General features: G+C 32.2%; 2 protein-coding genes and 1 long non-coding RNA gene across 6 annotated transcripts; 2 read left to right on the top strand and 1 right to left on the bottom strand.

The window, feature by feature from the left end:
* The first annotated feature begins 15,614 nt into the window (after nucleotides 1-15,614).
* Nucleotides 15,615-19,159, top strand: LOC127704718 (uncharacterized). Of its 3 annotated transcripts, none has more exons than XM_052208916.1 (2): nucleotides 15,615-15,674; nucleotides 17,408-19,159. In XM_052208916.1, exons 1-2 carry the CDS (start codon nucleotides 15,670-15,672, stop codon nucleotides 19,098-19,100), a joined length of 1,698 nt encoding a protein of 565 aa, XP_052064876.1. In that variant the 5' UTR covers nucleotides 15,615-15,669; the 3' UTR covers nucleotides 19,101-19,159. The 3 variants fall into 3 exon arrangements, with proteins under 3 accessions (XP_052064876.1, XP_052064877.1, XP_052064874.1); XM_052208917.1 differs by having other exon boundaries at nucleotides 15,617-15,659; XM_052208914.1 differs by having other exon boundaries at nucleotides 15,621-15,680.
* Nucleotides 19,160-24,797: 5,638 nt separating this feature from the next.
* Nucleotides 24,798-65,429, bottom strand: LOC127704730 (diablo IAP-binding mitochondrial protein-like). Of its 2 annotated transcripts, XM_052208932.1 has the most exons (5): nucleotides 65,150-65,429; nucleotides 58,846-58,977; nucleotides 36,710-36,841; nucleotides 34,148-34,217; nucleotides 24,798-25,166 (listed from the first exon to the last, which is right to left on the bottom strand). In XM_052208932.1, exons 1-5 carry the CDS (start codon nucleotides 65,372-65,374, stop codon nucleotides 24,874-24,876), a joined length of 852 nt encoding a protein of 283 aa, XP_052064892.1. In that variant the 5' UTR covers nucleotides 65,375-65,429; the 3' UTR covers nucleotides 24,798-24,873. The 2 variants fall into 2 exon arrangements, with proteins under 2 accessions (XP_052064892.1, XP_052064893.1); XM_052208933.1 differs by lacking the exon at nucleotides 36,710-36,841.
* Nucleotides 50,173-55,856, top strand: LOC127704742 (uncharacterized). The gene is made up of 3 exons (XR_007983469.1): nucleotides 50,173-50,243; nucleotides 54,570-54,675; nucleotides 55,216-55,856. It is a non-coding gene; the product is annotated as an uncharacterized LOC127704742 (long non-coding RNA).
* Nucleotides 65,430-72,089: the final 6,660 nt, after the last annotated feature.

The following is a 72,089-nucleotide window of genomic DNA, read 5'->3' as shown; positions in this document are numbered from 1 at the left end:
GTTGGAAATTTGTTTATATTGTTGCATGCACAAATAAAAATTAAGGTTTGCACGTCACTGTTTTTTATCTAATTGTTTACCCAATATTTCAACCAATGTAACTACACTATTACATCTGTAATTATGCAACAATGATGGGAATTTGCAGATGGCGCGTATCATTTTATCGGTCTTTATTTTTATGATTGCAGTGTTATTCCATTACATATGTTTGGTAAAATTAAAGGGAGGTATTATATTTTTCCCTACATTGAAAAAAAAATGTTGGAAGATAATGTTTCACTCGAAATCAATATAATATGACGAGTGATTTGTTCTTTTTTAAGCTAACATTTTACATTTATCAGTACTTTCAACATTTCTAAACCATTATATGGTTTCCAAAATATATATTATCCTTCACTTCCTTTTACAATATTTTGACAGATTGATATGTGATTCCGTTTTTTGAAACTAGCTGAATGTTGACATGTAATTGTTATTATCTTTATTCAAATAAATATAAAATCTATATAAATATTATTAACCAAGTTATTTCAGTTCTATTTTCATGAAATCTGCCTGATAAATACCAAAATGTTGATATTCATAGTCCTGCGATAGCTATACTATTATATACGTTACTTTGGTACTGACATGATTTATAACAATTTTTTTTTAAATTGTCCGTTTATTAATCTAAAATTGATTGAGAAACTAAGGTTTCAACTAACTCAGACAGTTGACCGTAGATGGATTTGGCTATTATTTTTAGGTCCATTTTGGTCATATAGCTCTTCAACGTTTTTAGTTCTTATACATCATTGGCTTTCAAATATTCGGCATGGGTAAATCCAGAAAAGCATTTCGGATGCATGATTTATAATGTGCTTTATTATTTATTGATTTTCGTCAAATATTGTGAATATTTGACCCGTTTAAATGTTTGCACTTCCTTTTACTCTTGTCGCAGATGTGAGTTCTAAATATTGTTTAACCATAGATATAAACATAAGGAGATGAGGGCAAATGACCGTAGATGGATTTGGCTATTATTTTTAGGTCCATTTTGGTCATATAGCTCTTCAACGTTTTTAGTTCTTATACATCATTGGCTTTCAAATATTCGGCTAGGGTAAATCCAGAAAAGCATTTCGGATGCATGATTTATAATGTGCTTTATTATTTATTAATTTTCGTCAAATATTGTGAATATTTGACCCGTTTAAATGTTTGCACTTCCTTTTACTCTTGTCGCAGATGTGAGTTCTAAATATTGTTTAACCATAGATATAAAAATAAGGAGATGAGGTATGATTGCCAATGAGACAACTATCCACCAAAGTTCAAATAATGTTCATTAGTAAACTTAAAGTTTCTTGGCGTTAACTTTTGTAATGTGTTGTTAACAACCTTTTAATTTATTTCTCTAACATATAAATTTACATCAGATGTTATTTGTTTAGTTACTAACACAATAGATGAAAACTGTTTATAGAAATACACATATCATATTAAATATATACACATATTCCCTATATTTTTATATTATATACATATATATACATATATATCTTTATATGATACACAAGTATAAATTGAAAACAACGTTCAAACCTATGATTGCGTTGGATAAAATCGCAATTTTTATACCTGTGTGTGTAAAACAAATTTCTTGGTAGAGGGGTCTAAATACAGCACAAACAACATTTTCCAAAAGACCAAAAAAGTGAAAAAGTATATTTTAACAAAACGCATTTGACTATCAGGTCGAACAACGGATGTTCTTTAGCACTGCTGACTGCCATGGCAATTGCCAAATAAACGGATCACCAGATGTAACAAAATGGATATTAATTATTAGTTTAATACCAAACAGAAAACAATAAACTTGCGGAAAAGATGGTATACCGCAAACATGAGGTGCAAAAATTGGTACACCATATCCAGATTTCGACAATTAATGTCTCTTCAGTGATGTTAGGAATCGAAACGCTATTTGGAAGGCCATATAATTTACCTCAATTTAGGAAAGACTCTTTATATTATATACATACATACGCATATATATATTTTACACATATACGCATATATATTTTTATAGTATAAACATATATACACATATTTCCCAATATTTTTTGGGTTTAATTTAAAAAAAAAAGGGTTTTATCTCATGTAAAGTAAAAAAGTATATTAACTATTTTAAAAGAATGGAAATAAGAATGAAAATGACCGTGCTGGATTCGGACATTATTTATATATTGAATAAAACCAAAAAATACACCTTATTTGTATAGAAATAAACTCATCATAGATACCAGGATTTACATTTTGTTTATGTTCGAATTTTTATCTGTTGGGAAATCTACATATGGACATATTATTTTATCGGTTTTTTATTTGTATTCTTCCACTGTTATTAATGTTTTCCTTTATTGAAGAATTGACAGTAGTTATTAATTCTAACCTACATTGTCATTTAAAAGTGAAATTAGTATTTGTAACCTGATATATTTTCTTTTAATCTCTAACACTTTTAACAAGATGATAAGATCCTATAAACTTGCAATTGTTCAAGGCAAACAATCTATTTGTTTATTCTATGTACCATTATTAAATTAACGTTCAATACTCTAAATCTTTTGGACGTATCCGCACTGTGCCGTCTTGTCAATATACTGTTCCGTTTCAAAGATTGTTTATCCAAAAGCTAGATTCACTTAAATATAACATTACACTTCATTTAATCATTATTTATTGATGCACAATTTCCGAATCGTTTCTGAAATTAACTGAATACTGAAAACACTAGCTAAATTTATCTTTTATTGAAAATACGTATCAAATACATATTTCAGTATTGTTTTACTCACAATTTTAATACATTTTGTTAACGTAAATATAAAAAGCATAAACGATGCTGTTACATGTTGTTTTTTAATTTGTTTAGGGGAAACGATGTTTACGGCGTTTTAATAATTCGTATAAAGGTTTATACAAACGGATCCGGTATTGAAGTGAACATTTTCAATGTTCACATCTATTGTTCAGAGTACAATGTACTAAATATTAAGCAACGCCAACGTAACCGATTTCGTAACCCTCAAGAGAACTCAGTTGGATGCTATAAATATGACTTTAGCTACTTGTGTGAAACAAAACTGACTCTATCAGTGAATTAGTGTTGATCACATTATCAAAAACTCAAGTTTATAACAAATATTTTAAATAAAGCTTTATTCAATTGTGTAAGCTTCAAAGAATACTTTAGTAAAGTGAAACTATTACTTGTCTTATTAGGACTAATTATATTCCTATATTTGAATAAATAACAACCAACAAATCTGATAAAGCACGAAGCTTCACTGAAAAACGATAAATGTTGTCGTCTGGAATTCTCCAATTCGGCAGTTAAACTCATGATATAGTGGATAGTCCGTTTGGCTGTGCATGATATATAAAAAAAAGCTGCCGCGGTGAAGAAAAGTCCGATGTAAGTGTAAAGAAAGTGCCATGCTTCCTGTAAATTAGGCAAACAAAAATCAATCAATAAATCAAATCAAAACATTGAAATATGTTTCAGCTTTGTGTTGAAACCATCACGTGAAGTCGGATTTGAAATCAGTATAATTGTAGTATATATGATATTTCGAAGATTTTAGTTCTGATATTTGCACAATTTTATAGTTTCATTCGTGTGATATTTTTTTTATATCGAATTACATTATACCCAATTATAACATACACATATATAATAATCAGTCTGTTTAAGGGGATTTATTCCGTAATAAATGAAAACAAATATTTATTTAAAGTGCATTAACAAATGAGAGGCGTGAGATAAAACGGGGACATTCAAAACTCATACTGATAACACAATGATGGCACAAAAACGAAAAAGTTGACACGACACTTATATGATATCTTAAAAATGAGCAATATTTTACAATGTTAATGCATTGTTCCTTAGAGAACCCGGTTAAGTGCTAAACATTATTTTTGATAGTTGAAAACCTATTTCTGATAATATTAGGAATAAAATAAGGCGTGTGACATGTGTCAGTTAAACAGAAACAAATGCCTCTGGTAATATAAATCGATTGTTGCCATTCGATCAAAGCTAAGGCGAATGATAGCTATTTCTCATAAACTGTGTTACCTGCTCTTGATGTATTATTGCTTGGCTATCATTTAAAAACATCCTTATTGTTTTTCTCTATGACTAATTGCTTTCGTATTGACATTAATACTTGCGTTTTCACTAAGATCAAGTAAAGAATTCACTTTTTTCTAAATCATAAATACAATTTTGTTAGGTAAAGTTTTTGAAATATTTTTTATTCATCATGTTCATAGCCGAAAACTCGGAGGGGCATATCATGTAATCTATGCGTACATCCTTCTGCTAAATGATACATACTTTGTCAACTCAATGTTATCTACTTCTTTTCTTTTCAAGATAGAATGATTTTCATTTTGCCAAAAAATATTGTAAATACAAACAATATGCATATTTCGAGATTTGTTTTTGTGAAAAATTAATAGGTACATTGATTTTAAATAAGACAATGTTCGTTCATTTTTTTTATTTTTATTTATACTTAAGGTGTTCATATTGTAAAGATTTTTCATTTAGTAAATTATTGACAAAGTATGGTAACTTGAACCAAAACCCGCATCAAAAGATATCTACAGGTAACAACTTGTAGATGATATGTCAATCTCCAAATTGTTTCAATTTAAGGAAAGTTGTGAATAATAGTGACAGAAAATAACAATGATCTGTCATCACTGAATGTTAAGATATGACCAACGACATCATTGACAAGGTCCTGACTTCGGGCTGGCACAACTAGCACATCTGAAACAAAGGATATATATAAACCAAAAAAGTACAGTGTTCAACACATTGCTGAAGTAATTTTGAAGACTTTTAAACGCTCCCACCGTTCTGTCAACATGTTAAGTTTTAATCGGGATGATTTAGAGTTCATAAACCACTAACCTACTCGAATGGAAGGCCATTATATAAAAAGAGATGCGACATAACAAACTTAGAACAGTTAAAACGTGAAAACCAATGGCCTGGTTAGTGAGTACAAAACAAGAAACGATTGGTGTACAGCAACAAACAAAAACTACTAAATTACAGGCTCCTGACTTAAGAAATGTACAAACAGAACACAAGAGTTTCCCGGGGTAAAACATTGTTTATTAGTGTGTTAGCGTTACCAATTTGTACACCAAAATTCTCCATCGACACGGACTTGATGCTAGACATGTGTGGTTTGAAAAAGATGGGAAAACAATAAATACAAGTTTCTCGAATTGCATTCTCTGAAAGTGATTTTAAAAAATTTTCTTTTTCATTTTAAGGCCAAAATTAAGCAATGCATATTTTTAATGTTCACAATATAAACATTTCTTAATAATATGCACATTTGCTAATTTTAGTTTTAATGACTGTTTAACAGAATGATCATGATGATAGGCAGTTGATATTAATCAGCCATTTGAAACTGTCTGCTCAATTTTTGTTTTATACGCAAAAGTAAGAATACGTTCGCTTACATAACACTTGTATACGAATTTGTGTGCGTAGTGTATAGATGATTTCGTTGAACGTGTCAAGCTAAATTCCAGAAACAACTATTTCGTCTTTGTATATCATGAACAGGCGTTGGCATCATAAGTGTTTAGAAAACATATGATACTGATCAGGGATAAAATTACGTGACCAAAATCAGTGTGAAGAAATATAGTTGAATTAAAAACAAATATATCATACTGTTCACAATCAAATAAAAAAATCGGTGGAGACGAAAATTCATAGTTCAATTGCAAATCATCAAAATTTAATTATGACAAATAAAGAACAAGAGAGAGAAGAAAACAACACTCTATATAACATAACATAAAAACATAAGGACAGCAAAACGAGCCCCACCAAACACCCTGAGTGAGCTCAAGTCTACGGATCACAATCAATACAAAGAAGATGGGATTATGGCTACGACTATATGAAAATATCCGTGCTCATCTGTGAGCCTGATGTTCCATACGCTCAACTAACTCATGATGGCGTCCGTAAAGCTTAAAAAGGAATGAATTAAACTATACTATAGGAAACCTTAGTTCTAAAGTATCTTGAAAGCAGCACATTGCCTCTTCGAATGGAACACCATGGCAAACGCAGGTTTTGGATTATCAGTTCACCTTGGAGATTTTACATTTAATAATAACATTTAATCTTCTTGAAGATACATATTTGATGCTGATTTTTTAGCACCTTTAAATCAATTAATCGACCAAATGGCAGCATTGCAATACTGGATGTTTATTGCATATGTGTTGAATAGCACTATATTAGCAATAAACTCTAAATATATATCTGCAAATTCAAATAACAAGAACGGCTTATGAGGCATATAAATGAATAATTTAGATGGCGCTTTACAGCATGCTAAAATCAAACGCAATAAATCCTTGTTCTGTTTTAAGGGTGAATAATATTCAAAAATGAAGCATTTGATACCTACAAAATGTTTTGTTGTATAAATGACCAGCAAATGCAATGTTTGTCTCATGATTTAACATTTTTGTATCAGATATAACAGTATGTTAGAATGTATATGCTGTGGAATCATTTATTTTCTTTGGTACCAATTTTCGTGGATCAAGGGAAAATTGTGTTTTCGTGGATATTTGATTTCATGGTTTTGCCAAAATCTGCATACAAGCCTACAGAACATTTATACTTCGTTTCACTTTTAAATTCGTGGTTCACCTTTACCTTTTAAAATCCGCGAAAAATGGTAGCCCACTAGTTGTAATGAATCCACAATATTTGGCAATTCTATGTTTTTTAATTAACTTTGATTCTCTGATTGCCTTGGTTCTCTGTGTTTTCAGATTCTTCGTCTCTGTTTTTTTTTTTAGCATTCTTAGATCTCTTTGATACTAAGATGATTAACACCTATGCGTAGGAACTATTTTTGTTTTAAATATATACTACTCTCAAGTATGTATTTTTTTACCGGGCCCGAGTTGGTGGTGTTATAAATACAATAAATACTTATATAAAAAAAGCAACTTGCATCTAGAAATACAAATGTGCAGTATTTTGTATGTCATTGAAAGATCAACCCAACAAAAGGAAACAAATCAAAATCTAGTAATCCAATAAAACGGCTAAATCACATATGCTACTGACGTAACAATACGCATTTATCTCAAAATAAGATCGTATATTTGATGTGGTGTTATTTTATAACATCAGCATTTAGAAAACATATGGAATTATGATAAACATCTTCTTATGTATTTTTTTACTAACCCTTAACAAACTAAGTGAGAAAATAAAGATTTCAGATTACTTTTAATCTGTTTAACTATGTTATTGATTCTTCTATCATCTGACAATACTTTTTTTTTCAAAATGTTAATGATATATTTTTTTTTTTGTAATTTGATGGCTATGAGCTACTTCCTATATGTAGCTGAAATCATTATAAAAACATTGATTGTCGGGGTGTAGTCTAAAAATGTATATGATAGCAAATACGAAAGTATTTTTTACTGATAATTATGAAGTTATGTCCAGTACAGTAGGTGATAAACTAAACATTTGTTGTGAAAGGCTATGTGCCCCAATAGGATTTTATTTAAACATATTTCGAATGAATTAGTCTTTAATATTGTCTCGAGGGTTAGGGAGAGTCTATCGATAAATTATTTGTTAATACATTACAGTCCTTTTTGTTGCCAATCATAAACTTCTACATTTTGAAATTACCCGCGAATAGAAGATTTATGAAACTAGCAACAACAGGTAATCGCTTGATCATACGACTTCTTTGAAAATTACAGATATGTGTGTGGGTTCACGAGCGTATGAGGTATATAATTATTTACATAAGTGTGTGATATTTGTCATTAATATATGGTTAACATAACATAATCATTTATAATTACAGTGCTCATGTATTATAGCTTTTGTCCCAGCTATTGTTTTATTTTGAAATAAGCATGTATGCATCATGCATGTATCAAATATGTAGGATATACACTAAGTATATCGGTGGAATGTGTTATCTAATAAGTTTGCAAGCCACGTCTGTGTGATTAAATACTTATATTCACACGGTTTTTCTATTTGTTTATTAATAGACAAACGATCACTTAGTTTCATATCATGAAGACACATACCGGATATTTCACTATTATAAAAACATTTGCATAGCGGTGAATATGAAAAAAAATTAAGCGTCATACACTTGTTTAATGTTTATTTGCAAGCTTAATTTGTATGCAAATGAAGACATACAAATTGTGAAAAATGGTACACATAGATATAGGAAGATGTGGTATGAGTGCCAAAGAGACAACTCTCCATCCAAGTTACAATTTATAAAAGTAAACCAATATAGGTCAAGGTACGGCCTTCAACACGGAGCATTGGCTCACACCGAACAGCAAGCTATAAAGGGCCCCAAAAAATACTAGTGTAAAACCATTCAAACGGAAAAACCAACGGTCTAATCTATATAAAAACGAGAAACGAGAAACACGTATGAACTACATAAACAGACGACAACTACTGTAATCAGATTCCTGACTTAGGACAGGTGCAAACATTTGCAGCGGGATTAAACGTTTTAATGGTACCAAACCTTCTCCCTTTTCTGAAACAATAGTATAACATCACAACATAGAAAAACACACTTTAAAATGTCAATTGGAAGGCTTAACTCAATCAAAAAACGTAAATTAACACACAATGAACGAATAAATTTGACCTGTGACACCTGAATGCAAATACTCAGTAATGAAAAATTACAAGGGATAAATAATTGAATTCAAAAGTAAATAAACAGGTTTAAACAAAGTTAAAGTATGATATCACTGTGAAATGTCAAACAATTAGAAAATCATCACTTTTGAAGAAACCTGCGTCATATTATACACAGGTAAATGAAAATAATTTTGTTGTTAAGTATACTTCTTCTTCTGTGTGTATAAAATCTTCCGTTTAGGAATACCAAGAAATTAATTTAATATCGATAAAACTGATCTAACACTTGGTACATATGGGGTAAATATCAACAATAAAACTATACAATTAGTGCCAGATTAAACTTCCTGTACAGATCCAAGAACAGCATCTATAGGAAAAATGAAATAATTTTGATGTTCATAGTACGAATAAGGGAAAATTTGTATTAATACCAAATACCTTTTTATTTACTATTGTCAAAAATATTTTGTATATGTGAAATTTTTCTTTTAAATAGGATTTTTCATGAAAATGGCACAGTTGTAAAAAAGTAAAGGGTTTTCCTATTGATATTAATATTGGTCAATATTACAGATGTGCAGCCTCAAACGATTTCTTAGACACAACGATATTTAAATATATAACGTGACGTGCACATAGTGTGACAGTTGGCACAGAGATACCTATCGTATGTTTATGTTGATGTCATCATATTTTTTTTTTTATTCTTGAGGTTTTATATACAATCTATCATTCAATTTACAAAGTTTATTTCAAGTCAGAAATAAGCTGAGGCTTATTGACCTTTGTCTAATGATAAACATAGGTAAATGTTATAGAAGTATTTTCATTTGCACCTGATACTAATAGATTAACTCATTTCTCAGAGCTATCAACCTTCTGTCTACTAAACAATCCCCTACTGATTTATACGAGTACAATGCTGGGGTCAAATAAAGGCAAAAATAGTATACCGCTAATCGAAATTCATAAATCGATTGAGAAAAAAACAAATCCGGGTTACAAACTAAAACTGAGGGAAACACATCAAATATAAGAGGAGAACTACGACACAACAGAAAGACAACATTTAAATGTAACACACACAGAAACAAACTATAATATAACAATGGCCATTTTCCTGATTTGGTACAGGACATTTTAAGAAAACAATGGTGGGTTTAACCTGGTTTTGTGGCTAGCCAAACCTCCTGCTTTTACGGCAATGTTAAATATAACGCTGATCATTAACAAGAATAATGCGATAAATGAAAGTCAAATGAACATGCATTTGACACCTGCATGGCGTCTTGTCACTTCGTTTTGATTTCTATAAAGTGTTTAAGTTGCTATAAATCATATAGGAAAGATCTTTTGAAAGTAAACGTTTTAGATAAATATCAAAATTGTAATTTAGACATTCAATATTGAATTATCAATCTGTTATAATATGCTTTTTCAAACAGCTAATTAACATATTTAAATGTAAATATGTCTGTCCATATGACATCATTTCTCGCTGGCACTATCGTATTTCAATGTTCTGTGTACTATCTAATACTTGTCAGAATCATAATTATGCATATAAATCCAAAAGTCCAGTCAATACCGTATATGTGTACAAAGTAACAGGTTAATATGAACACACACACTACTCTACACCAAAACTTTAACCCTTTTTCAATCAAAACTTTAACGTGAATCGGAACAAACGGGTGGACTGACCAGCAGACGGTAAAAACAGACGCACAAACCAGCATACATAATTCCCATTTGCTATAGTAGGCATAAAATTTAAACATTGGCAGATTATATAGACCTTATGAAATGTAAGAGACCGCGTTTGGTTGACTCCTGAACTTTTTTTTTGTCGTTGACTTGTTTCATCATTGTCGTATATTCATTTTGAGCATACTTAATCTGTGTTATTCGCGTTTTAAAATATATATTGTATCTTTTATCTTATCAAAGGCCTTTGTGGGGACTGTAAAGAATATCATAGTTTGTCTAAGTTATCAAGAAATCACATTGTTATATCCGTTTCAGACTACGAGAAATTGCCGTCTGATGTCTTGCAAATTTCCCAGGCATGCAATAAACATAACGAACAATTTCAAATGTACTGTAAGAAACACGACTCTCTGTGTTGCAGAAGGTGCATATCTGAAACTCACAATACTTGCAAAGAAATATTTCCCATCGATGATATGATACAAAATGTGAAAACATCTAGCGCGTTCGAGGAAATAGAACAGACTTTTACAGAAGTTGCTGAACGCCATATAAAAATAACACAGAACAGGGAAACAAATTTGAAATCAATAAAAGGTCAAAAAGTGAAAATTCAGAAAGAAATACTGCAAGTAAGATTGAGCATAAACTCCCATCTTGATCTAATACAAGACAACTTAATACAGAAGCTAAATCAGGTTGAAGAGAAAGAATGTCTGCAGATACGTAATTTGTTAAAAATCACTTAGAAAAAAGAAAAGAGAAATCAAAGAACTCAAGAGTAATATGGCTAATATAAGACAGTATTCTTCTGACCTTCAGGCATTCCTTGCTATGAAACATATGGATGAAGTTACTACCGAGAGTTCTAAAGAAATACAAAAACTAGTTTCTAGTAGTAGTCTTAAAGAAGCATATCTGTTTCTTAAGGTAGATACAGGCTTAGAGAGGTTCTCAACAAATTTTCAAAGATTTGGAGACGTATTTACAAATTATAAACCATCTGTCATCGATATTGTTCAAAGGAAGAATGTTCAAGCACAACTAGAAGCTCCTAAATTATACACCAGATCGATTGATGGCATCAAGCTTACCTTAAAACAGACTTTCAGAACAAATGGGGGCATTAAAGGTTGTGTGATACTGTCGGGTGGCATAATAGCAATAACTAGTTGATCAACAGATATAGTCAGTATATTCACCAGTTTAACGTCACTATAAAACTAGGCAAACTTTTTGATGCTACATATAATCCAGATGACAATACAATCGCTGTTTCAAGCCAATGTCGTATCCGTGGGCATATACATATCATCTGCATGGCAAAACGGAAAGTCACTAAAACAATATCATTTGATTATCCAATTGGTGGGATAGTCTACAGAGATGGCTACTTCGTCTTCTGTGCTGGGAACCAGGGAATACAAATGATAAATATTCGCGATGCATCCATGACAACTGTAGTCACTAGTAGCATAAGTCCCAATGCTTATATAACATTGTTTGCAGACTACATTTACTACACCGATTTTGAAACCAGGTCTGTGACCTGTTGTGATCTTCAGGGCAAACCAAAATGGACATTTAAAGAAGATAGTATCTTACCTGAACCGTTAGGTGTCACAGTAGACAACGAAGGACAAGTGTATGTTGTCGACAACAAGGTTGGAAATGTTGTGGTTATTTCACCATGTGGACATAGATATCGACAATTACTGTCCACGAAGGATGGTATAATGAATCCATGGGCTTTAAGTTACGACAGATCAACTGATCGGCTGTTAATTGTGAATTGGATGGACAACGCTTATCTTTATACTGTTACGAAATAGACTTTTTTTAAACACAAACAAATTTAATTCAATGTTTTAGAGATCTTATTGATATATGTTCGATAATGTTCTAGAGTATAGTGTACTGCTTATGTAATTTAACATTCAAAAAATAGCACATGATAAAATATTCTTGCTTTTTATTAGGAAAATTACTAGAGAATAAATATCAAAATGATTTGCTTCCTTTTTGTGAAAAATTAACTCTCCAATGACTAAATAAAATATCCTTTTACCTTGAACAATTATTTTGAAAATAGGTCGATATAATGATTAAGATATAACCAACCAATATTTATACTTTTTGGGGCTCTGATCTGTTATATGCAAATGGAATAGTCAAATGTTAGTATGATTTGATTATTCTATTGTTAGAGTGTTTGTTTATTTTTGTTTAATTCTTGGTTTATTAGTTTTATCTAGTGGAGAACGGTAGCGTAGAAATCTTCTGAAAATTTTTACTTTCATTTCAGTTTTCATACAGATTGAATCACATGATCATACGATTGATTGGCTGATGTTTGATTAATAGTGAACGTATACTTGTTCCTTCAAAGGAACTTATTCATAAACCATGCTTTGATATTTAATCTTTTTGGAACAACGATTCTATACATTTTATTTCGTCAGGAACAAATACTGTAATATGCGAGCAAAGTAGATATATAAAATCCTGTCATTTAATCCGAACAAAAATCTCTAAATACGAGCTAGCGTCACCTCGTTGCCTTAATCTTTATATGCAAAGAGATCAAATATCAACTATATAGTAACAAGGGGTCAAACCAGTATCACTCGTACTCGAGACCACCATGACACATAAAATCTATACAGTGCAGATCTCATATATGTAAACAATTCAACGTACACTCTGATTCAAACAAAACATTCTCTGAAACTGACATTATCAAGATGCTTGACTTTCTTATTTACAACGTATTTGTTACGTTTGGAGGACGTATTTTACAACAAACAATCGGCATTTCCATTGGAAGAAACTGTGCCCCCTTCTCGTCGACTTGTTCCTTTATTCATATGAGGCTTACTTCATACAGGAACTTATAAGAAAAAAGGAAAAGAAGTTAGCAGTATCCTTTAACTTTACTTCCCGCTATATAGATGATGTTCTCTCACTACATAATTCAAAATTTGGTGATTATGTTGAACGCATCTATCCCATCGAACTTGAGATAAAGGATACAACAGATATATTTAAGTCTGCCTCATATCTTGACTTACATCTAGCAATTCACAATAAGAGTCGGTTGAAAACATAACTTTACGACAAAAGAGATGATTTCAGCTTCCCAATGGTGAACTTTCCATTTCTATGTAGAAACATTCCAGCAGCGCCTGCATTCGAAGTATATATCTCCCAGTTGATTCGGTGTTCCAGGGCTTGCATTTCCTATCATGCTTTTCTTGATGGAGGGTTGCTGCTCACAAGGTAGGTAATAAACCAAGAATTCCAAGTGGTGAAGTTGAACATATCCCTTCGAAAGTTTTACGGACGCCATCACAAGTTGGTTGATCGTTATGGACTATCCGTTTCACAGATGATTGCGGATATGTTCCTAATTTCGTAGCTACAATCCCGTCCCCTTTTCCCGAATGTGACCTACCGAATTAGACTTATTACCGGGTTTGTTCTAACATGACGGGTGCAACATGTGGAGCAGGATCTGCTTACCCTTCCGGAGCACCTGAGATAACCCCCAGTTTTTGGTGGGGTTCGTGTTGCTCAGTCTTCAGTTTTCTATGTTGTGTTTTGTGTACTATTATTTGTCTGTTGCTTTTCTCTTTTAGCCATGGCATTGTCAGTTTATTCTCGACTTTGAGTTTGAATGTCCCTCTGGTATCTTTCGCCTCTCTTTCACTAAGGAACATAACTCATAATTCTGAAAATTAACTTGACGACTAGTCTGTGAAATTGAGATGAATGCCATATAATATATGTCAGACTCAAAAAAATACTTTTGCAGGCAATAATCATTCCAATATTGTTGACCTGCATAAAAACTAAGGAACAGATATCATCCGATAAGGTAGACTGATCACAAAAACTAAAAGAAAAATTCAAGGCCATAAAGCATGGAAAAAAAGTAAAATCACAAAAATACTGAATTCCGAGGAAAATTCCAAAACGGAGAGTCCCTAATCGAATTGCAAAATCAAATGATAAAACACATCAAACGAATGGACAACAACTGTCATATTCCTGACTTAGTACAGGCATTTTCAAATGTAGAAAATGATGGATTGAATCTGGTTTTATAGCGCTAAACCTCTCACTTGTATGACAGTCGCATAAAATTCCATTATGGAACAGACAGCCATTTAATCCGCCAACATTAGATTGATAAAAATAACAACGACTGATAATTGAGTGATCAAACGACATTCTTGTATAGATATATGTATGGACTCACCTATTGATGAGGTATCTCTACATGTTATGAGATTTTTCATTATCATAGTGATAGTGGTAAATCTATGTTGAAACATTTATGCAAAACATTGGCGTGTATGCCATCGGGTCCACACGATTTGAAAAGAATCTATTTAAACAAGCGTTTTCTTATTCCTTTCGGAAGCATGTGTTATATTCAAATCAAATAAAGCAGTATCAGATTTCACATCAGACAAATCAAGTGAGTGTTCTATTTTTTTTTTTTTTTTTTTTTTTTGTACGGCCCGATATAGAAAAGTAAGTTTAAGCTTCCGCTTTATCTTTTTCATTGGCGTAAGAGTTGACTGAAAAGTGTGTATGGGGGCGGTGCTAACACCTTAAAGTGACAAACAAATCTAAAGTCCAATAGTCTCGATGTTAATCAGTGATCTCTTTTAATTTCAACAATTTTGTTTTTGTCAAAGATTTGCAGACAAAAATATACGAGGGCCCTCTGTTTATCATCTGTAAGTTTAACATCATCATGTTCTAATAGCGCTATTGAACTTGGCGACTTGGAAAAATATCTAAAACTTATCATTCGAACCTTATTAGTCTAATGCATGTTTATGCTCAAAATTAGATTTAGCTGTTCGTAGATAACCTTTCCTTTTCACATTGAATTTTATCAGCAGATAATCAAGCTTAAGACTGTGTTAATTTAATCCAAGTTTCCTACGATTACTTAATCTTGACTTCAGTAACATATAAGACAGTGTTAGAAATTCGTTATTAAGTTTTAATCCTTTTTTTAACCTTGCATACAACTTTTGACCTTTGAAATTTACCCGCTAAAATACTTAATAGATAAAACAGTCAAGGACAGGTAATTATTTGTTATGGTTCTAGATGATAGCTAATCACGTGTTCACATAACTTTCTTGTTATGGTTGTACGAATTTATGAGGTATCTGTATGATTTAATTATATTTTTTCATTGTTATTGATTGTCATTGTATGTAGGCATTTTACATTTAAAGTATACTATTTAGCTTTTGTCTTCAATAGAATATGGCTTTGTTTAAATGATGTATAACTGTTCATGTAGTTTACTTTCGATTTGTATACACATACAATACAATTAACCAATATTTAAAGATTCTTGGGTCAGCCTGGTGAACCAGTTCGCTAGTTCACACAGAAATAGGTATATTATGTTTTCATTGACATAATATCTATTGTACTAAAATAACGATGTCATGTTTGTTAGCCGGCATGACGTAAAAACGACGAATCACAGAATTTAACTTTATAAATAACTAATATTGGACAATGGTCATGATGTGTTGATTAGAAATTACACCATTCCAGGCCTTTTTGCTGGCCACATAATTAATATTACCAATATTTAACAAGTTCCGTGTCGAATCTGATACCGATACCAATAGTACCTGTTACCTGTTACCTAATCTGAACGTTCCACCTCTGTCAGGCGCACCACCGTACGGATGTATTTTGGAATTCGCTATATACACAGGTCATAATCTAACCTGAAATTCATTATTATACAGGGATTTTCACTAGTAAATTCAATCATTGACCAAAAAAATATTTCTACAAGTAGTTTCCGGTTGTAGTAACGGAAAACCAGGACGGATTCAAACAGAAAGATTTTGAAAGCAGAGAAAACTGTTCACCTTAATTTATAATCAGCATGACTTTATCAAATGACAATACGAATACTAAAAATCTAGGCTGAAAATAAGGCGTGGGTAACTAACTTCGTTTAGTCACGGACCCGCGTTAACTTTTTGTTCTATTTTTTATTTAAGATTGTAAATACAATGTTATCATGGTTATCATTCATTTTGTTTTAAATTTGTAAATTTTTTTTTTATTATCTGCAACATATTGCGGTTTAGAATGTTATTTTAAGCTTGATTGAGTAGAAGACTTCTGTCAGTGGTCAGATTGTTGATTTTGCAAAATCGTGTCATTTATATTTATTATGTATATATAGGTTGCTTAAGTCCAATCACCTTCCTCTAAAATAATTTTAAAAAAAGTCCCTTTAATAAACGTCTAAAATCTGACAAAGTAAGACATGTAAGAGTCAATGAAAAAGTACAACAAAAATTCATTATATTGGCATGATGGTTACAATGCCTTAAATCTTGTGCATGATTTTATCTGGTTAAATTAACTGTAAAAATACGGTAAAAGTTACACAAAAGATAACAATGAAAGTCATTGTAACCACCTTCGCTTGTGAATCTATAGTTAATGTATTAATGACTCCCATAAAGGTTGTGTTAATTTAAAAACGTATATATAATAATATACATTACATGCATGTCTCATAAGAATCCGTACTTTTGGCTGACAACAATCATGAGGCATTCTATAATTAGATTTCACCATCCTATGATATTCAATTTTCATGAAAACACGTGCTTGCAGTGATATCATCATAGTGATACACAGTAAAACAAACGCAAAATTTGTTACAAGACGCTGTTTCATGGTTGAACATAAACATATTATTATAAGAAATGAATGCTTCCTCGCTTCATGCAAAATGTGCTTCGGTTAACGCTTTTATATCCCAATAAAATTACAAAAAGAATCAGAAAGATATATAAACACAACCAATACAATCCATTTAGTTTAACAATTGTGTATTCGATATGTATTTTGTAGTAACATGGCGACTCTGTCCCCTGTGTGTGGTATATGTGACCTTCGACATATCTCTAAACCATCAGTAGTTTGGTGTCCAGAATGCGACGAGGGCCTATGTGAGGATTGTAAAGAACATCATACACTGTCTAAATCATCGCGAAATCACAGCGTTATAGCCGCGTCGGCCTACCAAAAGTTGCCATTTGATATCTTAAAAACCACACTAATATGCAGTGAACATAATGAGCAATACCAAATGTACTGTAAAAAGCATGCGTCTCCCTGTTGCAGAAGATGCATATCTGAAAACCACAATAGCTGCATAGAAATATGTCCACTCGAGGATGTCATACACAATGTAAAAACATCAAGCGCATTTCAGGAAATCGAACAGACCTTAAAAGAAGTTGCTGAAAACTATGAACGAATCATGCAGAATAGAAAAGAAAATTTGAAATCCCTCAAAAATCTTAAAGATAAAATTCAGATTGAAATACTGCAGGTTAGATTGAAAATAAACTCCCATCTCGATATAATACAAGACAATCTAATAAAAAAACTAAATGAAACTGAGGAAAGAGAATGTAAGAAGATACGTAATTTGCTGAAACCACTTGAAAAAAAGGAACAGGAAGTAAAAAAAATCCAGTCTGATATTGCCAATATCAAACAGTATGCTTCAGACTTTCAGTCATTCCTTGCTATGAAACATATCGATATAATTGCTACCGAAAGTTTTAAATCCATACAAGAACTACTCTCCAGCGACAATCTTGAAGAAACGTATCTGTCTCTTAATCTGGATACAGGCTTAGAGAAGTTCTCGGTCAATTTTCAAACATTTGGAGACATTTGTGCAGATTATAAGCCTACTGCCATCAATATTGTTCAAAGAAAGAATGTACAAGCACAACTTGTGTCTTCTAAGTTGTACACCGGATCGATTGATAATATAAACTTGAACTTAAACCAAACTATAATGGTAAGTCGTGGCAATACAGGTTGTATCTATCTTGCGGATGGCAGATATGCAATAGCTAGTTCGGAAAGTGGACTCAGTATTGTCAACAAAGACGGTTCAACAGAGTTCCAAATCAAATTAAACGGCAATCTTTTTGATGCTACACATTATCCATTAGACAATACAATCGCTGTATCAAGTGGCTTTGAGAACCAATGTCATATAAATTTCGTCTGCCTGGAAAAACGGAAAGTCATGAAAAAATTGTCATTGGATTTTCCAGTAGGTGGGATAGTGTACAGAGATGGTTATTTCATATTATGTGCAGGGAACAAGGGAATACAAATGATGAATATTCGTGATAAATCCGTGACAAATTTAGTTTCTAGTAGCATGAGTCGCAATGCTTATATAACATCTTTTGGTAACTACATTTACTACACCGATCTAGACAAAAGCTCTGTGACATGTTGTGATCTTCGGGGCAAACCAAGATGGACCTTTAAAGAAGAGGGTGTCTTACCTGTACCATTGGGTATCACTGTAGACAATGAAGGAAACGTGTATGTTGTCGACAACAGGTTGAGTAAAGTTGTTGTTATTTCTCCTGATGGGCAGAAATATCGACAGTTATTGTCTGAAGATGATGGTATTACCTTACCATGGTGTATAACCTACGAAAGAACAACTGATCGGTTGTTAGTTGTCAATTGGAAGACCAATGCTTACATTTATACAGTTACGAAATAAACGTATTATTCAAATACCAACACATTTTACTTCCATGTTTAATAAATCATGTCTTGATGTATTCTTGTCTTGAAATTCACATTTGATAACCCCATTAAATTTGGAATTCAAATTATAGACGGGATAATATATTATGACTTTTTCGCAAAAAAAACTACTGGAAAAATTTGAAATGATTTTCTACGTTTGAGAAATAACTTGCATTCGGATATATATATATATACATGTTGAACAAAAGTTTTGAGGAAAATAATAATTTCTCTAACAATCAATAATGATATGAATATAACCAATAAACTATTAGACTTTTATTAATCATACTAAATAGATATAGGAAGATGTGGTATGAGTGCCAATGAGACAACTCTCCATCCAAGTTACAATTTATAAAAGTAAACCATTATAGGTCAAGGTACGGCCTTCAACACGGAGCATTGGCTCACACCGAACAGCAAGCTATAAAGGGCCCCAAAAAATTACTAGTGTAAAACCATTCAAACGGAAGAACCAACGGTCTAATCTATATAAAAACGAGAAACGAGAAACACGAATGAACTACATAAACAGACGACAATCTAAAGTTTGTTAAATGGAAGTAGACCGGTCGAAAGATATTTTGACTTATTTTGTATGTGTGTAAGTGTTTGTTTGTTTATGTTGTTTGTCTGTTTGTTTACTGGGTTTTCTATTTGATAATAGTGGTAAAAGAGTGTAAATTAGACATCTATGCAAGTTTATTGTTTGCAATGATATCTGTTAAAGTCATTAATTTCCTGATATTGTTTTGTCATAGTTAATCAGGAAGTGTATAACAAATTCGATTGCATACATGTTATAGATTGTTAGCATGTGTAAGTTTTAGTATATTAAGTCTGGTTTATGTTCTATTAAGAAGTTGGTGTTTATTTAGTTGCAATTTAGATCAAACAAACAAGTATGACTGTAGGTTACATTATTGGAGCATATGTGTATAGTTGGTGACTATTGGTATATAAGGTCATATGCTTCAAAAGAGAGAATAAAGATACAAAAGTGACTTTCAAACTCATAAGTCCAAATCAAACTGACAGTGCCATGGCAACTAACGCAAAAAAAAAAAATAAATAAACACCAGTACACAAAACAAAATATAGAAAACTAAACACTGAGCAACACGAACCATATCAAAAACGGCGGAGATCTCGTGTTCTCTGGAAGGGTATACAAAAATCTCATATTACATTACACTGTAAATAGTGTATTCGATTGCGTATTGTGTACATATGTGTATTAAATCATAATTGTTGGTTATGAAAAAAGTATGAACAAAACTATGGAGCTTCGAGGTAAATTAAAAAACGGGGGAAGTCCATAAAACCTGACAAATTGAACGCTCGACTATGTCAACAAAAGGAACGAATGGAAAATATGTCATATTCCTGTTTTGATATAGACATTTTCTGAAGAAAATGGTGGGTTTATATTTAGGTTGAGAAGAAATGAATGAAGTTACTGGCTACGATTACGGTGCGAACGTAATAAAAACGTATAAAGTGTTGACACAGAGATATGTCTCGTCTGTTGGCAGAAAATTCAAAAAAGACAATCTGATGGACAGCAACATTGCTAATTAATTCAAAGTTACTGGACCATGACATAGAGGACAGCACTTTAAAATGATCTCTGAACTGAGAAATACTGATAGGAATGCAACTTCATAGATATCATTGATCTATCACAAGTTGTTTCTAAGCAGAAAACTTAACAATTGTTGACGCCGCCAACGACGAGGACGCCACCGCCGGAAAAGCAATACCTTTATTCTCGGCTTCTTCGACTTTCGTCGCAGGCGAGACAAAAATCATTGTTATGTTTTCGGGCTATTTGACAGAATGCAAGGTCGGGTTAGGAATTGATTAATTACGGAAGTAACAATTATATTTGTTTCGACAGTTACATGCGTTTTTGTTACGTCTATGCACTTCAATGAATATAATATATTAAAATACAACCTTAAAACCCTTTTATTCTAAATTAATTCAATAATACCAGAGACATATAGTATTATATTACTATATGTCTCTGATAATACAATATTAATTCTATACAGTGTGTAGTTTATTTAGACAAAAAGACAATAGCACAATGCAACGTTTTCATTAGGATTTGGATTTTTTCAAATATTTCCGCCTCGAACATCACTGAAGAGACATTGATTGTCGAAATACGCATCTGGTGCATTACAAATATGTATTGTTAATGTTATTAAAGACCGGGGTTTCAGACCATTTCACAATTTTATTAAAACATATGATTTAAATAATACAAACGGAACCAGTGAGTTCTTGGAGTTCTAGCGTGCAGACATATTATATTCATAGAACGATAAAAGATAATCGAGAAAATTCACTCGAGGTTAATTTGAAGGATTGTTACTTCAACAACCTATTTTTATAATTATACTGATGATAAAATAGATGGCTAACAAATTCTATTGTGATCAACGGGATTAAGAAACAGTGAAACTAGAACTTCAGTTTCACCGTGAGAATTTACATATTTAAGATTCGTATGAATATCATGACCCATTGATATTTCAATACAGGATGAACAAATATATACATAAGACGTTTGGTGTTCTATCCGATTTTTGATACGAAATTACGTCCTCCATGGATACATAAAGATACAAGTTCATAAAATTTTCGTTCACTGCTGAGATCACAACTGTCATAGTTCGCTTTTGATGCATCGACTTTTTCACGAACTTCGTTTATAAAACCATACAAAATTCGAATCTCCAAATTTTTTAAGTCAAACGCACCCAAAGTTCAAAATTGTTTAAATATTACGTGTTGAAATGATAATTATAACAAAGCATATCGAAGATTTCAGCTATAATACTAAACTATGTTAAAGTATTAATAGATGTAACGATAATATTTAATGCGATGTAACCATATACTCAAATAATTTTGCAACGTCTGTAAATAATCGGTTCCTAACCGCGGCCTTGCATTTCAGCAAATTCTACCTATTACAGTTTTCGATGTAATTGGTAAAAACAAAAAAAGTTTCTCATTAATTATCATTTAAAGGACGTCACTCCTTAATGGGTCATCAAATTTCTTTTTTGTCACACTGACATTTGTGTAGATCTTATATGGCTGTCAGTTTTGCTTCTCACAGTTTCTATCTATTTATAAGAATTCAAGAGAAAATGCAAAAACAATAGCAGTAGTAAAATTCTCCATTTAAGGACAATACTTCTTAAGCAGTCATCCGATAGTCCTTGTCACTTTGCATATTTGTAGACATTGTATTGCTATAAATCATTTTTTATGTTTACATATTCTATCTATATTTTAAAGATTTCAAAATTTTAGGCAAACAAATTAAAGTTTGCCAAAAATCGTCTTTTAATGGCAATAACTCCTATAAATAGTTACTGAGGAGCAGAAATATTAACTTATCACTTGAGCATATAATTGAGAGCAAGGCAATATAAGTAACATTGCAAATACTCGGGCTATTGTTTATCCTTTCAGTACACCAGAGTAAGCAACTCCCCCTACACCCCCACCCCCCTCCCCCCTTTTTCCCCTTCAAATTTTGTGTGAGGTTAATGTTGCCTAATTTTCATAGTTTATTAAAACTACCTATTCTAGAGGTGTCGTGAATCAGATGTGGATACTGAAAACATCTAAAGATCTTTTAGAGTACATACAATCTAAGACTCTTTCATCTTGCATTAGTATTAAAACATTTTACTTTTCTTCACTTTACCCAAGCATTCCCCATTCCAAACAAAAAGACAAATTGAAAGAGTTGGTCCTGCTTTGTTTCATAAAAAAAAATGGCCAACGTAGATACAAGTATCTTGGCTTAGGGAGGGATAAATCCTACTTTGTAAAAAATCACTCTGATTCAAACAAAAAATTGTCTGAAACTGGCATTATCAAGATGCTTGATTTCTTGATTGACAACATATTTGTTACGTTTGAGGACGCGTTTTTCAACAAACAATCGGCATTCCCCTGGGAACAAACTGTGTTCCTCTTCTTGTCGACTTGTTCCTTTATTCATATGAGGCTGACTTCACACAGGAACTTCTTATGAAGAAAGAAAAGATGGACCTTTTATTCTTCCTTCTTTTAATTGAAATATACTTTAGGATGACGATTTTTGTCTCAATAATACACTTTGTATGTAAATCTAAGACAAATTATGACAGATAGTTTTTACTCAACAATCAAAATGTTTGCATTATTGGTTGCCTTAACCTGCAATAAAACTTAAGAATGTAGAAAAATCCATAGGCTCTAATTCTCATTTATGAAAAAAGAAATAATTTAAAAATAAAATAGAATACTGCTTTTCATTAAAACATAAACAAAACAATTACTCTTTAAGTAGAAAAGACTACTGAAAACAGATGTGAAAGGAAAAATGTAAAACAAATATCATTTTAAGGAAATAGTAAAATAGCAAAAATATGTCCAAGAAAAATTCAAAACGAAATAAATAAAATATAATTTTTTTTTTGGCTAGATAAAGTTTCAAATGTATATACTTTTTCCACAGTAAGAAGAAACTACCTTGATGTTAGTAATTGCATGACAGCCTCCAATGAGATTATGAGTTTTATCAAACCTCGGGTAAATTAGTGGACGTTACCATTGGTTTAACGCTGTCACATGGTGACCCCTATGGATTTGTATGGAGTCAGTCGATTTCATATGGGGTTCATGACGTCATGTCTACTAATGGTGACATCATTGATTAATAATGTTATTGTAGTTTATTGCTTATTTTTATACAAAATTTGGCAGGAAAAGTCCTGTGTGTGATAAATTCGTTATACGGTTCACTATCCACCTCCTACAGATCAGTAGCAAACCATATAACTTATATTATCCGCAGCTTAAATACAAGAACTGTAAAAATATTCATATTTGCTGCTTCTCAGTATACTGCCAGGCATAACAGAGTTAGAACAAAAAGAAAATGCTCTTAGTTTTGACTGCTTGATCCTAATTATTGTCATCTTTGATCAATTATGTCTGTTTGAGTTGCTCACCCAATTTCGCCAATGTAAAACAACTGTAAACTACTTTCATGCAAGTGGGAGGTTTAGCTAGCTATATGATCAGGTTTAACCCACCATTTTCTTCAAAAATGCCTGTACCAAGTCAGGAATATGACAGTTGTTTTCCTTTCGTTCTGTTGGTTGATAAAGACGAGCCCTTGATTTTGTCAGGTTTTTAGACTTCCCCATTTTTGAATTTACCAAGGGGTTCTGTCTTTTTTTAAATTCTATTTCAATTAGAACAATAGGTCATCTAGGTAAGATAACATGTCTTCCGGCAGACTGTTTACCTTGTGCTATAGTCTCATACAAAACAGGGTATCTTCATATCACACTAATAGTTTATCATCATAAATATACATGTAATATTGCGTACTGAAGCACCTTACAGTTAATTTATCAACCAGTCATATGGAGATGCAGGAGCTTACCAGTATTCAATGTCATGTTTTTCACAAAAAACAAAAGTAATCTTTAAAAAAAAAAATTGAAGAAAACAATCAGTGTGTGAGGACATGTACAGAAAAAAAATAATTTGATGTGGCCTTAAAAACATTATGTAGTCTAAAGCCATTGGTCCTGATGGTTCAGTATTAAGGGGAAACAATATTCACAAACAAAAACATGCGTTACATTTCATTTAAACATTTATTTCTATATGCAAGACATATTGAAAATTCACAGACTTGTGGTTATCATGTAAAATTAAGTCTCATTTTGTAAGTTTTCTGCATCAAATGAACCATCATGCTGAAAATTAGCTTCAGAATCAGTTCCAACATTTTGATTTTCTATATTCAAGAGGTCATCATTTTCTACATCACGATCATTATGCGATTGCATTTTTTTCTCCATGTATTCAGACTCAACATGTATCACATTAGCTTCCATTTCCCTCATCTCAGCTTCTGCATCTTTTAAATCCCTTTGAAACTTAGATAAATGTACATCTGAACTCTGTATCATGCTAGTGGCTACAGTGCTGTGAAATTCAGAACCTACAAAGACAAGCATTCTGAGAGTATTGCATGGCAATACATAGTCCCCTACCAGGTAAAAATTCATTATACTGGAACAAAATGCTAACTTGTTCTATAACTTGTCATGGTGTAAACAAAAAGAAAATATCAAGTCAATATCTTCAAGCCTGACTAAAAACAGTGTGGAAAACTGAACATATGAGTGATTTTTTTCAAGTCCAAGGACCATAACTCTGCACAAAATTATCAGACTTCGACTCGCCTGTAGGGGACTAAAAATAAAGCAGACAAAACATATTTTTTTCTCCTTCATATTGATAACTTCAGTCTATTAACATTATCCAAACTAAGTATTTGGTATTATTAAAAGTATCAAGGCAAATTAACTTTCCTGATTATTTCCTAGGTTACTTTATTTGATACATTGATGTATTTCTTATACGATTTGCATATATGTTTACCGTATATATTTTGCTTAATTTTTGTTGACAGAACTATAAAAAGTAAATCTTTTAATTTTTTTTTTCTTTTAATATTTTCTATGGTGAACAAATTAAAGTATGTAACTTAGACAAGAGGCTCTCAAGAGCCTAAATCGCTCACCTGTAATTTTTTGCTTAAATCTTTCATCAATGATTATTTTTGCTTTTCAATATATATTAATGAATTGCTTAAAACTTCCATTGAAATGTTCTTTGTATCTGTTATATTTTCTTCAAAATCAAAGAAATGCATTTTACACCATGTTTCATTTTAGCCATAATGGCTATGTTTCTTGACGTACAAGAACATAAAATACAAAATTTATACTAGATACTCTGAAACTCATTCAGCCCAAGTTTGGCCAAAATTGATTCAGCAGTTTCAAAGGAGAAGATTTTTTAAAGTAGGCAAACTAAATGAACAAATTGTGAAAAATTGGTTGTTTGACAATTTTGGTCATACAAAACGTATTTGTAGATCTTACTTTGCTGAACATTTTTGCTGTTTACAGTTTATCTTTATCATTAATATTATTCAAGATAATAACCAAAATTGCAAAATTTCCTTAAAATTACCAATTAAGTGGCAGCAATCCAACAATGGGTTGTTAGATTCATCGGAAAAAATTTTGGGTTAGGTTCGTTGAAACTAAATCAAGATATTGAACATGTATTTCACATACATATAGGATGAATAAGTCCGATTTAATAATAAAATGCTCCGCTGCGTGCAGCTTGATACGACCGCAGAGGTGGAACCCTGAACAGTTGGGGCAAGTATGGACACAACATTCAAGCTTGATACAGCTCTGAATTTGGATTGTGATTAAATATTTGACACAGCATAGGTTTCTAACACAGAATGAATGTGGTCTAAGAACTTAAAAATTTTTAATTTACCTATTCAAACCATATCATTATTATTTGCTTTTATATATAAATCAGAATTCTAATATGACGACCTATTATCGTCAACCAGTATAATCACGATATATCTACCTTTAGCGCAAACGCAATTATACACATAAATGGCTGTTCCGCGTTACGACCAACTTATTTATACTGCCAGATATTCTCAATTTTCGACATCAAAATCCCCAGTTTACGAAGGCAAAGCTTCAGATACAATATATTTATCTCTATTCTACAGCAAAATAAACAAATCAGTCCATTTCAATTTATTTTTCATGGTAAAATTTCATAAAACAAAAATTCCGCGAAATGATGTTATTGTCGTGATATGGCAACGAAACAAGGTGACGTCACAAATATGTTTCCGTAAACAAAAATCAAATGTAAATACCGGATGTTTTTAAGCTTGTTGTACGCCTCAGAACGAATAAAATTACATTGGAAGATAATACACTACAAACCAGTAAAAGTCTGAAATGGCCTATATCTGTACTCGACTGTACTGATTTTTACTCGACCAGTCTGAATTGGTCTGAAATTTACTTGATATTACTCGACTGTAATCTGAAGCATACTCAACAGTCTGAACTTGTACTCGACGTTTACTCGACCAGTACTAAACCATTTTATATGAGTCTGAACCATACTCGACATAGTCTTAACCATTCTCGACCAAGTCTGAACCATGCTCGACCTAGTCTGAACCATACTCGACATAGTCTGAACCATACTCGACCAAGTCTCAACCAACCTAGACCTGTTTTTTGTATCTATCTATTGTATTTCATCAATTTAGGAACTGTTTTACATACATATATATATATACAATGTATATCACATTTAAAAAAAAAATAAAACAAGATGATCAAAGAAAGTAGTTTCTGGTTGGATTAAAAAAATATCATGTAATAAATTAAGTTTTCATCAAATGAATTTTTATATACATAATATCATGTTCACATTGCTTTATGTACATCAAAAATACCAGAACTTTCAACCATTATTGAAATATCTTAAATGTTATTCAAAACTTTTTTTATCAAAATATATATAAAATAGTATATAAAGCAACTTAATAAATGTTCACATTGACACCTTTGTTTTGTAAAACCAAGAGTTTAATATAATAATAATAATAATAATAATAATAATAATAAAACTTTTAAAAAAAGGAAATGTATTCCAAAGTTGCAGTAGAAATTTATTTTAATTAAATTTAAATATGTTTTGTCATAATTAAAGACTGGGCATACAAGAAGCACTTTAATAAGGTTTAATTTACCTTAGTACAATTGCGTTTTACAGGTAAAAAGAAAACCCTATATTTCTTAAACTCTGTATAAGTTTCATAACATTTGGTTGAGGCAAACTCAAGTTAGAGAACGGAAACCAATTTTGGGACGTACGGACAGACTACGGACGGACGTACGTACAGACAGACAAGGGTAAAACTTAATGCCCCCTCCCCTACAGCGGGGGCATAAAAAAGAAAAAAAAGGGGGGGAAAAATCCCCCCCCAAAATTTTTTGAACCCCCTTAGGATTCATCACCCCCAAACTTAATCCCAGCTTTCCCTTTGTGGTATGGTACCTTCCAGTACGATTTCAGAGAGATCCATACACTTGAACACAAGTTATTGTCTGGAAACTAGAAAAATGCTTGTTCTTTTGCCCCTTTTTGACCCCAAATTCCTAAATGTTTAGGGCAATTACCCCCAAACTCAAACCCAGCTTTCCCTTTGTGATATGGAACCTTGTAGTACAATTTCATAAAGATCCATACACTTACACACAAGTTATTGTCCTGAAACTAGAAAAATGTTTGTTTTTTCCCCTTTTTGGCCCCTAAGTCCTAAAATATTCAGGCAATTTACCCCCAAAATCAATCCCAGCCTTCCCTTTGTGGTATGGTACCTTGCAGTACAATTTCAGAGAGATCCATACACTTGAACACAAGTTATTGTCTGGAAACTAGAAAAATGCTTATTTATGGCCCCTTTTTGGCCCCTAATTCCTAAACGTTTTGGGCAATTACCCCCAAACTCAAACCCAGCTTTCCCTTTATGATATGGAACCTTGAAGTACAATTTCATAAAGATCCATACACTTACACACAAGTTATTGTCCTGAAACTAGAAAAATGCTTGTTTTTGCCCCTTTTTGGCCCCTAAGTCCTAAAATATTCCGGCAATTACCCCAAAATCAATCCCAACCTTCCCTTTGTGGTATGGTACCTTGCAGTACAATTTCAGAGAGATCCATACACTTGAACACAAGTTATTGTCTGGAAACTAGAAAAATGCTTATTTATGGCCCCTTTTTGGCCCCTAATTCCTAAACGTTTTGGGCAATTACCCCCAAACTCAATTCCTGCTTTCCCTTTGTGATATGAAACCTTGTAGTACAATTTCAGAAAGATCCATACACTTACACACAAGTTATTGTCATGAAACTAGAAAAATGCTTGTTTTTTGCCCCTTTTTTGGCCCCTAATTCCTAAAATTTTTAAGCAATTACCCCCAAAATCAATCCCAGCATTCCCTTTTTGATATGGAACCTTGTGGTACAATGACAGAGAGATCGATACACAAACACACAAGTTATGTCTGGAAGTTACAAAAATGCCTATTTTTGGCCCCTAATTCCTTAACTGTTGGTACCATAACCCCCAAAATCAATCCCAACCTTCCTTTAGTGGTATTGAACCTTATGGTAAAATTTTATAGAGATCCATTCACTTAAACTAAAGTTAGAGTGCGCAAACCAATGTGTCTTCGGACGACGATGACGCCAACGTCATACCAATATACGACCACAAAACTTTTTGCGGTCGTATAAAAATGATAACAATTCTAATATTAAATCTGAAAGAAAGATACTAAAATCCAAATGTTTCTTTTTTATTTGATCACTTTAAAAACTGAGAAACAATATCTGGAAACTTATAATTACATGTTATAACAAGAGCATAAAAGCTTATCATTTCACTCACCAAAAAAACAAGAATTTTATATATATATTCGTTTATCTAATCAAAAGTCCATTTGATTCACCTCATACGGTTAAAAATGAATGGGACTACTCAAATCTAGATATTTGAAAGCTGGGGATGTGCTTATTGACCAAAAGGTGTTAAAGACCAAACAGCCTATTGTTGATGCGCATCAACTAACGCAACTTGGTAGTGACATAAAAGCTCTATGACGTTGTTTCTAGCCATGAAAAAAAACGTCAAATTATAACGTTCTATTTCGCATTTTTCACGGATTCCAACATGGTGTACGCTTAAAACTACGTCTTCCAAGAAAAGTGGAATTAAGCGTCGCACTGATACCCAGTGGAAATTAAACACAAATTGACACAAAAGATACTACACTATCTGTAACCTCCGTTCTAATAAAAATATAAATTTTGAACTCGGCTTTTTGCATTTGCGCCTATCTGCATTTCACTTTTTTCTTTCACTTGCGATGATTTTGTCTTTCATTTGCGCTGATTGTGTACAGGTAAATTATAGGTGAAATTTATTTTTTTATTTATCATATAAACCTCTTCCGTTAGCCAGTTGTACATATGTTATGAATTGTCAATTATAACATGTATATATAACTGTTGTCCCCTGCTCACAAAGGGGAGGTGGGAGTAGAATTTCGAGCAGGATAAGTCAATTTAAAAGATATTTGTGCACTCTGTTTACATCCACTAAAATCACGGAGTAAAATTCTATGTACAACATTTCAAAGCACCACAATAAAATCCATAAAAATGTAATACTAGTACAATGAATTATTATCTTGCCGAGAATTTATATGCCACACATCTGATATATTCCTTTCTTGTCATTTTATCTTTTCTATACTTGTTGTACTTGCCAATAACGAAAGCCATCTTTTCTTTCTCGTGTCAAAACGAAGTTCTCGTACAATATGACCAAAATTATCTTAAACATAAGGGAACACTATTTATATCCATATATTACCAAGCAATATACATTCTAGGTTTACTACATGTACATGTATTTACTCGTATAGCAAATAAAGTATCGGGCTAGTGATAAAAAAAATAAAATAGGCGCTAATGAAAGAATCAAATCGGCGCAAATTAAAGATCGATTTTTTGTTTAAATCGGCGCAAATCTTGTACGCCCGTGTAACTTTACACTGATAAATTTATATGACTTACGCTTAGAATTTTAACTTAATATGTGATTTTCAAAACTGAGTTTTCAGAAGGATAGGCCAATAAACAATACTTTCTAGAAGTTTCGATATACTGGCAACGTATGCATGTTGAAATTATCTTATTTCTCGTAAAATAATGGTGATCTTGCAATGAAGTTAAATTTTATCTATACTGCTTAATTGACAAAATCTTATAGTAAAAATAAAAATGATAAAGGTTCATTGTCTTTTGTCATTTGTTTCATTTCAAATTGTCTCAAGGAGAAATGATAAAGATTTCGCCTGATCTCACAGAAGCTTAAGGCAAAAAATATAAGAAATTAATATACTCAGTGAATGTAAATTAAAATAAAAATTTACGGTTTTTAAAACTAAAATTTAACTTATAACAAAAACAATTGCTTCAAGAATAAGATCAAACATAAAATTTCTCACTTTCAAAAAGCTACAATGACCGGAAAGATTGAAAACAAATTTCGATTTTCAATGCCTGCAATCTATACATACAACCTTGTCTTTGTTTTAATTTCCAAAATGAGCTATTTAGATTCATAATATTTCATCCTGTTTTGAGAAATACTTTATAGTTTTCAACGGAAAATTATTTCTTAAATTCTAAATCAATTTTTGAATTAAAAACTTATTTGTATTTTATATTTACTGTCTCGTTTATTCAAAACACGTGAGGTAGTAATAACGGGGATCGTATTTTATGATGGGTTAAATGGATGTAAAATGTTTTAGAATCAAAAAATTTAATTCATTTATTATACCTATAATTTTAATTTTCTTATATTTTAAATATTCAGAAATAATGAATCCACGAACTAGATGGAATAATTTGTATACGCTCGTCTTAGTCGGGACACATAATAGTATAAAGAAGTCCGTCCGTGCTAATGTCTGTCCGTGTGTCAACAGTAGCGAAAGAGTGCGTTAGGGCGAAGTTCTGAAATTGACGCGACAAAAAAACCCACACATCTGGTCTAATATAGTCAAATAGTCTGTAAGTAAGGCAATGTCGTCTTTCATTTCTCTTTTTATTTTCAATGATTTTGCTAATGAGAGGGAGAGGACAAAAACAGACTTTCCTTTCTAAAGCGTCGTAAAAGGTTATTTCGAACAATTTTTCATTCCGACGGATGGTGTTTCTGAAGGTTAAATTTGTGCGGCAACAACATCATGAGATCTGATACTGATACATACATGTGATCTCTTGTATAACCGGATAATAAAGTAGGTGAATATAGTTGTTATTCTTGATTCTTGAAAATTTAAATGTGGGTTTCAAACGTCCAATTTGCATTTTTTTTCAAACAGTGCGCCAGCAAGGAAAACTTGTACTATGACGTCAGATTGAATGTTCTGAAGAAAGACTACTCTTTTCTTCAAAACGAGCGAGAAAAAAACATGAAAATTAATCACAACTTTTTTGAAAGGTCGGTGACATATACATTTTTTTGCTTTATTTTGAAGAGTACACATGGCCATTTCTACATGCAACAGTTCTTCGGACTACTTCAGCTAATGATCTTCTACTTTTCCCCAATAGAACAAAATGTTTTTGATTTGTAAAATCGTTTATTATTCAAAACTTTTAATAAATATTCATTGTTAAAGAAAAAATCAGTGTAACTGTATTACAATTAAATCAAAATGAGGAGTTTACTTTTTTAACAAAAAAGGGAAGTTTTCATGATTCGAATTAATAAGACTTGATATTTATTCAATTCGAAGTCGCGAATATATATAGAAAATAATACTGTAAATGTGTAAAGGGGGCTGTAATTATAAATGTTTCAAGTTCGGCTGGAATATTTTAATCATATATTATTCAGTGCAAGAAAACGTTAGTGATTTGTATTAAAATGACAGACCGGACGAATCAATTTCAATGTGCTGTGTATCTTGCAAGGAATAGCTGTTCTTAGCAAGACTTGTCATTCACATTCTTTAGTTGGACACATTATTTCCACTCTAAACAGACAAGAATACTCTTTAATATCATCTAGAGTAGTTAGCAGACAAGTCGTATTTCAAAATTTCTGTGATTTAATACTTAAAAATTAATTTAATAGTCCCTTGAAAATTTACATATTCTAATTCGGGCGGAAATTAAAATATGAAATTAGTATACAATACATGCATAAGTGTTTATGTCATAGAGCCTTGTTACATCATAAATAGCCGGTATTGAACACCATTATAAATATGAACCTGTATACATGAGACGTCAAGGGACGGCACCTTTCTTTATACACGTAATACACATGTAGCTGTGTAAAACCCGAAAATGTCAAGGTAAATCACTACCTATACTGAATATACCATGTCAAAGATATTTTCACAATTGTAAAGCATGACCATTCATGTTTTAAGAGGGGTCCTGGGTGGTAGAATGGTTTAAATTCTGACTAGACAATAATTTTTTTCTCTCAATTAAATCACTTTACTACAATCTATCTGTTTTATAAAATACATCCTGAAACAAAATTCCTTTACCAATAAAAACTGACCACCAACAAATAGCAAACAGTTATGAAAGTGGTTTTAAACACCAATCAATCATCAATCATCAATTGGAAAGATACATAAAATGGTCACATTATAAATAGAGATCAACAGATGAAGTCTCCAGTGAAAAAACTAAGATTTACAGAAAAATAACATGGGACATCCACAAAAAGACTAAGTAGACTTTTAAAATGAGCAACTAAAATATGTCATAAGCATTTATTCTTACAGAATGCAAATTGACTATAGTCAAATTGTTCTTAAAATGGTGAGACAATAAACGAAGCATCAGTTGTTTTTTATGGATGTGCAGTAAAGGCATGTGTGCAATTTAGGTACTCCTCATTACAGAATCTTGGACCAGTTGGAGGTTGGTTCAAACTATTGTTGTGTTCTATGATTCAGTATTGATATAAAATTAAATTTGAGGAACTATATCATGTCATAGCTGAGAGGGAGATCTCCCTCTTTGAAGGTTTCAGAGGTTGGCAGGTATGAATAAACATCAAACTATACTTTGCATTTTAGAACTGAAAATAAACTAGGTGATGGTCAAAACGGGAGGGTTGGCAGGTATGTGTTTAATGTTTGTTCTCGAGTTCAAAATATTTGTTAAAGCATCTGTACCAAATATTTTTGTATATGGGACTATGGGTTCATAAAAATATTAAGGTAATCAGCTTCTGTATATCTAGTTATTTTTCTTCAGTGTTCTGAGTCTGGGCTTTAGATTGGACTATTAATATTTTGCATTTCATGGCCATGTACTATGCATATAAATAGAAAGTGAAATTTTTGTGTGTGTACAGTAAATTGACTACAAAATTACTGGTAAAACTTTCAAGTTGCTTTAATCTTCTGTTCTCTTTTATTTTTATTTTTTCTCTTGATAATCTTAAGTATGATTTTACCTGCAGTGTAAGCTGCCGTTGAAGCCTCATTCACCAGGTTATAAGCTGACATATAAAGAAGCTGTAATTCCTGTAAATATATAAATAAGCAGTTGAAAATTATTCTTAATATGTAAGGGATTTGCCCCTAAAACTGCTACTGCATGGGTTGCAAGTACAAAATAAATAGAGAAAAAATGACAAGAAAAACATTTTTGATCAGAACATAACATGCAGATCTTGAGAGATTTCATGAGTTTCCAGGGGGCTTCGTCCTTCTGGGTCAACTATAATGGTCCAGTCCTACGTGCGACAAGGACTTAAGAAGTCTGGTGACCCCTCAACTATCATTCAAACCCCAGGTCAAATATTTCTTGCTTAACACTAATTGACTTATTGAAGTCATAATTTGTCATAAATTAAAGGGAGACAAATCTTGAAACCTACAAATTTAGACCTCTACGAGTCAAAAGTAGATTTAGACTTATTTATGTCTGAGCTCTGACTGACTAGTGCATATTCCTAGATCCCTCTCCATTCTTTGTAAAATCACAGTACCCAAATTGCACCAAGTACTCAATTTGCAAAAAAAGCAATGAACATTTTATAGGTTTTTTGAGAGACTAAACAATCTCTATTTTTTGAACATTTGTCATTATGCACATCATTTAACATAGCCAAATAGTCAAAATGATACAAGGGGCCTTGGTTGCTGGGTGGTCTAAGTAGCTCAATTACTTTATCACAAGCCTGTCAAAACTGAGGTTAGGAATTCCATTCCTATACCTGGCAGGTGCTTTTGACTCCAATCTTAATTTACTAGTATTGTAAGTTTTCCTAAGGAAGGTCGTGGTTCTCTCCAATGGCTCTGGCTTCCTTTACCAATAAAAACTGACCACCAACAAATAGCAAACAGTTATGAAAGTGGTTTTAAACACCAATCAATCATCAATCATCAATTGGAAAGATACATAAAATGGTCACATTATAAATAGAGATCAACAGATGAAGTCTCCAGTGAAAAAACTAAGATTTACAGAAAAATAACATGGGACATCCACAAAAAGACTAAGTAGACTTTTAAAATGAGCAACTAAAATATGTCATAAGCATTTATTCTTACAGAATGCAAATTGACTATAGTCAAATTGTTCTTAAAATGGTGAGACAATAAACGAAGCATCAGTTGTTTTTTATGGATGTGCAGTAAAGGCATGTGTGCAATTTAGGTACTCCTCATTACAGAATCTTGGACCAGTTGGAGGTTGGTTCAAACTATTGTTGTGTTCTATGATTCAGTATTGATATAAAATTAAATTTGAGGAACTATATCATGTATATAATAAATAAGGATACCTGTACAAAGTAAAAGCAAAGAAAACTATGTCAATTTCTTTATTAAATAGAGGTTAAAAAATGTGTTATCAAAGATCTTAAGAATTATGGATTGTATACACATTGTTTTACACTCTTATTAGCTATAGGATCCAGTGATATCAATATAAAATAAGGAGATGTGGTTTGATTGCCAATGAGACAACTATCCACTAAAGTTCAAATGAAGTGTAAGCAATTATAAGCAACAGTACAGCCTTCAACAATGAAAAAAAAACATACCGTATGGTCAGCTATAAAAGGCCCCAACATGAAAAATATGAAACAATTCAATTGAGTAAACATGGTAAACTAATGGCCTAATTGGAAACAAAACAACTTATGAAAAACAAATATGACAGACATGAACCAACAACAACCACTGAACTACAGGCTCCTGACTTGGGACAGGCACAAAAAGAATGTGCCGGATAAATATGTTTGTGAGCACTCAACCCTCCCCTAATCAATCATTATTTCTTTATAACATATGTAAATAAATGTTAATTGTCATGCTGTAATTAGCAAGTTTGTAATAAGCATGATAAGTAAGCATAACAAAATTACAAGAAATGTAGTGTTAAATATGATAAAATATATTTCAGGTATATATTATGATATTCAAGTCATGATTAGAGACATATCCAAGTACTAATTACGACAAAAAAAAATCCCAATGTCTGCCATTTTGATTACATCATGTGTCAAGGACCATATTTTTTCAAATTAAAATTTGAAAAGAAAAATATGATTAAACTTAGATCGTTCGAATCCTGGTCCTGATGATAGTTGTAGCTGATACAAACTTAAACAAGAATGTGTCCATAGAACACGGATGCCCCACTCGCACTATCATTTTCTATGTTCAGTGGGTCGTGAAATTCATGAAATTGGGGTAAAAACTCTAATTTGGCATTAAAATTAGAAAGATCATATCATAGGGAATATGTGTACTAAGTTTCAAGTTGATTGGACTTCAACTTCATCAAAAACTTCCTTGACCAAAAAATTTAACCTGAAGCGGGACAGACGGACGGACAGAAGGAGACTGATGGACAAATGGATGTACGAACAGACACACAGACCGAAAAAACATAATGCCCCTCCTAGCGGCATAAAAAGATTAAAAGATTCCTTATATACATAAAACAGGGACTTATGATTAAAAGAACTGTTTTTGTAAAAAGAACTTATTATAAAACTTTGTACCTGATTTCTGGACTTTAATTTATTAACTGATGCTCTGGCCTCTATAATTAAATCAGCTATTTTCTGTTCACTTTCTCCATTACCAAGAACCTTTAGTCTGTAATCCATTAATTTCATCAAAATATACAGAGCCTGCAGATAATTTTTTAAGTTTTTATTATGTTGATTTTGTATTAAAAGTACATGTACAAATATTAGTAATATTGTATAAAAATAAAAAAAGATGTACTGTACATTGAAAAATGCTCTTCAAGACATACTTTGAGGGTAAAGGGGTAAAGGACATGGGGGACCCTGGGTATATACAAAACATACATGTATTTCTTGAAAGTGCATGTATAATGCAATGATGTTTTTTCACCACATTTTAATATGAAATCTGTCCTTAGCCACAGAAATTAAATAGGTGGCGTGTTCATGTACATTTATGTCGTGTAGAAATGTAATAAAACGAAACACATTTTTGCAGAATACAAAAAAACATTTTACCACCTAAATTTTGCAAACAATAAGCTAACTATCGTTTCACATTTGTTGCAAAAGCAGAATTTGTTAAACTATATGAAAAATCTGCCACAGGGATCAAAATAAGCAGCATGAAGTCAGTCTGCAAAATGTAAGAGTATGGGCCATGATGGTCAAAACTATCACTAATGAACTACATTTACACTTAATTTTCCCTGTTTTTATTATTGCTAAAACTGCAATAGTATAGAACAGTCTCCGGGACAAGTTTGCACTTCCGCTGAGTGCAAAAGTTGTCACCTTAATTTTTGGAGTTAAGTCAAAATGAAGTTGATAACTTGGTTGGTATTGGTTCCCTGATATTTGTCCTAAAAAATATTGGCTCTAGCACCACTGTTGAAAAAGTTATGCCCCTTTTTCCAACAATTTCCTCAGAGGAAAAGTAGTTTTCCTCAAGGGAAATCAAGTTTCCCTAAAGGAAAAAGATTTTTCCTTAAGGGAAATTGTATTTTCCTCAAGGGAAAAAGATTTCCCTTAGGGAATTTGCTGCATTAATATTTCCTTTGAGGAAATTCTATTTCCTGTGAGGAAATTTGCGGCTTCAAATTTTCCTTTGAGGAAATTTTATTTCCTCTGAGGAAATTTGAGGCTTCAAATTTTCCTCTGAGGAAATTTGCAGCTTCAAATTTTCCTTGGAGGAAATACTTTTTCCTGTGAGGAAATTTTGTCAACTGGAATTTCCTTTGAGGAAATATTTAACAAACACTTTTCCTTGAGGGAAAATTCAATACCACAAATTTCCTTTAAGGAAAACATTGTTCTCCAAATTTCCTCTAAGGAAATTTCTGTACATCAACTTTCCCTGTAGGAAATGCTTTCCCCTATTTTTACTCATTGTTAATTTCTTCACTATACAAACAGTATGAACATAATGTTTACAAGACTTAATAAATGATACAAATGATATTTAAACTTTTATAAATTTTTGACTCAAAATTTTCATGACATACAAAAACAATATAGTGAGTCTGACTGTTTAGGTCAAGGTATTGTACATACTTTATATGACTTTAACTTTGATTTTTAAAATATTTTTTGTAGCAAAGTATTCTGTTTTCTTTGTTATTGTTTCAATTGTATACATTAATAAGCAACCAATTTGAATGTCATACCATTTGTGGAGTTCTTAAGAATGCGTTCATATTTGCAAATTAAATAATAAAATAAACACTTTTCTTGTAAATTTTAATTTTCCTCTGTTTCAGCTGCTGTGTACAGTTATTCAATTCACTACGTAAAAGTTCATAACATAAATTATTCCATTCACTAAACAATTTCCTTCAATTCTTAGAGAAAACATTTTTGCAATTTGTTCTTTGAAGATCTTCTTCAGTATATTTGATATGAGGGAGTGATGTAAATGAGTGGATAAAGCTGGTGTTCCTTTCAACAACAAAATACTATTTTTTTCTTCATTTCTCCCTTCTTTCGACGAATATATATAATATGTTGTTGCATTTATACAATTGTGTTTTTCTGCATCTATGATAGAACTCCATTTTGTTTATAGCCATTATCATGTGATTATGATGAAATTTTCTATTTCTTTTTTGCAGGAAAGCACACATTCCATTTCACATTAATCCAATATGGGCACCATGTAGATAGATATCAACTTTCAGTTTCCTCTTCAGTATTGACCTATTGATCATGAAAACCAAGCTGTCTGATCACCTATAAATACACAAAATAAACAAATAAAATGTTATAAATGGAGAGAGAAACAGCAATAAAAAAGCTTATTTTGTCATGTTTATGAACATTTTAAGAATATTTCCTTTCTTACTTGCATGACTTGTGAGTTCTCTTAATTCCGTGCCTTTTGTCTATGGGTTTTTATATTACCCCGGTAGTTGATTTTGTGCATTTTATCAATCTTTCGAGTTGAGGCAATTGCAACGGTTATTTTTACAGTTTGTTCTTTATATGTTGAGCTGATAAACCACTGTCCAAGGTTAAGGTAGGGTTGAGTGCTCACAAACCTGATTTTTTTATTACATGTATTAGTTTTTATTGATTTTTAACTAGCTGTCAGTAGCTGTGAGTACTAACAGATCTTTGTGTCTTTTCGATTAAGAGAAAGGTATAAATTTCCTGCTTAGTCCGGACTGTTTATTTTTTTGCAGGAAATCTACCGGTATGTCATTTGTTGTCTGGTGAAGAGTTGTCTTATTGGCAATCATGCCACATCTTCTTATTTTTATATAACCTTGCCATATTCTGATTGTGCCTGTCCCAAATTCGGAGCCTGTAGTTTATTCTGACACTCAAATTTAGTGGTTGTTGTTGTTTCATATCTGTCATATTTATTTTTTTTTAATTTGTTTTGTTGTAAACTGGGCAATTAGTTCTACAGTTGGGATTATTTCAATTTTTCGTCTGAGGGCCTTTTATAGCTGACTACTTTGACAATAGGGTATGGACTTTCTCATTATTGAAGGCCGTCACTGGCCTATAATTGCTTTCTTAGAGCCATGATCAATAGTTTTCATATTTAATATGCCACATCTTTTTATTTTTATAATAATCATGATAATCATCTTTCAAGGGCAATAACTTTTATAAAAGTGGCCTTATGAGTCTTATCGAGCATCACTGATGAGTGTTTTGTAGACGAAACGTGCGTCTGGCGTAAATACAAAATTTAATCCTGGTATCTATGATGAGTTTACTTACCATTTAGGTTTTGTTAACTTCTGCAAATTTTAAATTGCCTATCATTTCTGCTGTTTATAATTTCTCTGCATCTTCTATAGTTCTTGTCCTACACATAAAAAGAGTAAAAATTATTATTTAATGACATCTTGCATCAATAATTATTTTGCTGTTTAATGTATATATCAATACGTATTTAATAAAAAGCTGTACCATGAGTGCTTGATAAGCTTGTTGCCCTTTTAGTTTGGGTTTATGCTTTAAATGAATTTTAATGATCAACTACATTATAGAAAAACTCTGAGCACTGCGCAACTAAGACCCCCCCCCACCCACCTACAAAAAACAAAACTACAGGCTCTAAAGAGCCTGTGTCGCTCACCTGACTCTATTTGGGTTTTTGAAATCATATAAAAAAGATAAAAATCATAACAGATACTTTAATAATGATTGAGGCCATATTTGGTTTAATATTGTCCTACTCCGCTGGCGGCCGTCTTGGATGATGCATCAGCTACAGAGTAACAACACTTGGTCAACACCTCATAAGGAACATTCATGCTATGTTTGGTTTCATTCCATTCAGTGGTTCTCTAAAAGAAGACATTTGTATGTATTTCCTATAGGGTCCTATCTTAAACTAAGTCCCCCGCTCCCGGCCATCTTGGATGATAGATCGGCAACAAAGTAACAACTCTTGGTCAGCACCTCATAAGGAATTCAGTGGTTCTCTAGAAGTTCAAAATGTAAAAAGTTAACAACGGCAACGGACGACGGCGGACGCCAAGTGATGAGAAAAGCTCACTTGGCCTTTCGAGCCAGATGAGCTAAAAAAGGACATGCACACAGAGTGGTATTCATTGAAACAAAACATGAAAATAATTTGGCTCCATTTTAAGGGATATTGCAAGTGTATATACATTTTGTTAGTTTAAGGCCGTGATTTCTGAACAAATACAATTCTAAAACCTTCCAAAGTGTGAAAATGGACAATTTTAAACAATTTTCCAACAACTAAAATTCCATAACTCTGCATCTTATATAAAAATAAATAGGGGATGATACTCCGGCTTGCATATCATATAAAGTTATAAAGGAAGATAACTGAAGAACGGTAAAATTTATACTACTAAAATTATAACTTGATCTGATTTTGTGGTAAAAAGTATTGCGTTAAAGTTTAATAAAATTTGGTTGAGGCAAACTTAATTTAGAGGACGGAAACGTAAAATTCATCATTTTTTCCATTTGTAAAGGACATAACTCTAGAACAGACTGAGTCGGTAAAAGTGACACCACCAAAATTCAAACTGTTTTTTGTGGTAATAAGCATTGTGTGCAAGTTTCATAACATTTGGTTGAGGCAAACTAAAGTTAAAGATAGAGAGCCGGAAACCAAAAATTCAGCAATTTTTCCATTTGTAAAGGGGTATAACTCTAGAACGGTAACACTGACACCACCAAAATTCACACTTGATCTGAGTATTGTGGTAATAAGCTTTTGAAAAAGTTTTATAACATTTGGTTGAGGCAAACTAAATTAGAGAACAAAAACCAATGACTTTGGGACAGACGGACAGACGGTCAAGGGTTGACCCACTATCACATGACTATGGGTCATAAAAATGTAAAGGGAGTTTATGTCAATATATAAAATCAATTCACCAAAGTTTCATAAAAATTGGTGAAAGCATTCTTGAGACTATCCAAAGTCTCAATATACAATAAAAACTTAAATCAGAATTTTTTTTTTTAAATTGAAAGGGAAATTATCATGATTTATTTAATTGGCAATATTAATAAATGCATGCAACAATTTCTGAAATTTACAGTATATAGGCTTTTAACCCCACCATATGTTTGCACCTGTCCCAAGTCAGGAGCCTATATGTGGCATTTGTCAGTTTTGTATGATTTTTAATTTTAGTTTCTTTTATATATTTCGGAGTTTAGTATGACGTCCATTATCACTGAACTAGTATACATTTTTGTTAAGGAGCCAGCTGAAGCACGCCTCAGGCTGTGGGATTTTCTCGCTGCATTGAAGTCACATTAGTGACGGACTGTTATCTGCTCTTTGGGCAGGTTGTTGTCTCTCTGACACATTCCCCATTTCTATTTTCAATTCTATTTTAAATTCAATTATAAATGTTAGGCTTCTTGTTGATTTGTTTTACATTTGTCATTTCGAGGCCTTTTATTATATTTACAGCTTTCTATATGCATAGGTGCTTGAGGACAGGATCCTGTTTTGAGCCCCCCCCCCCCCCAATAGTCCCTCCCCCTTATTATCATAAATCTTAGATTTTTCAATATATATCACTTATTTGTACCATATACATACTAATATACCATATTTTTACTCTTAATATGCATGTTTACTTTACTATCAACGTGAATCTCGACTCCTGTCCTCAAGCACCTATGTCTATATGGTGTGAATTTTGCTCATTTTTGATGGTCGTACGGTTATCTATAGCTCAGCGAAGCAACATCACAACTGTTTCCAAGTTTGTGAAGTCAGAGGACTATATTCATCTTTCGGACTTTCAGATCATTTGTTGATTTTTCATGAATATGTGCTATTCCAATATGAAATAGCTAAATCATGTATATATTAAAAAAAAAACTTTAAACTAGGATACTCATTTGGGGAACTAATGATTTGTTGGTTTTTCCCTAGTCCCAATAATTATGACGTCTGGCAAGGCTATTTTTTTTTCTGGGACGCCTAAATAGCCTTGCAAGACGTCATAATTATTTGGACTAGGTTTTCCCCACCATCGACATCGTCCTGTGGACGAAACGAGTTTGGCGCATTAACAAAAAGAGCATGTCTGTAGTGACAAGTTAGTGTGTGCTTACCAATATTTGAATTTTATGAGCCTTCTTTTTGAATATTTTTTTAATTTTTTGGTACAATACTGACGTCGAGTGCTGTTGTTGTTGTGCTGTTTATTTTTTACAAAAGCGATCAAGTAATGCAGGGGAAGGAAACTTACTTAAAAGACCAAAATGAGTCGCAACTAATGGTACATAAATATTTTACTATGCAGTCAGTATCCTGATATACATGTATATACTCTTAGACTCATTTCACAGAAAAATCGTACAAGTGAAAATACTCGTTAGTCATGAACATTTTAGATCACTTAAAATTTAGATTTTATAACTTAAATTACGAAAGATGATAATTTGTCAAATAAGCCCTTGTAACCAGGTGCTGCATTTTTTAGCACGTGTCAAAAAACAGTTAAAAGTGCCGGGATCTGACAGAGCTTTCAAGAGCTATTTCTGTTACTGTGAGTTTATTATATATTTATCACAAAAAGCTAATGCTAATTTCTTTTCATTTAATATGGGTCTATATGAAGCCCCCACCCCTCCTCCAGCTTATCTGATTAATTTACGATCACTCTGAGTAAAGAAAGTAAGTCACAATTGCTTATATAAGGTATTTTAAATTCTGGTTGATAGTTGTCTCATCACCAATCATACTACATCTCCTTATTTTTTTTACAATAAAGCTATATTTAGATGCGGTATAGTGAGTGATGAATGTGTAAACTTGCAGCATGCTTGTAAATAATTGTTAAATACAGCACAAAAGATGCATAATATATCAAACTCGAGTCAACGCCATGTCAAAAACTAAAAAAACAACAACAAAAAAAAAACGACCAAATGACAAATAGTCTATAAAAACAACTATAGCATACCAAAATATATAATTTGTAAAGACTTGCATGCAACTAGGCCTTATAGATCTCATAACATTACGATTAAAAGTCAGATTATGTGTGTGTAAGTTTATTAGAAAATTTAACGAGACACGTCCTAATCAGGTAAAATCCAAAATAACAATTTACAAATTCAGATCTACTGCCTGTTGTATATTGCTTACATGATTGTATATTGCCAAACGAATAAATATGTCTGGTACGGGATGGCGGCTTCGAAGCGGAGACAAAAAGACCCAGATAAATGAAAGTGTAGAATTTTTGTTGTGAAGAATTTTTTTTTAAAGAACTAGATTCATATCTCAGAATTTGAATATAGCATCTCGTTTTCTTTAGATAAATTGTTAGCTATTACTGACTATAATAATTACCCCCTTATAAGTATTCGCAAAACATGAAGTTAATGATCAATGAATATGAAAACATTTTACAAAGTATAAATATTGGTAAACGGACAGTAAGTCATAGGACTATTATAGTTCGAATAAATAAGTTTACAATAACTGTTGAAAGGTTATGAGAGAAAAATCTGGATGAATTTATTTTTATTAGAATGATTTATTTTACAGTAAAGGCTTCATATTTTTAATCAGTTATTTGTAAAAGAAAGGTGACATGTTTAACACCATGGAGCCAGTAAATTAACAAACTACTATGATGGATTTTTTTCTTTACAATCATTGATCATTATTAATATTTGAGAATAACTTTTGTTTACAATTCGTTTTCATAAATAATGGTTCAAGAAAAAAACTTTTTGAAAATTAGTCTGTTAGTTTCCAAAGAAAAAAATATCTTAAAAACTGAACTGTGAGTTTTCAATCGTAACGTTTTGTTATACTTTTTTAGTGTTAATCTCAGCAAAGACAAATTTGGTGATAAAAATCGATTTGTTGGTCTTTAAAAAAAAAACATACGTCATAATGTAATCTTCATCTGGAGATATTCATTCCCTACTGTAAAATATTGAGTTTTTGGTTGATTAATGTCGGGTGTGTCTGACGTACCGAATAATATATGATAGGTACATGTAGGTCTTGTAATTGAGACCGCCCGTGATACGGTCGAAAAATTTCGACTGCCAACGAAAAAGGATGGACAGAAAATTGGCCTAATACCAGGCTACTTATAGTCCACTTGAAGAGTTGTTGCAAGGATTCAGCGTCCCCATTCGGACGTGTCTGAGCACAACCCAATGGACGTTCCACTATCATTACTGCTAAGGATTTATTGCCGGTCAGAAGAAGACCTATAACGACGCTACTTCTATAGTTACTCTAGTTCGCTAACGAATTCGCTTCTTGTTCCATTGAATATAAAGGAAAGAGTTATCTAATATATATGTATATATATATATATATATACACGTCTAAATTGAAAACAACGTTCAAACCAGGGCCTAATCTAGGATTTTGAAGAGGGAGAAGTGACTTCTCCTTCCAAGAGAGAGAGAAGGGAGAAGTGGTCAATTTCTTGGAGAAGTGAGATTCCATTACCGTTTCGGTTGCATCGTGTTTTCATGCTTATCACTAAGGAAATTGTTTTATATTCAATAAAAGATATACTTGAAGTTTTTTCATATGTTATTGTACACAATGTATATATAGAAAGTTCTTAATAAAAAGGTTTAGACAATATATAGTTGTTATTTATTTATTGATACCATTGTGTTCTAAATAAAATTTGTTGATTGGGACATGAGGGAGTAACCTAGTAATATTATCATGATTATGATGCATTAAATTCATGTGCATCTGCCTCAATTTATTTTAAAAAGTCCAGAAAAAATATAACTCCCAGTTTTCCTGTTGAATTTCAAATGACTGGAAATTTTATTTATATCACCACTTGTCATTATTTTGTAAAACATTATTGAATGTCCAGGACATTATGTTAGTTGTAAATTGAGATTATCGTTAAAGATTGCAAGTCTATAAATGAAAATTTTTCAATCGCATATTAATTATCCGACAAAGAGCTAATTTCTATCATTTTTTTAAAAATATCATCCATATCAACGAAATGGTCGTGAGAAACAATCCACTGCTGATCACAACCTGGTCGAGTGTCGTACGTTTGCCATCACAATATCCATCAGCAGTCTTTCTACCTTTTATATTTCAATTTTTATTCAATCAATATAATAAATCTACCGTTAATTTCAACCTTTTACCTACCGAATAGTAAACTTGATCGACTTGTGTAAGTTGTAAAAATAAAACAAATCAGCTGAGTGATTACGCAACATCCTCAGATGAAAATTATCGTAAAATGATAACTTAAACAGACGGTCAGTTTTCCGTTTGGACAGTTTTGAAAGTTATATCCGAGGATGTTCAAAGTCGCCGTTGTATTTATTTAATTTGATCGTTGACAGTATTAGTCCTGGGTCGTTTCGAAAATCTCGATTTTCCTTGTCAGCCGCCATTTTTTTTACCTGTGAGACTTGTCAATCACAAGTTGTCTCCCTTTTACCGATTTTGGTAGCGATTTGACTTCGCTATGAAGTCAGTCGGCCGGCGAGATTTAGCGATTTTCAAAATTCTTTGGCGACTTAAATCGTCATTTCGCCGGCAAGATTATGGCCTGGTTCAAACCTATGATTGCGTTGGATAAAAACCGCAATTTTTATACGTGTGCATGTAAAACAAATTTCTTGGTAGAGGGGTCTAAATACAGCACAAACAACATTTTCCAAAAGACCAAAAAGTGAAAAAGTATATTTTAACAAAACGCATTTGACTAACAGGTCGAACAACTGATGCTCTTAAACCCTGCTGACTGCCATTGGCTATTGCCAAATAAATTGATCACCAGATGTAAAAAAATGGATCTTACATATTAATTAAATACCAAACAGAAAACAATAAACTTACGGAAAAGATGGTATACCGCAAACATGAGGTGCAAAAATTTGTACACCATATCCGGATTTCGACATTTAATGTCTCTTCAGTGATGTTAGGGATCGAAACGGTATTTGGAAGGCCATATAATATATATAGGAAAAAAAATAAGACTGAAAATGCACCAAATATTTATATTCAATATGAATATTCACATTTTGTCTATTACAACAACAAGTTGTTCAAAAAATGTTGTAATAGACAAAATGTGAATATTCATATTGAATATAAATATTTGGTGCATTTTCAGCCTTATTTTTTTTTTTTCCTATTTTATGTACAGCATGGACAAAATTTAAAACTTTTTAATATATATATATATTTTTCTTGAACTACTATAAATAAACTTAGTTCATTTTAAAATGTATTCTTTAAAGGTTAAGAAAACAATAAGTTAAAATGGCTGGTACATACATGGCTTCATGGCTAATACCAAAAAGGTATAGCCAATTTCCCGTTTATTTTTTTTCGTTGTTTGGTTCACATGTTCAAATTTAATAAATTGATGAATTTAATAATTGATTGATATCCTAAATCTTTGTTAATTTATTTACTTCGGTAGAAAAGAAAGTGAATCTTCTCATCGGGACTTTAATTCATCTGCATATCTATTATCTATTTTGGGATTGAAAAAAATATCTTTAAAAAATGCGGTTTCGAGCCTATTTCTTCATTTTAATTTGGTTACACGTTCAGCAATAACTGATACAAATATGATATATTACCTAAGATAAGGCCATATATTTGAAGCTGTTCAAAATTTTGTACATTATAGCTGGGACTATTATACTAAAAAAATAGTTAGTATAATAGTCCCAGATTATAGGTACGTGTATCAGATTGGACATTTTTTTTTATTGTTCTATATAAATAATCTTACTATAAGTTATCTCAGGTCTAAACAAAATGTTACTATGAGTTTTCTAATGAGTTTTGTTTGATAATTTTTTGTTTAATTCAGTTAAAAGTTTGTTTTTTTTACACGAGAAGGTCTGCTAAAAAGTTTATGATGATCTCTTTTTTTTTCAGCATAACAAACGGATACTTTTTAATGTACACTAGGTGGACTTTCCTCTATTCCGATGAAGGCAGTGCACGTCTTTCATTTAAAAGATTAAATCGTTGTTTTGCAACAGACGGCGGCACATCAGGCATTGACTTACCATTTTATAATTTGTAACAATTATGATTAACCATATATTTATGAGTTATAACAAAATTATTTTTTATACATCTTTATTTAAGATGATCGAGATTTGAGAATGATATGAAAATAATAAAATATATATTACAAAAAAAAGTTATCTCAGGTCTAGTTATCTAGTATTAAATATATTCACTGGAAATAAGCCCTTTAAAACACAAATCCCCGTTTACTCATTGCGAAGTTTATTTGCTAGTGTTTTTTTAATCTTTTTTTTAATGATTTTATTATATTATCTTTTTTGTGAAAATTTTGAGTGGTTGAACATGAAATGGACACCGATGCTACAAAGAAAATTTGTTTAATGTCATCTGTTGCAATATATACTAAGTATTACACGTGGACAGGATGTTCCCCAGAAAATTAAGGTATTCAAAATAAGTTATACACACCCCAAGGGTACACGCCACTGTCATATGGAAAATTACTGGGTCACCAGTAAACTGGTAATCAGCCGTGCAACTAATCAGTTGAATGACCATGCCACTACAATTTAAAAAGTTTGTCGTTAGATCAAAATGAAATATTTATTTTAATTTAAAATTGAAGAACTAAAAGGATTTATCATAATTATGAAAGGAAATAATTCAACAAAATCGGATTATTTCCCAAAAGATTATATATATATATATTTTTTAAATTTTTTCCGGGGAAAATAGAAAACTGTATCAGAGACATATATATATAAAGGGTCCCATCAAGGATTTTATAGAAATCCTTGCTCTCATGAAATGGATCTCACACAGACATGCATAATTGAAATTTATACATTGATTGATTCTATGATTTCTTGAGAAATCAGGAGCGAAATATAACAAATATTTAGTTTTGATATTAAATTAAATTTACTTTTCCTCGCTATAATTCATTTGACATAACATTGAGGGATTTAAGGGTTTGTCCGTACAACGTTAGTATTTCACATGACTTATTTTCGCGCTTCTCCTTGAAGCTCATTATTCAGACTGTTTCAGACAAGATGATGAAAATATCATGCAAGGCACTTTTTTTTCGATCATCGTGAAGTCAGAGACATATATACATCTCTGGTGAAGTGCACTCTCCCCCTCTTCAAGAATTGTATATTTATAATTCCTCGTCCTTTTTAAAATTACCACACTCTTTGTGATTACCGTTATGCTATTATGCTAACAGTAATTAACCCGGGACTTGATTTACATGTAATATCAGGGGCGATTCTAGCCAGGATAAAGGGGGTCTTAATACATAGGCAGATCCAGGGGGGCCTGGGCCCCCCCTTTGATGGGAAAAATTTGGTTGATTATATAGTGAATCACTGAAGCATGACTGGAGCGGGCCCCCCTTAGATCAGTCAGCGCCCCCCCCCCCCCCCCCCCCTTTTTACAAAAAGTTCTGGATCCGCCACTGAAATATATGTCTCCATTAAATCAGAGACATATATGTCTCTGATTAAATGCAATGATCGTTCACGAAAAGGGGAATCAAACCCCCGGACCCCATCCCCCTTCGATCCGCCACTGATTGTGAATATAAATATAAATATAATTGTTACTTAAACAGGTCAGGAATAACCACCAATTGGTGGATTATACCTCAATTGACGTATAATCCACCAATTGACATATATTGGTATAGACCAATTGACGTATAATGCAAGTTTTTTGTTATAAAATTCTAGTGTGAGATAGGAGCATCATTTTGCAACTTACAACCTATTTTATGACCATTATTGAGTCCTCCGACAGTTTCAGTTTTGTCAAAGCCTGCTGCATCTCTTGAGAATGCATGTGTACAACAATTCTTTTGTTGAAACATCTGTACTATTGACCATGATTGACTTTTAATAATGAAAGTCAAGTATTAACAAAGAGCTCCATTCACCTGTGGAGTTGTACTCATAATCACATGACTACAGACAGTATTGATGTCCATTGACAGGTGATTAGTGGTAAATTTGCCAATCAAGAATTGAGAAGATAATAATAGAAGAAACTGCAAATACAAATATTGATTAAATGCAATATGTTATGTCACTATACTAAACTAGGAATGTTTGACATGTTTTCATACAATAATATGGTTTTAAGAAAACAATGCTCCATTTTGGTTGAATAATTTGCTTTGAAAAACAAAGAATTATACGTCAATTGGTCTATACCATTATATGTCAATTGGTGGATTATACGTCAATTGAGGTATAATCCACCAATTGGTGGTTATTCCTGACCTGTTAAAAGTCATAGACTAGTACTAGCTCCGAGCACCTGTTTTGGGATATATACAGCTAATTAACCGTAAATAACTGCGAGATAATGAATAGCAAGTTGATAATTGTCTATTCTCTGCTAATTAATGTACCTGCAATTCACCCTGATTCATTTGTGAGACCACCGACACTAATAATATTACCTCAAAGTTAGAGGTTCTCCGTTACTGGGAACATCATATCGGATCCGATCAATTTATTGGTTCCATTCCCCCTAGTAATAATGATCCATTTGCAGTGACGATGACAATCAAAGGTATACTCATTACTGTTGATTTTGCATGATAACATACATGTTATGTCAACTCACTTCTCCTTCCTACGGCGTCAGAGAGAGAGAAAAAAGCCTTGCAATGCGTCATAATTATTTGGACTACTTCCATATGACTTTAAAAAAAACCAGCATGTGAAATCTTAATTGTTAGTCCAAGTACACAGTTATCATCCATTGATTTTCATTTTTTACAAAAAGATTTCCTAGTGTGGACCATGTATTACTTTAAAATTTATTTATTTATATTTTTTATGCATAAAAAGTAAGTACAATGAAGTAGGGGGATGAAATTATTTTATTTTAGTTTGAGAATCACTCATACTTCTTGTATGATGTCACCTTAGCCTACAAATTACCAAAAAGAAACACATTTTTATTTCCTCTAGCTTATGTGTTTGCCTTTTCATATACATGTAAAAATGTGTTACTGCCTATATATTGACCTTAAATGTTATTCAGTCTTCCATGGCCTAATGGTATGCTATAAGCAGATAAGTAACTTTCTTTCCTTTTGAAATACAAATAATTTTTTAAATATACATGAAGAATTTTTATATTAGCCGCTTCCCCCCCCCCCCCCCCCCCCCTTAATTTTGAAATCTCTAATTTTAGGCATAGGCTCATATAAATTCGAATTCGACTTTTGAAGAATTGAAATAAATCTGAGACAGCAAATGAGTATTGAGCTGCTTTACATTAAAATACATTATGTACATTCATGTGACATACACAATTATATATAAATAGTTATAAAGACATTTAAAAAGCAATTTTTTGCAATATTTAAATTATGTAGGCCCAAGTTTTGATAGTTAAACGTTAAACTTTAAACGGCAAAAAATTAACACCCAAAGTTCAAACTTATAGTTTTTAATGTATATATGCTATTGCCATGAAACTAGGTAAACTGTCTTATAATTCTCTAATCTTAGTTCATGCCAAGTTTGATTAAAATTAGTATTTCTACTCTATTAGGTCTCTAGTGTGGATATAGTGTATAACTTGCAAATTATTTTCATACTCCTTCCAAATTTATTGCGGATGAATAACATTTTTACCAGATATTAGGAATCCTCTGGTTTTATCCATGCAGTGCCATTAAAAAATTTTGCCCGCAAACCCCTACTTTTCTTTTCATATTTTTATTACATAGTTTAAAAAGCCATCTTTGAAAATCTTATAAAATCCTTGTTATTTTTCCATAGCTTTTGAAAGAAAAAGGTGCCAGTGTTAAGTGTATGAAAAATCTAGAGAGAATCACTTCCCGCCAAATTTTTAATGGCTTATATCTTAAAAACAAGCACACGGACCCTTCATTTTTTCTGTTTTTTTAGTTCCTTTATTCATATTCTTTTAAAAAGCTTGTTATTTTGAAACGGAGTAGCGAACATCCTTAAGGCCTAACAAAAATATATGTCTGTTTAAGTTTACCCGACCGACCGTCCTTTTGAGCGCCGACCCTAAGTCATTCTATTTCCGTCGCAAAAGCAAAAATTAACTGAACTCGTGTCAAAAATGAAGTTTGTGTTGCCAGTAATATAAATCAATTGCCTGATACATCCCAATGTTCACAATCGTGAATACGACAGCTGTTATTAGGAAATTCGTGACTCATGTGATGAAATAAACACTTTGCCGCCATTTCTTCCCCAACCAATAACCAAGGGAAATAATCCAATCATTAAAATAACGGGTAAAATTGGCCAAGGATCAACTCAGACCACGACAAGACGAAACGGCATGACTCAAAATCATGTCGCAAAAAATAAAATGAAAAAATAAAATAAAATGGAAATACCGACCTACCTAGCCTTTTTTTTAAAGTATGTAACCTTAAACAGACATATATTTTTTGGGGCCTAAGTAGTGATTTGGTATAGTTTGAAAAGGTCAAATAATAGTATGTCTGTGAAGTTGTCAAACTAAATTAAAGACCCTTTAAACATAAAATTGTCCATATTTTGAGTTATAGCTTATAGATTTTTCTATTATGTTAATATGTCCTGTCCCAAAAGTAGTACACTACACTGTTAAAATCTCTTTTGGATAGAGCCAGCGCAATTTTTTAAATTTGCCTTTTTGCTCATCGTTCCGAAGGAACAGTGCAATTTTGCCATCACTTGGCGTCCGTCGTCGTCTGTCGTTGTTTTTCGTCAACCATTGGCGTCCGTCGGGTGTAAACTATTTCATACATCTTCTCCTCTACTGAACCAATTCCTACCAAACTTAAGCTGAATGATCTTTAGGGTATTTACAATAAAGTTTGTGTTTTGTTACATGGTTGTCATGGCTAAATAAGAACATAGGGGTAAATGCAGTTTTTGGCTTTTATCTCAAAACCCAAAGCATTTAGAGCAAATCTGACACAGAGTTATTTGTTCATTAGGTATTCAAAGTTCTATCAGCCCTGAAATTTTCTGATGAATGTAATAACCCATTGTCATGATTGTTGGGTTGCTGTCACTTAATTGGTAATTTCAAGAAATATTTGCAGTTTTTGGTTATTATCTTTAATATTATTAATGATAAAGATAAACTGTAAACAGCAAAAATGTTCAGCAAAGTAAGATCTACAAATAAGTTTCTATAACCAAAATTGTCAATGGACCTCTTAAGGAGTTATTGCACTTTAATGACAATTTTACACAATTTGTTTATCATGTTTTCCAACTTTAAAAAATCTTCTCCTCTGAAACTACTGAACCAATTCCAACCAAACTGAGGCTGAATGATCCTTAGGGTATTTAGAATAAAGCTTGTGTTTCATTTTCTGTTTCATCAATAAACATGGCTGCCATGTCTAAAAATAGAACATAGGGGTAAAATGCAGTTTTTGGATTATATCTCAAACACTAAAGCATTTAGAGCAAATCTTATGTGAGGTAAAATTGTTCATTATGTCAAGTTCTATCAGCCATTAAATTTTCAGATGAATCTAACAATCCATTGTTGGGTTGCTGCCACTAGATTGGTAATTTTAAGGAAACTGCAGTTTTTATTTTGTGGTCAAAATATTGGTATGACGTTGACGTTGGCGGCGTCATCGTCGTCCAAAGACACATTGGTTTTCACACTCTAACTTTTGAAGTTAATGGATCTCGATAAAATTTTACCTTAAGGTTCAATACCACAAAATGAAGGTTGGGATTGATTTTGGGGGTTATGGTACCAACAGTTAAGGAATTAGGGGCCAAAAATAAGCATTTTTGTAACTTCCGGACATAACTTGTGTGTTAGTGTATGGATCTCTCTGACATTGTACCACAAGATTCCATATCACAAAGGGAATGCTGGGATTGATTTTGGGGGTAATTGCCTCAAAATTTTAGGAATTAGGGGCCAAAAAAAAGGGGTAAAAAACAAGCATTTTTCTAGTTTCATGACAATAACTTGTGTGTAAGTGTATGGATCTTTCTGAAATTGTACTACAAGGTTCCATATCACAAAGGATAACCCGGAATTGATTTTGGGGGTAATTGCCCAAAATGTTTAGGAATAAGGGGCCAAAAATAAGCATTTTTCTAGTTTCCAGACAATAACTTGTGTTCAAGTGTATGGATTTCTCTGAAATTGTACTGCAAGGTACCATACCACAAAGGGAAGGCTGGGATTGATTTTGGGGGTAATTGCCTCAAAATTTTAGGAATTAGGGGCAAAAAAAAAAGCATTTTGCTAGTTTTAGGACAATAAATTGTACTGCAAGGTACCGTACCACATAGGGAAGGCTGGGATTGAGTTTGGGGGTGATGAATCATAAGGGGGTTCAAAAAATTTGGGGGGATTTTTTTTACTTTTTTTCCTCTTGTTTTCTTTAAAATTTTCCATTTTAAATTGGTTATTCCTGATTTATATATAAAAGCAAATAATAATGATACGGTTTGAATAGGTAAATTAGAAATTTTTAAGTTCTTAGACCACATTCATTTTGTGAGCCTCTTGTTTTAATTGCTTCTGTAAGTAATATATTAATTTGAAATTTTGACGACAGACACATACAGATTATACTGTTAACAATATTTCAGAGTTTAATGTTGTCAAGCACACAAATCATAGAAGAATAGTTAATCAAGTCATTGTTGTCCATTGAAAAATTAGTATGAACACGATGAAAAAGTATGGGAATGTTTGTTTGTTAAACTATTGACCGTGGTTATGTCTTTGAAACTGTTGACTGGCAAATAGTCTGTGAAATGAAATAGCACAAATATTTCATTCTTTTTTATATCATGGTATATAGAAAAACACATACTGATGTATAATAATAGTTATAGTGACTGTCATTAAATTATAGTTTTTACCTTTTTTAAGTTTAGGGCAAGAAATATAGAAGATAAAGAAAACTATAAACAATTACAACTGTACAGTAGAAAGGATCGGCAAAACAACATAAACAGAAGACAACAAGGCCTAAATGGTAAGACCACTTCTATATAATAAAAGTGATTGCCCTTGAATGATGACTATTATAAAAATAAGATGTGGTATGGTAAATGAGTTATCTATCCACCAGAGTTCAATGAAGTGGATGCAAGCAATTAAAGACCAATGACGGCCTTCGATAATGAGAAAACCCATACCTTAAAAGTCAGCCAATAAAGACCCCAACATGAAAAGATTTAAACAATCCAAATTAGTTCAAAGCCAATAACAAGTAATAAAAAAATCATGTCTGTGAGCACTCCACCTAACCATAATCTAGGACAGTGGTTCAAATAGCACAACACATGAACAAACTGTAAAAACTGTTGCAAGTGGCTCAACTCATTATCACTGCAAGGCACTAAAACGACTGATATTAAGTCGTGGACACAAAGCACTGAAATAACAGAACTCATAATCATGATTAGTAGGAATATCAAATTTAAGCTTCTCAAAATGTTCATATTAAACATGATAAAATAAGCTTATTTCATATTGCTGTTTTTTTCTCAATTTATATTTTGTGTATTTATAGGTGCAGAGACTTCTTGGTTTTCATGATCATCAACAGATCAATACAGAAGAGGAAACTTAAGGTTAATACTTTTCTACATTGTGTGCTAATTGGATTAATGTGAAATGAAATGTGTGCTTACCTGGAAAAAGAAAATAGGAAATTTCTACAAAATGGCTGTACACAAAATGGAGTACAATCATAGATGCACAAGAACACAATTGTGTAATTGCAACAACCTACACTGAAGGATTAGGGAAAAATGTAGAAAAAATAGTATTTTTTTGTCAAAATAAACACCTGCTTTATCCATTCATGTACATAGCTCTGTCATATCAACTATATAGAGGAAGATGTTTGAAGAACAAATTGCAAAAATGTATTCTCTACCAATTGAAGGAAGATGTCTGGTGGATGGAATTATTTATGCACTGAACTGTTTTGTAGGGGATTGAATAATTGTACGCAGCAGAAAAGTTAAATTAACATGAAAAGTGGTTATTTTATTTAATCCGCAAATATGAGCACAATATTAATAACATCACAAATAGTATGATATTCATAGCGTTTTGCTTATTATTGTATTGTCTCAAACAGCTAGCCTATTGTTTTTGTATGTCATATTACTCATCAGTGAACATTTTATTAAAGTTTTAATTATCTTTTGTATCAATTATTCAGTCTCAGGAAAAATTATATTCATACTGTTTTTACTGTTATGAAATTTTCATAGAGGAAAATTGAATAAGAGAAATGGAGAACAATGTAATCTGTAATCGTAATAGATTGTAATTGATTACATTTTTTCCAGTAATCGACAGTAATCTGTAATCGAAGACATCTTCGATTACATGTAATCGTAATTAATTAATTAATCGATTACAGCAAAAATTATGATGTAATCATCAATTACTTTTCGATTACATTTCGATTACTTTAGTAAAACAGTTTGATGAAATATAACCTATATTAAATGAAAATATGTATGTTTTCATCACTTTATAGTACAGATAAAAGTAGAATGTATTAAAATGACTGAAGAGTTTATCAACTGCCTTATTTTTATCTTTTGTCTCAAGCTGCAATATGATCAACCAGATCCCCTACTAAATTTTACTTTATATCTAGCGTTTGAAACAAATGAAATTATGTGCTTGTCAATAATTCAAGACCTTTTATATTAAAATAAGAAAATAGATTTAAAATAAGAAATGAGTCTTAAGTTAAGTTCTGTACTACATTAAAGTAGTAATTTTATTCGTATTTAAATTCCTTAAAGCATAATTTTCAATAAGAGTTGAAATTTTAGCTTAGAATAGATACACAGTTGATTCCATGTTATGATACAAAAATTAAGAAAGTACACAAAATCCTTACAACAATGAACCAATGGCTATGCATTGAAATTCTTTTTCAGAAATAGATACATGTATCCCATTTTGACACTATAAATATATATTGTTTATAAATTGAATAAAGAATAAAAAAATCTAAACCAACTTCTTGTCTTTACTAATCAGATGATCAAAGACTTCTAATCAATAAGATGCAGACTTTGTTTTCTTTTCAATTATTTCTAATTAAGAAGGAGATTTACATTATTTTACCCCAGGTTATAAAGTGTACTCCATTGGCAGTTTTATAACCTGTAATTAGCACATACTTACAACTTCTCGTCCAATCAAATTGCTTATATTTGCCTTCTAATTTCATAGTACATACTTTTTCCATGTACTAAGTAACTACGCATGAATGACCACAAGGGTAAGATTTCATTGTATCGTAATCAAGATATTAAAAAAAAATTGCTACTGGCTATTTTGAAATAAACGCTGTATTCCAAATTAAACTAAATAGTTTGTAATTAGTTTTCAAATTGATTTTTTAACATCCTACTATTTAATCTTAGGATCTAAAAATGTTTTTGACGTTTAAAAGTTTCTTTCATTTAAATAAAGAGTAACAAATATGATTTTTTATACCTTGATTAGAGTACAACGCCATCTGAAAATTGTAATCATTTAATTAAAGCAATTTGATCTATTTCGATATGAATTGATTGATTATTGGTTGCTAAATGTCCAGTGACAAATATTTCATGCATGAAAACTATCCACTAGACTACCTATGGGTACATACCAGGGCAAATCCAGTCATTTTTAAAAGGGGTTCCAACCCGAAATAAAGGGAGGGGGGGGGGGGGGTCCAACTGTATGTTCTCATTCAAAAGCATTGATCATCACAAAAAGGGCGTTTTCCATCCCCCTCCTGAATTCCCCCTCCCCCTTTTTGGATCCGCCACTGCAAACTATCTATATGTGTAAAAATTATTATAGTTTTAGTTTTTATGTGAAATTGAAAAAAATGTTTTCAAGAATGTAAAGCTTCCATTGCAATTTAATTATTGCCTGCTTTTAGTCAATTTATTTTGTCATCTTACCATGTGAAGAAGTACATGTATAAAAAAAACCCGCTTTATGTCAATAAACATACTTACACCAGCAGCTACCATCTTTTCATTCCGGATTCAATATTTTACAATGATACTAGTGAGTAGATTTACAAAACTACGTAAATGAGCTACACTTAGTCAGCCAAAACATATCAATAGACTAATTACAGGATTACTCAAGTTGTAAATATGTGCTAAATTGGATAGTGTATGCCCCTCGCTCTAAATTTCATAGTATATACCTTTCCATACACTAACCGACACTTAGAGTGGTTATCCAAACAAAAGGATTAATTCATGCATGTCATTACAATTATAAATTTCGATCTTTAAAATTAGCTGAACTAATTAATTATTCTACCTTTTTTACATTTTTTTTCAGAGGAAAATTCCAACATTGTAATCAACTATGTTAAAATATACCTGTTTTTAATTAGTAAAAAACAAAAAGCTAACTTAAGTCAGTATGAAAACAATATTTATGAAAAAATCTACAATATAGATAAGTGTTTGATGCAATGCGATGTCATCTCTCATTCATGTTGAAAGCCAAAATTTCAAGAATTTTTGAATATTTCTGATCCTCAGTAAGAGAATCCATCTAGAAAACAACTGTCAACTTAAAATTTGGAAACAATGCTTTAAATGCTGTTTTTGGTAAAGTTCTAAATTTCCACTATACAAACGTTGAGCAACAATATTGTGTTTAACTTACTTTATTATTTTTTTGTAATTTTGTAGCATGTAATTGACAGTAATCGAAAAGTAATGTAATTACTTTTGATAAAGTAATCGATTGCAATCGATTACATACAAAAATCAGAGTAATCGATTATTAATCGATTACACAAAAATCCTTCATGTAATCGATTATTAATCTATTACATTTGTCAGTAATCGTGCCCATCCCTGCATTCCACATTTTGATTTTTTTTGGAATCCTATTAATAAATCTCACATTTTTGTCCCATTGTTTAACAATCCTACTTTAATAAATGCACCGAAACTTTCTAAATCACAACTTGTTTTGTTAAGAAGTAATTTAGACCAAGACAAATATATGGCGTGAACTTATTTATTCTTGAATACCGTATATATCTTAACAGGTACATTAATTTTGTGTAAATCTCTTTTTTTTGGTTTTGCTGTCTAATCAATGTTTACACCATAGCTGCTTTTATTCATCTACAGGAACTTACCTTTGTATATTGCTCACAACTTTCCACAAGACTGACCGTGACTTGTGACAGGAATGCAGTTGTAGACTCTACCACAGCAAAGGAAGCATTTCTTACTAATGTTTCTGACAGGAGTGTGCTGGGATCTGCAGCCTAAAGTGTAAAATTCAAATGAGAATTAAAATTAATCATTAGATGAATGTTCCTACCTTGCCAAATTCTGACTTACACATTTTGACCAAAAAATTTCCATAAATTTTAGCTACTACTAGGGTGTTGCCGACCTTGACTAATGATGTAGGTCTCCATATTTTATGTTTCTTCTGTAAAATATAATTTTCTGATACATGTACGCGATGTATGACAATATCAGACTGACTTTGTCTACATACATGTACAGTTAGAGTCAACACATCATGCACATGGTGATTTAAATTAATATCACTCATGTGGTGATTTTTCACTGTGACAGGGTTCTCACTAAGGAAATTTTAAGGCCAGTCCTGGCACTTGTCTCATGGGTCTCATTTGTATGTTTACCAGGGATATAGAGATTTGAGCAAGGGGCATGCCATTTAAAAATCTTAAACAGGGACCAAGATCAGCTAATTATTCTGTTTTAAAAAACGAAAGTAGATTTCCTAAAATTACATAAACAGATTAATTACTTTATGATTTATCGATTAAGATAAATAAAGCTTACAACAGGGACTAGAGGGGCTGAAAATGCATAGTTTTGACAAATAAATTGCTTCTCCTTTGCATGAATTGGGTTTTTGAATGCTGAAATTGACAAGTGGATTGGGTTTTTGATTGTTTTTATTGCGTAATAACGCAAATACGCAGCTTATCTGGAGCTCTGCTCGCCTTACTGAGAACCCTGTGTGATTTTGGTAATTTACTCTAAAATATTTGTATATTCAAAAGATATTACATACATGTACTTCATTTTGATCTATAATGAGGTTAACTCCTAACTATCCTACTGCCTGTCGATACATTTATTTTTGGCATTGCACAAGTCATGTCTTCTTTGACTGTCCATGACGTTAAAATACTTAATCCCTGGGATGTGTTTTAGTTGATTTTAGTCTCTGATGCATGATTTTTTATTATTAATTGTTTTTGGCTTTTAACTAGCTGTCAGTAACTGCGAGTACTCTCAAATCGTACTTTCTTGTTTATTTGACCTGTTGATACTTATTGTAATGCTTTTTTGTTATTTAAAGTTATTCAGGGTTATATCTGGTCTATATACCAGCTTTGATAAGTGTTTGGTATTACTATAAATTTTCACTTCTTCGTACTGTGAACATCAAAATTATTTATTTTGTAAAAATATTTCCTTTCTCTCTTTGAACTGTACAAGTATACCTAACAATAAAATTATTTTCATTTACCTGTGTTTAAAGTAATTGCAAATGGCTGATATTTTTGTTCAAGCATATTGTTTTTCTTAAATTGTTTAACATTTCACAGCGGTATAACATGTTATTTTAATTATTCTTCCCTTAGTTTATTTATTTTGTATTTACATTGTATCATAGATCAAATTTATTTGATCAGTGTATGTTCACTGGTGTTAATATGTCTTTTGATTGAGTTAAGCCATTTCAATTGATATTTTATAGTGTGTCTTTCTATGTTGTGATGTTACACTATTGTTTTAGATAAGGGTGAAGGTTTGGTACCATTAAAACGTTCAAACTGCTGCAATTGTTTGCACTTGTCCCAAGTCAGGAAACTGATGTTCAGTAGTTGTCGTTTGTTGATGTGGTTCATAAGTGTTTCTACTTTCTCGTTTTTTATAAAGATTAGACCGTTGGTTTTCCCATTTGTTTTACACTATTAATTTTTGGGGCCCTTTATAGCTTGCTGTTCGGTGTGAGCCAAGGCGCCGTGTTGAAGACCGTACTTTGACCTATAATGGTTTACTTTTACAAATTTTGACTTGGATGGAGAGTTGTCTCATTGGCACTCATACCACATCTTCTTATATCTACTTAACATTTGTTTGCAATAGACACAGATATCTTTATTTAGTTTAATAGATATACAAGTTTAAACTTTAATGAAAAGTTATTAGTAAAACCAGAAAAATATTGTTTAGACATATTTTGACCTCTCAAAACATGAGAATTTAAGGTGATGTTAAAAATTACTTGTATAAGTAAATTTTTGGAGATTAAGGGGAGATTATTCAAACCTTGAAAAGAAAATTAAAGTCTTACAATTTTACTTATAGACGGGTTTATCTATAATTGACCTAGAAAACATGGGCGCATCAATTAACCTCTCACGTGACCGATCCGCCATTACAACCGTGAAAAATAACGCACGTGTATTGATCAAAACATTATCGATTTCCTGTTTACATTTGTATTTCCTTCATTTTCTTATTTATTTCACTATGGATACTGCCGAAAGTTATAAAAAAAAGGTGGAGGCATTTCTTGTGCAGTTAATATTTGTCCAAATAATTGTAGAAAATTTCAGATGTGCAAAAAAAAAATCAATAAATAAAATATGTGAACTATACAAGTTGTGCCGACTGCACACAATCCTTTTTTTTTTTAATAAAACGTTTTATGAAAGTAAAATAACACTGGCAGACCAATGTTGACACGTTGTCAAACGAAATTATCTATGAAAATTAATCCGATGACTACAGTGCATCTGCCTCTGTTTGTATAAAAGATCTACACATTAGATGGATCCACGATTTTGAAAGGGGGGCCGCGGGTCCCCAAACAAGACACAATTTGTAGGGGAAGCGGTAAAAAGTCTTAATAAACCATGAATGAAGCTTCATAAGGGGGCCTGGGCACCCCCTTAATCCGTTCCTGCACATTTCTTTAGATAATAATAATGAAACCTACCCCGAGGCTACATATGGTCCATATATGAAGGAATGTGTGCTTAAAGTATATATTCACTTTAGTCGGATGGTCCAATATACATCCCTAATGTAATACTGTAATTCTGTATTTCACTGTATTATATATATCGGGGACTTATAAAGGAGTCTAATACAGATTCAGGATTGAAAATATACGAGACCTCTGTTTTGGGGTGGTGGGGAGGGGGAATTTGGCAAAACACTAAATGACGCTTTTAAAACATAATTCTAATCATTGCTTTTAATTTACACATTTGTGTCTTTTGTGGTTTAATGACATTCATTTATTATAAGCACGGGCCTGAGCATGATGTTATACTATGCATACTAGTAGTTTCATGTCAAGTTATTTTTCTACAAAAGAAATTGGAATCGAACACCTAATAACTATATAACAGGGGCTGTAAAAGTTCAAAACTTCTTCTGCCCAATTAAATCGCAAAGTTAAGTCTACATATGGCCCGACGCACTGATAGCATATAGCGCAATTCATGCGGAGACGAAAGTGATACCAAAACGTCACTCAATTTTGAGCAGTATACGTGAGTGGAACCACAAGGAAAAAAATCTTTTCTGTGAAAAAGTTTATCATCAAACGGTTCATGTCTATAGGTATATTTTTTTTAGATGATGTAAGTTACCGCGCGCCCGAGAAAACGTGCTGTCGAATATAGGACAGTCGGGTTAGAAGATTGTTGAATTTTAGGACTGCCTCATTTTAGGTTTGCATGACTATAGAAATTTCTATGAGTTTGATAAAATTGCACCTGGTTTTTCTGATATATCACATTCGACCCACAAGGCAATTTATTTTTATTTATGTATGTGTTATAATAATCAATATTATGATTACCAAATGATTATAATCGATATGTAACCTGGGATTCTTATTCGCAAATATTATGTCCCGGTTCTAACGTATCAAATAAAATGAGTTATATTTTAAGGACACGACACCTGGCCTGCAATACACTTATAATGTCCATTCCTTATCTCATTTCTTTATTATTTATTTTGTAATTTTGCCGTGGTCAAGTACGCTTCACATTCTTGTGTTTACGTTAATTATATGCGGTCTGGGAAATAGATGTACATCTTTACATTTTTTCACAGTTGTAATGGCGATCGTACTATAACGACGCCTAGGAGTCGCGTCACAAACTAAGGTAGATAATTGGAAAAACCTGTCTATACAAGTAAAAAATTACTTACATCTTCAAGTAAAGAAACTAAGACTTGTATAAGTATTAACCCTGACTGACATAGTAGCATTCTTTCCATGACGTCAGAAATAGAACACATTTTGATTGTTCATGAAAACTCAATGGACATGAAACTCTTTTCACACCCGTTATTTCTTAGGTAATCTCATGCCTATCTATCACATGTAATTTCAAGGAAAACTATCTTGATTTATACCTATTGAAATAATTAACATATTTAATCTAAGCATGGAAGTAATATTAAAAAGGAATAACAACGACTAATTAGCATGTATTAACAGCCTGCAGAGCTCTGTACCAAAGTCATATGATTTTATCCAATTATAGTCTCAGCGGCAAGACCCCTTTGGTTACTATCTGTGATACCGCGGTTGTAAAATGGCATCTGGAATTTCTTATCAGTCACATGATTTTATCGAGTCCGGTAATTATAAAGCACCTGTGTGAAATCCAAGGTTTATTAATAAGAAGGTGGCGCTGTATCATATAAAACCTCTACCTTCAGAAAGAAGTCGAATGATGTAAAAAAACTTGAAAAACGGACGAGAATTGTTCAACCTACAACAGTTTAGCATGGAAAATTGTATTTAATTTAGCATATTTTTGCTTTTTACCGTTTGTTTTAAACTGTTCTAAAAGTATTTTCCGGTTAAAAGCGGATCCCGAGTGAAACAGTTAAATACCGATGAATCGATCAGGTTTCACATGATGTTTAACAAAATAATGTAGACAAATCTAGACATAGATTTTTTTACTGTTGAAATGTGCAAAGTTTATCGAGAAGTATTCTAAATTTATGTATATGTCATAAATGTCATTGATTACATTATTGAAACTGGACAGCTAAAATAGGGATAATATGTTCGTAAACATATATTTTTTTAAGAAGTGTTTATTGTGGAATACTTGTATTAAAACAAGCTACAGCAAAAATTTAAACAAACCGACAAAATGAGCTTGACGCTATCTGTCTTACGGCAAATTCATTTTTACACGAATTAGTTTATGTGTCAAGAACTATAAATTAAAGGATAGAACCATTTAGAATTGTGAATATTTTAATTGACTAATGCACGAAAGACTTAGATTATTCGTATTTAATAAAAGGGGGTCCAAACATATTTTTTGTACAATCATCTTCTTAACTTACGGAAATGGCTTTTAAACTGTCTGTAAATATTAAAATTGAAAATGACCCAGCCTTGTTCTCCAATTTCATATGTGATAGCTGTCGGTACTATTAAGATCGAAGTAACCAGAAATAGGAAAATTGGACTTAAATAAAAATTGAACGAATGACTCTATTCGGTAGCGTACATCAGCGGAATGTAACGAATGGACTATTCGGGTTACTTCGCACGTATATACGACAAAAACTTGTCTGTTCGTAGTTTTCCGTGAACACAAAAATGACCGAAAAATGTCAGTGATTTGATCTATCACATGCGGTGAATCAACTTCCATGCCAGATATTAAACCAATTAATGAGTTATCGAAAGATGGGCAGTAACGCAGATGAAACCTTTGAAGTGACAACGTTGTTATTCCTTTTAAATATTACTTCCATGATCTAAGTAATTATCATTAAAATTAGTAAAAACTTCCATTATATTTTGTAAAACTGAAAAGGAATAAGGTTTTACAAATTTCCCCTGTTTACCATGGTTTACCATTAATTTCCAAGATCTATTACTAGACCACCATGAAAATTTCTAATGACCAGTATCATAGCATTATTATAAACTGGCTGATTCTGTATTGGCCCTGTTATAGATTTGAGGTAAGCTGTATTGGCCACGAGAAACGAAGAGTTGAGGGTCAATACAGCTGATCAAGAATCTATAACATGGCCAATACAGAAATAGCCAGTTCATTAAACACTAATCAGTCAGAGCTCAGACATAAACAAGACTTTTTTTTGTTTCTGACTTATAACATGTATAAAAGTCAAATCTTGTAATTTTGATAAAAATGTGTTAACAATTTTGAACTTGTCTAAGTCAGAAATTGACAAACTTGGGTGAGTCAATGTATGCTTCATAAAACTGCCTCGCTTTGTACCCGTTTCTAATTCTTGTGCAAATAAAATTTATATTTCAAGACAATGTATGGTTATTCTATTTTTATGTCAACTGTTTAACAAGGAAAGAACAATATCCAATTCTCTGAACAACCGAAAGAAAAAAGAGAAAGATTCAATTACAGTGATATTATCTGTTGTTTGGCATGAAGCTTTTTTAACTCCCAAAAGACACAAGGATATCCCAGTTCCTGCAGTCTTGACGTCAAATTTACGCTGAAAATTGCTGATTTTGCATCTTTGTGAGATGCTCAGATCTGATATTTGTTTTGTTTGCCTAAGAAAGTGTGTTACTGCACTATATGTCCAGTTAATCTTTTTAAAACTTGACACCAGTCTGCTTGTCATTTTCAAAAGGGGAATATAAGGTAGGGGGAAAGAAAAAGGAAAGCGTGTGTATTTGTTTACATCCGGTCCAATTAAAGGGCCACCACTCGTTATTTCCCGCCATCTCTACAAATTCACATTTGACTAAATTAAAAGTGATCTCAAGATCTTTCACGGAACAAACATTTTTTTTTATTTCAACTCATTTAAAAAAAAAATAGTTCACTAGCATACAAGACTATGTTTACGAATTGTCTATTCCATGGACAAAAATCCGACAGAGACATAATATTACAATTAAATTAATTATATGTCTGCAATTATCATATGATTATACAGGAGTCGGTTTCACAAAAAAAACTTACAACTTAGATTGATCGTAAGTATACTAAATTGTTCATGACTTAAGTTGTTTTGTGGAGCCAGATCCAGGCGGATATTTTTCACTTCCCCCCTAATCAAATTACATGTTGTGCAAGAATATTATAATTAAACTATAGACCTTTTATTTGAAAATCAATCAATTGTATAATCCGTGATACATAAATAAATATGCTACAAGTATGCGCGTATATATACCAGCAAAACGATTTATCGTCCAAGACCTGGTTATTAAAGACGAACGGCATAAGAAAAATGAGAAATCGGAGTAGCAACACTTAAAATAGGCTAGAAATAAGAAATTAGTCCCATAAAAAGAGCAAATGTGCTAAACGAAAATAGTCACATGTCCTGCTTTTACAAATAATTCTACAAAACTAGGGCCAATAAGAAGGTGTACATGACATCATATCTACCTAATACAGTTAGCAAATAAAAGACATCCGTCACATGAAATCAGACAAAATACAACAAACATATGAAATAACAAGTTACGTAAAACACATATGGAGCACCATTACTATTGATGGTATATAAGGTCCTTATATATACATTGTACATAAGAAAAAATAACTCACTTAGAGTAAGCAAAAGCAATAAAAGCTGAAAACTATGTACCATATGTTAAAAATACACATTACGTCTCTTAATTGATGCATGGGCTCTCTTTTTTCTTTTTTTTTTCTTTTCTTTTTTTTTTTTGAGGGTGTTAAAATTTTCAGTAAATATTCTTTTCAGGGCGTAGCTACCCGGAGGCACATCAGCACGTGCATCCACGTCGTTTTCACAAAAAAAAGAGAGAGAGAGAGTGAGGGACAAAGTTTACATACTAGTATAGGAATTAGTCTTTCTATGTATGCATTTTAAAAACTACACAAAGAATAAAAGCAAGAGGAATACACATGCAGCGGAATTTTTAATCCCGTATGTGTACGATAAATAAATACAACTGGTGTAAACTTAGAGGAACTTTTTATATTACGGGCATTGTTTAGAAAATACCAGCTACATAGTTGTTGGTACCACAACCATACCGTATACTCGCTTTGAGTGCAAAAAACATAATCCCTTTAGGGTTAACAAAAAAACTTGAAAATTATTATTTTCCGCTTCGCCCCAAAGCACACATCTTACTACAATGAAGACTCTTCAACTCGTATCGATCCGGGAATAATGACTGTTACTTTCAGGCATGTGAACTAGTTCAATATTGACTAAGTATGTAGGTCTTGACGTCAACACGAATAGTTCATCTTCCCTTCTCAAATCCGCCTCTGATGCTGTTTTCATACTCTTATGAGTAGCAGCAAAGTTATTTCACACCTTTCCTAAATGCACATAAAAGGCATATATAGTTAAAACTTTTCAATTTAACATCGTAGTCAAATCTTTAACATTGATTTTATTTTTGTAATATTAAAGCATATCTAAATATATATTGCCATATATGTAAAATTGAGAATGGAAATGGGGAATATGTGAAAGAGACAACAACCCGACCAAAGAGCAGAAACAGCTTAAGGCCACAATGGGTCTTCAACACAGCGAGAAAATCCCGCACACGGAGGCGGGCTTCAGCTGGCCCCTAAACAAAAAAATGTACTAGTTCAGTGAAAATGGACGTCACACTAACCTCCGAAACATATAAATGAACTAAAATTAAACAAACATACAAGACTAACAAAGTTAAAGAGGCTCCTGACTTGGGACATGCGCACAAATGCATTGGGGTTAAACATGTTTTATGAGATCTCAACCCTCCCCTTATACCTCTAGCCAATATAGAATAAACAAACACACAGCAATCCACACGTAAAACCTAGTTTAAAAGAAGTCCGAGTGTACCGTTTTGAGTACTCGTGAACTTACATCCTGTTGATACTTTTTATATATATTTTGCCAAAATGGCATTGTACATGTATAAGGTCATGCGTTTCCCTAACTGTTTATGATGTCTTTACACTAAATCCGTTGGCTGTGTTCTAATTGATATTTTAGTCTATACGAACATGATTTCTTTATTATTTGTAATTGGATTTAACTAACTTCAGTAACTGCGAGCACTCTAATTTTACTAGCATTTTTTTTGTTTGTGTGTGCTTCGTACCGATATATTGAGTTAAGCCATTTTGCAACTGCATGCATGAACTTATGTCGTATGTTGTTAAACCATTGTCGCAGGTTATAGGACTTGTAATCCAGTGGCTATCGCTGTTTCGTGTCTGTCATTTTTTGTTTCTCGTAAATTGTATGTTTAGAAATTAGGCCATCCTATAAATATAGGATTTAGGAATGGGGAGGGGCTTATGGAGCTTCAGCGTTTAGACGTCCTTGTTTAATTCCTACGAGAAGGTAACACCTCCCGAAACGAAATAGTTAGAGGAGGGGATAAGGCGTCTGCGCAATGCTAGGCGGTGTTGCCGTAGAAGGATGAAGTGAAAAGTACAGGTTCCAGCCCCGGTCGGGGAGGAAGTAAAGAATCAGATCTATTCTAGATTTTCTAGGCACGTTATATATAACCCGTCTCAAATTTAGCCCAACAAAATTAGATCTTCAAATTTGCGTTAGAAAATTTTTGTTCTTCCCTCAGTGGTGCCATGACTGTACATCAAAACTATTACTGGAAGTCTCCTCTTTTCGATGTGATCTGATCATTTGTTCCATATTTTTTTTATTTTCTCTTTAGTGATCGTTTTGTTTTCGTATAATGCTGTCCAAATATACAATTTTATTTTTTTATTAATATTTTATAAAATTGAGAATGGAAATGGGGAATGTGTCATATCACAATGGCTTATGTAAAGGAACAACAAAGGATAAAGCATCCCGTCGCAAAGAACGAACTAAAACTAATTTAAAAAAAACGAACATAAATAAATGACAACCGGTCAACCACCGACAGCAGATTCTGGACTTGGACAGAAATAGTTTGTGTACATGAAACACGTCGATCCACTCAATCTACGTACGATATCTCATTCCGTTCATATTCATATGCAAAAAGAAGATATGGATATTCGTCAATGACGCAGCAATCCAACGACAAACATAACCGTACAACACTGCAGTCATACAGTGGGCAACAAAAGACAGCTATCTATACAATATATAAAACTCTGATTGAAATAAGGAAATTAAGAAGGACCAATTTACCACGATTAATGTATTCCACGCCAGGGGCATTTTTAACGTCTTTTGATCTTATTTCAATGATCAATATCATCATATTCACAACTGAATATGTTTATACATTAAGTATTTAAAAACATATATAATTGTGCATTTCTGATCATTTAACCCCAAATGAACATCTTCAGATTACTCGGGACTGCAATTTAGATATATCATGACCCAGTGTTTTTCAAAGAGAACCAAATATCTGTCAGAAGTAAACTATGTATTGCATTTTGGAAACAAATCAATTCGTGTTGGTAAGCGATGTCATTCGAAATCGCCTGGTTTTTACTAAAACATATCAGATTTGCAATATTGTTTTAAAAAGGCATGTAACAGCAATTGTTAGTGCAAAATAACTATTTTATGAATGAAAATCTTTTAAGTATATAATTCGGACTATTCAATATATAAAAATCCAATAAGTTACGACAATTTTCCGATTTTTACCCCGCGAGTGAAACATATACAGGAGAAAGAAGCCCCACAGAAACAATCAAGATCCACCATCAAAAGTAAAGTACTCAGATTAACGAAAAATATTCAGATATGAAATTTTCAACTTCTGACAAGGATCCTATAACATGGGATATGGAAAACATTTTGTTAGCAAAAATAACTGTTATCCCCAGACTATATATAGCAGCAAGACAAACTTGTATGCGAGAAGAATTAGAATGTCAATAACAACAAAGAGAAGAAGTCACAGTAAAACTATAGTTCTCCATTAAGAGACATAATAACGAGTGGCGAGTTTTTTTTGTTTTTTTGTTTGTGTGTTGGGGTGACAAAATTTTTGTGCGGACCTTCATTAAAATCAAAGAAGTGCTCAGTAACAAATATTATTCCTCTTTTACTTGTTGCTTTCATCTGGACCTTAACACAAATTTTAATCAGAATCATTCATGTGTAAAATATAGGTCGAGGTGACCAACTTTTTTTCAATGTCCTTTGTTGTTATCAAAGATGTGCGATCTAAAAGATATCATTCCTCTATGACTTGTAGTTGATAAGATTTTGTATCTTAATGCAAAACTTAACCAGAATTAAATTAGGTCGAGGTGACCCATTTTTTCATGGACATTCGTTACTATCCAAGATGTGCGCACTAATAGTAAATCATTCCTCTTTGACTCGCAGTTTGTTTCGATCTTGACCTAAATGCAAAACTTAGCCGTGACAGACTGACGAACAAACGTAGTAAACGCTATATCCACTCCCAAACTCCGTTTTCCGAAGGGATGATAAAGAGATGATAACTAAAAATAAAAATGTTAAACTGGGTCTGGAAAAGGGTAAATTTTCTTAATAAAGTTTATATTTTGATATAAGGCTGCTGCTCATATTTAGAAGACAAACTGCTTTACGTGCTAAAAAGCTTGTAAAAGTTGGATACAATTGATGTAAAGTTATGTTAAACACCTACAATGAAATGCTTTAAACTGCATTTTTCATATCTGTTAGATACTAAATCATGTAAAAATGCATAATTCTGAAAATCGAAGCCAAATAATGGCCCTATCATGACATATATAAGCTATCGAGATATTGGACTTAGAATAGGTCTTATAGACAGCTGACTATCTTATTCACTGAAATGTATTTATGCAATTTAAACTGCATATCGACTATAAAGTGGCACCTAGCTATAGTTCTTCAGTAGGAAATGAACTCGAGGTATATAGTATACAAACTGTTCTTTGATATTTCATTATTATTTATCATATTTTACTTACATTATGCCATGCGTATTTCTTAAGACGAACAGAACTAGTAAATCTATTCAACTCTTAGTTTCATCATTTCCTCGGAATGAACTACCCCTAAATTTATAAAATTATGTCTGTCCAATTTGCAGACAAAAGCAGGCGTTATTGTTTCTCTGATAAAGTTTTCAATGATCGAATTGCCTAAATTACATGACTTCAATAACTGTTTCGTTTTGTTTGCGGGGCATTATCAATTATGCATGACTGGATTCGGCAATTTCCGATAAAAAAATTTACGAAGTTTACCGAATCTGAACCACCACCATCACTATCATCAATCATCATCATCACCATCACTGATCAACAAAACACGTATAATGTTGTGACCACTGCATATAATGTTCCGACAACTGCATATAATGCTATCACGACTGCATATAATGTTATTACCACTGCAGACCACTGCACATAATGTTGTAACCACTGCATGTAATCAACGGTTGTAACCACTGCATATAATGCTGTCACGGCTGCATATAATGCTGTGACCACTGCATATAATGATGATCATCAACATAAGGCAGTCATGGCGTTCCATACAAAAACTCGCTTGAGCCCGAGACCAGTGGCGGATCCAGAGGGAGGCGTAGAGGGCGTACGCCCCCCTTTTGCTTGCACTTTTTTTTTTTTTTTTTGTAAAATGATTAATCAGACTAGAAATCGTGAACTTTGCCATTTCCCGTGTATTTCATTTTTATGCGACAATTCTTTACTTATAAAGATATTTTTCGCTCGTATTTACTGTAATATATTACTGATTATGTCAAAGTCGTGTGATTCACTACGGTGGAGTTGACCAGTGCGTCGAAAAAAAAACGTCACTCAGTCATTTTGAAATTCAAATTTCAGTAACACATTGCTTAGGCTGAGGATGATAAGCATGACACCTTCAAAGCGACAAAGGATTGAGCAAGAACGTATTGACTTCTGTTTCACAATTCCACCAAACAGAAAGTAATACTCTATTACACTCTCATGAAAAAAATTTCCACAGCAGTATTATTTACCTTCGAAAACATGTTTAACCCCACACGCCCCAGCCTATTAATAACATAGCTGAATAATGATCCCCAGTCAGTAAGCTCTAGATAGATTTAAAGTCTAAGGTACGGACCATTTGATTTGAGGGGACAGTCTGAGATATTTGAGAGAAAAAATTCTGACCCTGATTTTTGCCCTAAACAATACTTCTGGCCGTATCATTGTACACTATGTTAGTTATACGTCCTTGGTCAAAATCAGTTGATTTTTTTTTATCGTCATAAAGAAAATGTGCATTTTATCGTCATGCACCAAAAACTACCGTTAACGTCATTAAGCAAGATTTTTTACCGTTATTCGTCATGAACGTACCCCGATTACGACCTTCGTATATATGTATGTATATAGAAGTTTTTATGTCATATTAATTT

Source organism: Mytilus californianus, unplaced genomic scaffold, assembly GCF_021869535.1.
Source record: "Mytilus californianus isolate M0D057914Y unplaced genomic scaffold, xbMytCali1.0.p SCAF_6, whole genome shotgun sequence".
NCBI classification, from domain to species: domain Eukaryota; kingdom Metazoa; phylum Mollusca; class Bivalvia; order Mytilida; family Mytilidae; genus Mytilus; species Mytilus californianus.
Note: the sequence above shows the minus strand (reverse complement) of the source record. Positions and strands in the feature narration are given on the sequence as shown.

What these genes read in the sequence shown, in the direction of transcription:
- LOC127704730 (XM_052208932.1), bottom strand. Translation starts at nt 65,374, where the DNA reads ATGACAAGCAGACTGGTGTCAAGTTTTAAAAAGATTAACTGGACATAT. An exon ending in AAACAACAGATAATATCACT is followed by an intron (nt 58,978 to 65,149) that starts GTAATTGAATCT and finishes TTTACACTTTAG; the next exon opens with GCTGCAGATCCCAGCACACT. An exon ending in AATTAAAGTCCAGAAATCAG is followed by an intron (nt 34,218 to 36,709) that starts GTACAAAGTTTT and finishes ATATATTTACAG; the next exon opens with GAATTACAGCTTCTTTATAT.